Below are 72,089 nucleotides of genomic sequence, written 5' to 3'. Positions count from 1 at the left end.
GCTACAATTAAAAATTGATTCCAGAGGACCTGATAGGTCATATTTCATGCTATTTAGAAGGCATCCTGTGATATTGTCTGGACCCATTGATGCAGTGTTCTTGGAGTTAGAGAGAGCATTGAAGACCTGCTCCCCAGTGATAATAGGGGAAGTTATATTTGATGGCATTTCCTGAGGGAAGGTTGAGAGGGAGAGAGGGGTAAAGGTAGAGCAGATTTGTCTGCCAGTAGGTTTGCTATATCTTCTGGGGCATTATAGGTGGCTCCATTAACAATGAGCTCTGAACACAATTGTGTATTGCTTTTGAGGTTGCAGAACATAAGATTGCCTTGTGGTTGTTCTTGGTCTGATATGTCAAATTTACCTCAAAATTTGGCTTTGGTAGACTTTATTTGTCTTCTGAGTTGTTTTAGTTTGATGGTAGTGCTTTTATCATGCTGGGTGCTACACCTCCTAATTTGTGCCATGATTTTCTTCCATCTGTTATACAGTCTACTGATGTTGTGATTCCACAAGGTTGGCTTGTTTTTTTGAGCTAGTTCTGCACTTATTCCTGGTTGGTACAGTTGCCGCTAAGCTGCTATTAACATACGTGTATAGGGTTTCTGTGAACAGTTCTACACAGGCAGCAGTGTTCTCAGAGTTTGGGGGTGGCTGAAATATTGCCAGGTTATCACTTAGTAGGCTCTGATGATTTATGGATGAAGTGTTTGTGAAGACATTCTGAAGTTAAGTTAGACAGCAGCTAATCAAGCAGTACTTACTGACATAGCCAGCTTTAGGCACCAGCAAATCCTGTAGTCACTGGGGGGGGGGGGCAACTGCAGCAGGTTATCTTATCTTGATATTTTGTAATATGTCTAACCAACCAGGCAACCATTTAAAATGTCATAACCCACTAGACCAAGTCCCAAAATGGAGACTGAATGGCCAAAAGAATGGACTTACATATACTAAGTCCGAGATGCCTTTTTTCGGAATATTCCCTTTTCTCAGGGGTATGGTGATCTTGCAGTTGGTACATATAAGTTTAGGGGGTATGGGGCATGCAGGGGGCTTGCCCTGCAAAAAGAAGTTTAAAGAAGAATGATTTTCAAGATTTGCTCTTCTCCCATGTTTTCAGTCTATTTTCTGGCTTGTCGGCACTCTGTATTTTGCTGCTGACATTTCAGTAAGCAGCCATCAAACCAAAAAAAGTTAGTACAGAAATCTTGTATACTTAATAAACCAGGTGAGTTATAATAACTCTTATATCTATCTCCTTTAAAATTCAAATATATGTCTGGTTATAGTAACTTTATTTTATCAAGTAACAGGAGTCACAATTCCATTAAGTATCTTACCACTGACAAAGTTAAAGCCTGCTACTGGACATTCCCTCCACTAAAACTAACAACATAAGACAGCTTTAGGTACCCATCATTGGATGAAAAGTTTGTGTAAACAGAAAAAAATACTTTAAAATGCACTCCAGAGCATATAGAAAGTTATGGCTTCTTTAAAAAGCTGAAGAGTAAGGTAAAATGTGAGAAAAAGAAAAAAAAATAATGTGTACGATATGGAGAACCCAAGATTGGAAGAAACAGAGGGGATCACTGGAGGATGAGTGTGTGTGTGTGTGTGGGGGGGGGGGCTGAGACGGTAGGCAGTGTCTACTGTGCCATTTCACTTAAGTACAGCCCTCTACATAGAGTTGTTCTAATGTATCATTGTTGCAACTAAATGCCAGTAAATGTGAATGTCCCTTTGTGAAATAGACCAACATAGTCTGGTACATAAGCTTGTTGTAAAGTACGTGCATTGTAGCTACAGGTCAGTCTGCATGCACTACTTATAAAAGTTTGCAGCACGAAATAAAATGTTGCTTAGGAGGGGAGTCAGTGAGTGGTTTATATTTAGAGTGGAAGTGCCTAGGGAGCCCCAACTTGACATTTGCTGGGGCCCCCCAAAATGTTAACACTAACCCTGCTTACTGACTAGGAAAAAGTAAAAAGAATTAGCTTTGTCAAGAATGATTAATAGTGGGAATTCACCTAATTGGCTACTACATGGTTACTACTAGTACTGGTCTCAGCACAGCTTCACGATGTTAGGATACAATGCCCCTTTGCTTCTTCTCTCACCAGAAACAAAACAGTAGCACTAACCCTAAGAAGAGAAGCAGGCTACAGGTTTTTTTTTTTTGATCAACAATATTGTCCCAGATGATACAGAGATCTGTAGACATGATGTAGCCTTTTCCTGGTAGATGCCTTATATAGCAACCAGTCCATTTAGGAAGATCCCACACAGACAATCACTGTCCAATCGGAGACCATCAGGAATCAATGCCTTCTGCTCCTTCTCTCACCAGGAGCAAATCAGAAGCACAGATTCCAGGTTGGCATCTGTGAATTAGTTATCAGACTTTCTGCTGATCATCAGTCCCCAGGAAATAATATCCCTGTGCTCCTTCTATCACCAGGAGCAAAACAAAAGCACTAACCCCAAGATAACTACTGAGAGGCAGAATGTGGGGTCTCCAATAATCGGTGATCTTGCACCAAATGTTGCAGATTTTAAAGGTAAAATGGAAAACTGGGTTAGTATCCTAAAAGTTGCAGTGTGTGCCAAGCAGTTAGATAGAGCTTTAGTGACAAAGCAATATAGGGGCAGCAATGTTATGCAGTTAAATAAATCTAAATTCTGATGATACATTTTGCTTAAGACAGATCCATGGCTTGAGAGATACACTGTAATAAATGTTTGGCGAAAGCATGTAACATTATATGAAAGGATAGAACCTCCTGCACTAAATGTAAAGTTTGTTTGCAGATGACAAATATGCAGAAAGTTTGCATTAATTCCAAGATGTTTTCTTTAAAGAGTTGTACTTGGCATTTGATCAGGTCATTTCTGGAAGTAGGTGCACCTGTACTAAAAATGGTAAATTGGGAAGACCTACAGAATTGATAAAATCTGTATTATAGAACATTCCCATGACATAACAATTAGCAATTATCACAAACATAGGTTGAAGAAGGGAAGGTTATTAATTTCTAACCTTCAGGTTTTATGTCCTTTTTTCCGCTTGTGGGCGATAAACACCTTCCTTAACTGTATAGCAACAAGACAAATTTTAAACTTTAACACAGTACATCTTTGTGTCTTTCATCATGAAGATAATTTGCAATTTTAATACACTGGTCTTTATATGTAACATTTATTTATTTATGTACTGTTGTCTGTTTTTATATTTCTGTCCACTAGCTTTACTTATTACAGTTATGATCTAACTAATCCGATTACTGACTGGTTGAAGTGATATTTATATGTGTGCTGAAGCTTGAGTACATTGTTATGTTTCCCTTTTGGAGCCATATAGACAAGGCACTAGCACTAGGGTATAAGTGTGATATAGCAAAAGAGTGGCTGACTATTTGAGCATTTTGTTTTTCGTGAAGTCTATACCACAAAACTGTGACATGCCTGCTCTAAGAAGAAGTGAAACAGTTTCAGCACCAGAGCCAGAGCTATTCTTCAAATTCTTTTAGGTCATTTACCACCCAACAGCTTTGCGTGTACATTGGAGGACTCAAGGAAAGGCTTCAGAGGATCCATTTTGCTGTTAAGAGCCAGTGACTCACATGACCACCATCAAGGGTTTAATCCCACAAAACCTATTTCAATAAAATTATAAAATGATGCAGTTATGTAGCAGATGCAGTTCTGCACAGTCCAAGTCTACCAGTGCATATTGTATAAAACTGGAGCAACCTTGTTTCCCAACAGCCTCATTTCCTGTTTTGCCCTTTGCAACCACATGCATAGTACACATTACCACTAACGTAAGAAAATAAAAGTGACAAATTGGTAGCTCAGACTGGTATTAAACTTCATGCTTTCTGAATACAGTAAATACTTTGAACAATGAGTGTAATGTAACATCTATATAATTCAAACAATGAGACTGAGTGGGATAGAGGAATAAACAAAAACATCAAAGTGCATTTTTAATGGTTGTTAAAATGGTGAGCAGTGACAAATAAATTGGGCCCAACACTTATTCAGGGTCCGACTGCAGATATACTACCTACAGTGTGATATTTGTGTGCATGTTGATTAACACCATTAACAATTTAACATATTGAATGCAAACTCATGCCATTGCTAACAAACAAGGAAAACCCTGAAAGTAGACTTAGTTTGCTCATTTCATTGTGAGTTATATATCTCACTTAATATAAAACAAGACTACAAGGCCTCTGTGACTATGCTGCAGAATGAAGCTTGGACATTGTTTTCTTAGAGAGTAACAGGGTCTCTTGCACTGCCTGTTTTGCTATAATAGCTGCAGTATTACTGTTTTACAAATGAATTTGAGGCAAAACCTATTAATCAGTATGTTTTACTTTTACCACTTTTTTTTTTCCTGTGACCTTGTAGGAAATTCAGTGTAAAGTAGGGGTACATAAACAAAGTCCAAGAACGATATCATGGTTTAGGAGCTATGAATCAGAAGGGAAACTTTACTGCTGTATCTGTGCCTTTTGCCAGCTAAACATAATCATCCCAAGTAATGCATACAGCAGCACAAGTGACATCCAGCAGTTCATGCAGCATGGGATCAGGAGTTGTACTGCTCATGGCATCTGTGAAGGAACTGCCTTTTTGATTGCAGTTCAGGTCCTTGCATGCAACATATTGGTTTAATGTCTGGAAACCATTGAATCATCTTGCATAGATTTGAATAATGCTAACAGGAAAAGTCTGTTCCAGAGTTTCTGTTGGCCTGATGGTCCCTCACATCCCAGAGTATATACATGGATCTTGACACAGGCTTAGAAGTGGACTTCACTCTGACCAAGTGAAAATCAGCCCTACTAAGAAGTGTGCACAGAAAGTTGTTGTAGCTTTTGTGGGAAGTTGGGGACAGTATGGTAATTATTTGTTTAAGTTTTCTCACAAACATAACAGGTGTACACAGAAAGTCACTACAGCTTGTCTAGAGGCAGTACATTGTTTGGGAGTAAAAAGTTGGAATACATTATTGAAATTATTTTTTTTCACTTTTCTTACAATCAAACCACAGAATCACTAATAAGTGACTATCTTTTGGCCGTAGGGAGGCATTCAGTGTATATACTCCAAGAGAAACAGACACAAAAGGCAAAGCCATGCACAGAATGAAAAAATAAAACTAGCTGTAGTGGCACAAAACTGTATAGTGGCACAAAACTTTAAGACTGATAAATAAATTGCAGACATTATAAACCTTAGAATTATATTTAACTCAAACAAACTGCTAGAACTTGCTTTCAGCAACAATTCAAGTCCTTCTCCAAGTATCACATATCAAATATAGTAACAGTCAGTTTAAACATCTCATTAGTTACAATACATGATCATTGCACTTAATCAAAAATCCTAGATAAAATGTTCATATCTATTATTTGCAAACCTATTTTATGTAAAACTTTTACATAAATACAACAAATGCTTTAAAAGTCTGATAAAACAGCATCTGCAAGACACTTGGCTCTGCTCCGGCTCTAGACCTGGATAATTTCTGATCTTGAAGAAAATACAAGCTGTAATAGCTATGACATAACTATAGCTGTTCTGTACTAAATAACCATACGGTGATTATTGCAATTTCCCTGACTATTTACTAAACATTTATCTGGTTATATTTCTTAACTATCTACTTCTACTTAATCCTCATTCTCCCTCATCGTACCCCTACTTACTAATTTCACCCCAAATGTCAATCTTTGTCTCCCTTGTTTTTCTTTATATTTTTGTCTGCTACATACTTATACAAATAAACAGGTAATCTCTTATTTTCCCTTCTTCTTATAGTGACAAAATGTATGATACAAGGTGTGACAACCCTCCACTGGACCAGTAATCAAGGAGCCTCAATCCTCACCACTGGCAACAGTGGGGGATGTACACTGAGAGGATGTCAAGTACACACACAGTATTTACAGATGTAGCTCTCTGCATCAAGTGCAGTTTCCCTTAAGAGCACACAGACACCACAGTCAGTCCGGGGCTGGTTTCTCCCTCTTTCTCCTGATCCCCAAATAGACTCCCCACTGGCTCAGTATAGAATTCAGATCTCAGCTGAGTGGCCAAGCCAAGACCTCCAGCACCCTCTCTGTCCAACCAGTGCTTCATGTCCCTGCCCAAGTAGCTGACACGCACACTCTTTGAGATTTGATTTACAAACACATACACACACACACACACACACACACACACACACACACACACACACACACACACACACACCTGGGAAAGGCTGTCACAGGTTTACTAGCTATGCCCCCATTTGCCCAGACTATAAGGTAGTTATCACTGTCAGTAGCCAGCTCCTTATCAGCTACTTGCTATGCCCCCTTTTGCCCAGACTATAAGGTAGTTATCACTGTAAGTAGTCAGCTCCTTATCAGCTACTTAAAGGCCCTTACAAAGGGTGTCCAATCTTACTGTGTAATGTTACTATTAATACAAATGGTAGTTTGACCAATAGCAGTGCTATTAGGAGTGGCCCATACAGTGTCTCCAAATAAATATGCAAGTAGTTTCAAAACTTAAATATCTCTAGACAGGTCAGCCACAATGAAAGGTTTAAATATATGTATAATAAATAATACAAGAACAAGACAATACTAAATATATGTCTGCAGTGACATCACAGTTCAAAACTGCAGGAAATATTTAAAGCAACATTGCAGCACAGTCTCAAATAAATAAAGAAAAATATCTAAACTAAGCTTTGCTATATTCCTGACTATATCTAAGAGAATTAGTATACCCTAGTTATGTTACTTAAGAGCATGGCAGATGTGGTGAATGGATCTTCTAGTTGTTGTCAAGTCAAAGACAGAATACAGAATGCTGTATGTCTCTAAAAGACTTAATTAATATCTCAAATATTACTGCTGGGATAGCTTGCACAATGGACATAATTTCTTGCCAACTGACTCTATCCCACTTGAAACTCCCACTGCTGGAAGCTGGCAGTATTTAGCATCTACCTGTGAAAATACATAGACCTCAGATTTTTGGCAGATGCTGGAAGTCATAAAACAATTGCATTCTTTCATGCTTTCAGAGGTAGTAATTAGTTCACTCTGAAGACAAAACAGAAAGCTTCTCAGCACAGACCTGTGTCACTTGCTGCCATAAAGTAATTTAACTTCAGCTATTTTTCTGAAGTTAACCTTCTGTATTCCAGTTTACACTGCTAAAATATATACATTTAAACAGCTACAATAGTGCATGTACAGTTCTGTTCTTTTCCAACTGGCCACACTGTAGCTACATCTTAAGCACAAGCACTTTATGAAATACTTTTTTAACACACATACCAGTTTGATATACACATGACATACAGTTCTAATACCATTGTAATGCAAGCACCTTATATAAATCTTGTTAATATTCACAAATGACATATAATTATTTACAAAATTCCAGATAGCTGTGCTGGCAGTATCTCCTTTCATGACACTTCTTCCCCCCTCGAAGACTCAAGCTAATTTTTCAAGTGACCCTTGAGAAATGTTGCTTGTCAGGGATGAGCCTATCTGGGAATATATTAACCAATACCCTGTCTTGAGATCTCAGCTGCCTTTGCATTGCTGACCCCATTACAGTGTTGCACTGTCAAATCATATACCTGCAATCCTAGGCTCCACCATAGTAATTTGGAATTTTGCTGGCTGGCTCCTTGTAGCCATAGATCCCCCTCAGACTCCTTCTGCCTCCTACTGCAAATACTTGGCACCAGGGCCTCCTTACCATGGTAAGGTTTCATCATGTTAACATGGTACAGTTATGCCTCTGTCTCCTGCCTAGCAGTTCTGCCATGTAATTAACATCACTGACCTTCCTTACCACTTTGAAGGGTCCCTCCCAAGCTGCCTGCAGCTTGATGTATCTGACAGGAATGAGAACCATAACCTGCTGCCACACAGCATACTCTCTAACTTGAGCATTTCTGTCATATCAGACCTTCTTCTGCTGTTGGGCTTCTGCCAGGTTCTCCTGGGCCAAGTCTATGAGTTCCCTGAGCCTTGTCCTGAGGTTTAGGACATATGCCGCAATAGACTTCTTGTAAGATTCACACTCACCTTCCCATTCATCGTGAATCAAATCTAGAGATCCCCTCACCCTGTGCCCATACAGCAACTCAAAGGGTGAAAAACATGTGGATTCCTGGGGCACCTCTCTGTAAGCAAACATCAGATGGGGCAAATATTTGTCCCACTCCCTCTTAAACTGGTCTACAAATGCCCATAGCATGGTCTTTAGTGTACTCTCCACAAGACCATTAGTCTAGGTCTTTGGGTGCCTCACCCCACAGCATTCCCACATACAAGCCGGAAGGTCTGATTTAAAATTGGCACCTCTGTCAGTCCCAGACCTCTCAACTGTACCAAATTCCTTGGTATTTTTTGGTTTTAAGGTTAAAAGAATGGGGTGCCATGAAGTCCTGCATGGCCTCTTTAATTCCGATTTTTTTTTTGTATTGTATTGCCACTTTAAATTTATGGCTGATGTCACCATGCATCACCAGCCTATGTGCTTGCAGATATCAGCTACTGCCTGTTGGACTAGGTCAGCTATTTATGAACTATTCGGAGGGAAACAGCAATGGCGGCAGATGGGCATAATTTAAGTTTTGCATAGTCTGCCCACATGTCTCAGCCTCTAGGTTAGAAAATCCATTCAATCTACAAGCTGTGTGTGAGTGCATTTTATTTGCTTAACATTCAATCTACAAGCTGTAGCTTTATGTACTAGGCCAAATGTGTTTTATCTGCACAAGTGTGTGTTATTTTATCTGCTTATTGAAAGGTTGGGTGCCGGGATGGCAACTCGAAACTGTAAAACTCCACTGCGAATCATGAGTGGACAGGTGATCCGCTGTGGCAACCCCTAACCGGGAAAAGCCGGAAGAAGAAGAAGAAGAATTGATTGCTCAAGCATTGCTATCACCAGAATTATTATTCTTACTATAAGTACTTCACAGACAAAAGAGGATTTATGCTAAGCTGTCTTAGAAAAGAGAAAAAAGGCCATAAAACCCTTTTAGGCTGAGATCCAGTAATCAAGACTTTGATTGCCACAAATGAGAAATGCAGTACTGCAGGGAGGTCTGTTAGGAAGGCATTAAAAATTCTGGCTTCCTTTTTGAGAGCAAAGCTTCCAGCCTTAACTCTCAGTCCACTTTGTTCATTTTCAAGTCTGCAAAACTTGAAGGTAAGACTCAACCCCCCCCCCCCCACACACACACACACACACAAACACACACATACACACAACAATCTCATTACTGCATCTAACCTAAACATAGATGGAAGTACATGTTTTATTGAAACTGTCCCAATTATAGCCATGCATTTATTTCTATTATTAGTGCATCTTTTGCAAATGAGCCAAACTCACTGTTGTTCATGTTTCTTCACAACATCTCTGACATGTAATGTCTTTATTTAAAGATGCTGGCAAGCATTTTGTTTTGCATTTGTTTTACTTCCACATTGTGACACTGAATAAACTAATCCACCTTGAGACATACAAGGTTATCAGGTCAGTAATGCTAATTCCCACACTGAAAGAGAAAGCAGCTGGACATCTTCAGTCAGTCATTCTTCCAACCACCAGCCAAAGAACCAGGTTCACTACCCAAACCAAGGCGACTTGAGCTCCAGATTGGATTATTCCCTCTGTGAAGCACATGAAGTAAAAAAGAAATGAAGACTTTCATCATTATAAACTTGGCTGCTTCATAATTTCTCATTTTGTCACTCAGCTTTTAAATGACATTATGTCTATCTATTTATGCTTATTAGCTGGGTAAATGGAATGGTCCACAGATGATTTTCAGCCATGACCTGGGCCCAAAGGCAAAAACAAGTCAAACGTACATAGATAACAAGATGACCATGATCACAATACATAATTCAGCAAAATGCACATCTCATCTGTAACAAGCTTATGACATCAATAAGAAATGCAACTATGATGGCCCTGCACTGGCCCAGTAATCGAGGAGGCTCAGTCCTCATCACTGGCAACAGTGAGGGATGTACACAATGAGAGGATGACAAGTACACACAAAAGTACAATTTCCTTTAAGAGCACACAGAGATCACAGTCAGTCTGCGGCTGGTTTCTCCCTCTCTCTCCAGATTTCCAATAAGACTCCCCACTGGCACAGCTATAGAGTTGAGTCCTTAGTCAGGGTTCCAAGCCAAGTCATCCCAACACTTTCTCTGTCCAACCAGTGCTTCATGTCCCTGCCCAAGTAGCTGACACACACACACACACACACACACACACACACACACACACATTTTGAGATTTGATTTATACACAAACACACACCTGGGAAAGGCAGTCACAGGCTTTACTAGCTATGCTTCATTATGCCCAGACTATAAAGTAGTTATCACTGCCACCAGAACCCCTTACTTATCAGCTACTATACAGCTGTTCCAAAGGGTGTCTGATCCTACTGTGTAATGTTACTATTAATCCAAATGGTAGTCTTTGACCAAGCGCCAGGCTATAAGGAGTGGCCTGTACAGTGTCACCAGATACATATGCAAGTACTCTTAAGAGCCTAAACATCTCTAAACAAACCAGCAACAAAGATAGGTTTAAATATTAAATAAGTAAAAACACGCTCCCAATGAAGTAAATACCTCTTGGCTTGTAAACAGTACAAAAATTATTAATCCAAGTAAAACAGCGAAGAGGCAACCAAGGTTCTGCAGCAATTCCAGCATAAACCATGAGTATAAAGAAAACTATATATTCCGTGTTGATAAAACAAATACCGGCTTTTAATAAATATACAAGGTAAGCGCTTTCACATAAGCTTCATCAGACCGTTAAAATTTTAAAAACCAATTTCCTGTCCTTCTATATATATATATATATATATATATATATATATATATATATATATATATATATATATATATATATATATCACATGTCTTGGGCTCATTTGACCATTTCACATTTAAAGCAAAATTCAACCATAATCACATAGACATATGATACTGTTTACAAAACCCTATTTAAATAAAGCATTATGCCTTTATATCCATATATTATTAAAACTATTTGGCTAGGTAAATTTATAAAACTTATTGTACTATATGTGCTGTGTAAAAACTTTTTAAAAACAATTAATCTTTACTAAACAACATATTCATTCTGTTATACGCATAAGTCGGCATGTTGAAAAGAACAAAAAATGATAAAACATACATTTATCCAGCGCTTTCCTGATAAATTCAAACAATAAAAATCAGACAATGACACTTTTCTCCCACATTCATACTTCATACCTAGCTGTCATTCTATAACTTGGACCCAAATACCAGTATGTATGCAAATACATGTTAACTATTAATATTTTGTTACAGGTCTATTCAAAATTTACTAAACAACATATTCATTCTGTTATACTCATAAGTTGGCATGTTGAAAAAAAGAATGATGAGACATGCATTTACCCAGCGCTTTCCTTTTTTCAAAACAGGTTTATTGTTTTAACATAAAAGAGAAATATCATAACAATTTTATACAAGTAATTAAAAATAGATATGATTATAACATTCAACAAAACAACTAAAGTATTTACAAAGATATCCACTACAATCAGATCAATTAATTAAACTAAAATACCATGCTATTGAAATTAGGATTTTTTTAACAAATTTTGTAAATTATCCCATACAATATAATAAGATGTTTTTCTAGTTGTTCTTGACCTAATTGTGTTTATTTCCATATGGCACACTATATTCATAACATTTTTAAATTCATTGAACGAAGGAGGTGTATCTGAAATCCAATTTCTGGTTATTATTTTCCTAGCCACTGCTAGAATAGACCATAACTAGGGAAGCTTAACCTTTTTAACACTTTGAGGTACAGGTGTGTTGAATAATATAAGAGATTTAGAAATAATGAAATTATCTGTAAAAAGAGCCTGCAAAAATTCATTAATTGACTTCCAGTATTCTTTCAATTTTATACAGTCATAAAACATATGAGCCCAGTCAGCATTAATTTCTACATTACATCTCTTACATAGATTATCTTTATTATTTATTTTATTCATCATCAAAGGTGTATAAAAAGATCTATGTAAAAATTTCCATGTATAAAGTCTCCAGACAATGGAAGAAATAGTTCTATAGGCAGATTCCAATATATATTGTTTATCTTGTTGATTTGGTGGGTCCCCATTAATAGAAGTGAAATAATTCCAGTATGTATCTACACTGTAACAAGTTTCTTGTCTGATAATTTTATGTATGTATGAAAGTTTACCTTTATCAGAAACTTTATGTTGTAAATTTAATATCAAGTAATCAATCAGTGTTGGAATAGATTCTTTAACTGTTATAGACATTAGATCTATTTTATTAATGAGATGTTGTCTAAAGGTCTGAACCTCTAACCAGCAAGTTTCTCTTAGATCAAATTCTTGTTTTAAGAAATCTAGATTTTAACTTTATTATCAGATATCAACTGATACCAGAACTTTAGATCATTATCTATAGCTAAATGAGTTCCTTCGGAAGTAGATGACAAAAGCATACCCTGAGTATACATTATAGGGAATATAATAAAATTCCATTCCCTATACTCAGGGTGCATGAATATAAAGTTACGATAGCTAATAATAATATTTAATGGGTAACAAACCATATGTTTAGGTGTAATAGGTGAAGTACAAAATTCCTTTAGTAACCATAACATGGAGTTATTTACAATCATATTTTTATGTGTTAAGGAGATTTTCATGAAGTGCATACTAATTAGCTCCCAATAATCTTTCCATTTTGCGACATATGACTGATCTATTAATAAAGTAATAACTTTTACAATAGAAGAGATAGTATATAAATTAAAGTCTGGAAAAGAAATACCCCTTGAGACCAGCTATTAGTATGTTTCTTTAATGCAATCCTAGGTCTATTAGGTGCCCATAGGAAATTTAACATTAGTGTATTCAGTTTCTTGATAATTATTTTTGTAGGTGGAAGTATTATTGATTGTATTAAGTATAAAATCTTGGGGAATATTATCATTTTAATAATTGTAAGTCTCTCCTCCATAGTAAAAACATATTATTCCAGGTATTAAAAAGATTTTGTATATTAAGAAAACAGGTATTATAATTATTATATATAATAGATTTAATATCTTTAGATAGTATTATACCTAAATAAGTTATCTGACCTGAATTGGGTACATATTTAGTAAAATCACTAATGAGAATATTTTTTCGTGTATATATAGGTAGTATTTTAGTTTTTCTTCATTGAATATTAAACCAGAAATACTTTTAAAATTCATCATTTTATCAAATAGAGACTGCATAGAAGAATTAGATCCTGCTGATGTAATTAGAACATCATCTGCAAAAGTTGAATTTTGGATGTCGTATTTTCATCTATTTCAAAACCCTCTATGTCAGTACTGTTTCTGATCAAATTAGCCCAAGGCTCCATTACTAAAGTGAATAATAGTGGAGAAAGTGGACATCCTTGTTTTGTACCTTTAAAATGGGTATTTTTGTGAAACATATGTTCCTACCTTAATATAAGCCAATGTTCCTTTGTATAAATGCTCAATTAGATTTACAAATGCATCTGAGAAGTTTGTGCACTTCAGTAAGGTAAACAGATAGTCCCAACTTACTGAATCAAATGCTGAACTTATATCAAGACTAATAAGTGTTAAATCTTTCTTTTTCCTATTTGCAAAATCAATTAATGTTAAAGTTCTTCTTATATTATCAAAAGTATTTCTATTTACAATTAAGCCTGTCTCATCTATATCTATAATGCTGGGGATGATTGTCTTCAATCTATCAGCAAAAATACTCATAAACATTTTATAATCAACATTAAGTAATGAGATGGGCGATATGAAGTACATCTAGTTGGATCTTTATTAGGTTTTAAAATTGGCGAAATAAATGTATATTGCCAAGATGGGGGGGTTATTAACTCAGTTTGGGCCAACATAAAAACCTTATGTATTAATGAATATGTACTTTTAGAAAGGATTTTATATATCTCTGGTATAATACCATCATTACCCGGTGCTTTGTTTGATTTAAGCTTATTTATTTGTGTAATAACCTCTGTATATGAAATACTTTTGTCCAATAGTTTAATCTGTTGTTTATTAAGCTTTTTATTCATGTTTGTGGTTATAAACTCCTTTATTTTATCTTTAGGTTCCATGTTAATGTTATTATGGTTAATTTTGTGAAAGTGATTTCTAAATTCATCTAGTATTTCTGGTATACTAGAAACATTCTTCTTTTCCTTAGAGAAAAGATTTCTTTGATATGGTTTTGTTTATTCAACCTTTTGTTTTATTTTTAAGTCTATGTAAGTATTTGGGGCTTATTGAATAAGACAAAAACTTGTATTTCTCTAAAGTTATTTTAACTTTATGAGTTAAAATTTCTTTGTATTTCTCATTTAGTTTGTTTATTTCTTCAATAACTTTCTTGTCCATAATATTTTCTTTATTATTATGTTTATAAGAGTCTAATTTACTTTGAATATCTAACAATTCCTTATCCTAAGATTTCCTTTTATTATTATACCATCTGATACTTTGTCCATATAGATATGATTTTAAGGCATCCCAAACATAGACAATGGAGACTTCAGGAGTATTATTTATGTCTAAAAATGTTTTACTTCTGAAAGTATATATTCTTTATAGTCTTTTAGTTGAGTTAAGTATGCTGGTATCCTTTTGATCTGAACATTATGAGTATTTTTTATCATGAATTCAAAACAATTGAATTATGATCAGATATAGGACATGAAATGATTTTGGAATTAATTAAATCTGTTACCATCTGGTTAGAAATAAAGACCCTATCTATTTTTGAATAAGTTTTGTATCTGTTAGAAAAAAAGGTGTATGGTAATGATTTTGAATCTATCTGATTATTAATATCATTCAAATGATAAGAATTAGCAAAATCATTTAAATGTTTTGCATTAGATGTAATTCTTCTTTTTCCTATAGTGGTAGTATCACTTTCATGTAGTATACAATTAAAGTCACCAGCTAAAATAATATCTCCTATAGAGAATGATATGATCTTATCAAGATGATGTTTCACTGTATTAATACCAATTCCAGGTATCCAATATACATTAATTAAAGTGTAAGTCTTCCCATTAATTTGTATTGTAACCATACAAAACATTCCTTTGTCATCCTGATAAGACTTAATGGTTTTAGGAATGGGCATACTTTTATTCCATAAAATAGCCACTCCTCTTTTTTCTGAGTGTGCTCTGAACTAACCAATACTGTATATTTGTTTGTGGCTAGTTTATCAATATCTTTTTCAAGAGATGGGTTTCTTGCAGGAAGACTAAGTTGGCCTTATGTAAATTAATGTATCTTATTAGGCTTGCCCTTTTACACGGATTATTCAATCCATTAATGTTTAAAGAAATTCCTTTTAGAGATGTCATTTGGCATTTTAAAACTTAAGAATCTTATGATCAAAATAACAAATAACAACATAAGTAATGTTACATCTCCTCCTTTAGGTGTACCTTTAAATATAGTTGTATTTATTGAATCTCTTATGGGATTTTGTATAGGATTCAATTTTGTTTGTAGTGACAATGAGTGTACAAAATATATTGTGGATGTCAAAACTATATACATATAACAATGAACAAGTGAAAATAATGTAAGGATTAAACCTTGCATCCAGCCTGGAGTTAAAAACTCCAACTTAGAGTAATATTTACCACTCAAGTTAACCCCCTACCCTAAGCAGCAGTACCTCAGCTACCACCTTATCGATTTAATACTGGTTATATTTAACTTAAATTAACAGCTTTCAATTCAATTATCTAGCAAGACAAGACTACACATTTGATAAAACAACATCATATAAACTAAAATAAACTTTTTTTTTTTTTTTTTTTAAAACTATTCATACTACTATATACATCTATGTAATATAATACACTTGTATTCAAATAGCATTCAAATAATCTAGATATTAGGAACCAAGAGGAGAGAGAGAGAAATAAAAGACGTGAAAGAGGGAGAGAGAGTGAAAGAAAGAGAGAGAGAGAGAAAAAAAAAAGGAAGGCATATTTACATATTAATTTATTCAAAGTATGTAAAAATAAGCTCTAACATTCATTTAAATCAAAAACTTTGGCTAATATAGTTCAGACATTACATATATTAAGATGCATCTATTTTCTGTCATGTAAATGCAGTCAACAGGTTCCAAAAAAAACCTTGAATTGCTTGTATATGAGCATTTTACTCATACTCATTATTGTCAATAGAATAAAATATTATATTTATAGAAATTGTTATAAATCATACTGCATAGTTATGCAAATTCTCAGAAACACTTGCATTATTGTAAAAAGCCATCTGTATCTTGTATGTCTATACTACTGCTTTAAAATATATCACATGACAATTTCTTCCAGAATAGAGTTATAAAGTTATTTATGCTTGTCAATCAGATGAATTAAATGAGTTATAGTAATGTATATGTTTGGAACATAAGTTTTAACACAGATTAGTATGCTGCAGTCAAGTAGATTTTCAAAAACACTTGAATAAATGTTTCATTTTCTATGCCTTCTAAAATAAGACATTTACTTACTACAAGAAACTGCATCATTTAAAATCATTATAACTGACATATTTTATGAATTATAACATAGATATTTAAGTAATTATATAAAATAACTCACATTTAAATGTTAAAGAGTTCATTTTCCTTCACATAGTCTCATTTGCATCAGTTCTACTTCCTGGTAGAGTGTTCTTCCTGAATCTGCGATGTGTCAGTGTGATATCTGGGTCAAAGGTCAAATTGACTGCTTTCAGCTTCTCTGTGAGAATTCTGAGAGTTGAAGCTTTTAAAACAACTCGAGGACACTGTTCATGAGGTAGCCCACATCCCAGATTGTCTCCCTTAACATTTTGGGAAACTTGTTAAAACTAGTGACAAACATTCATTTAGCAGTGTAAATGCATCTAAACATGACAAAACCTTCACGATGTATTTTACAGGTTATTACAGCCTCTATGTAAGTGAAATTAAGCCCAAAGTTATTAATAAGTAATAAAACTCAATATTTTTGTCCCAACTCAATTTTATGCAAATCTTATTATTTACTGTGTCTATATGATCAAAAGCATTTCTATATATTAATATGAAAAAAAAATAAAGAGAAAGAATAAAGAAAAGAAAAAGAGAGTAGAAAATAAAAGAGTGTAAAGCAGAAATAAAAAATGTAAGAGAAAGCTATAAGAAGTATATACAATGGAATATTACTTACTGTTTATATTAATAGAGTTAAAAATAAAACATATTATTTACTATTATTTAGTTCTAATTATTATTAGTTAAAGCATGACAGATTATTTACAAACAAGCATAAGCAGTATAATCAAGAAAGTATAATTAGGAATAGCATTTGAAGAACATATAAACTTTTTACAAGGAATAAATATGTTATTATTCCATTTATCATATTTTCATTACTCTTCTCTCCTGCCCTCCCCCACCCTTTACCCACTACATAATCTAAATAGAATGTCATTGTTTAAACAAAGAAAAGAAGAAAAGGAGAAAAAAAAAGAAAAAAAATGTATCAAATTACTGACCTTACTTCTCTTTTTCAGAAAGAGAAACAAATTGAATAATAGCTTGTTATTAGTTCCTCAGATATTTTGACTGGTTATGAAACAAAACATTTCTTTGCACACAGAGAATAACTCCTGATAAATACTATATATGTAACAGGTACTTATACCCATGTATTTAAAATGACATAGTAGTTTGATAATAATAATATGACTTTCTTTGGTTTAGGTGAAATATTAAAGGAATATAACAATCGTATTTTTATATATTTATTAATTCCTAATTTAGTAAAGATGTGATACCCTTAGATTTACGAAGAGCTGGTTAGCAGCATAGATACCAGGATTGTGTCCTTCAAGCGTTTTATTCAGTAAAGAGGGATACCATGGTTATAGAATAACAGCTAGGTATGAAGTATGAGTGTGGGAGAAAAATGTTACTGTCTGACATTTATTGTTTAAATTTATCAGGAAAGCGCTGGATAAACGCATGTCTCATCATTCTTTTTTTCAACATGCCGACTTATGAGTATAACAGAATGAATATGTTGTTTAGTAAATTTTGAATAGACCTGTAACAAAATATTAATAGTTAACATGTATTTGCATACATAATGGTATTTGGGTCCAAGTTATAAAATGACAGCTAGGTATGAAGTATGAATGTGGGAGAAAAGTGTCATTGTCTGATTTTTATTGTTTGAATTTATCAGGAAAGCACTGGATAAATGTATGTTTTATCATTTTTTGTTCTTTTCAACATGCCGACTTATGTGTACAACAGAATGAATATGCTGTTTAGTAAAGATTAATTGTTTTTAAAAAGTTTTTACACAGCACATATAGTACAATAAGTTTGATAAATTTACCTAGCCAAATAGTTTTAATAATATATGGATATAAAGGCATAATGCTTTATTTAAATAGGGTTTTGTAAACAGTATCATATGTCTATGGGCCGGATTCATGAAGGCTTGCACCGAGTCTAAGAGTAGAGTAAGACTCCATGCAGCCAACATGTTCGCCGAGCGATCCAGGAACAGTCGGTAGAGGCGTGCAACAGAGCTCCTAAAACGAGTCTTACACGGGCAGGGCTTGGATATGCAAATTACCTCAATTGCAGGTGAAAGCTATGCAAATGAGGTAAATTTGCGATCCAGGAAACCCAAACCTGTCTGAGTAAGAGTAGTGTTATTTGTAGAAATGTACTCCGTTGACAACTGAGTACGGTTCTGCAAATAGCAAAACGGAGCCGTGACAGCTCCAAAAAAAGGATGCATCCAGTTGAGGAAGCATGCCAATGGCCAAAAATATGGCCATTGGCAATGTTCACCGATGCAAAATAAAAATAAAATAATTTTTTTTATCCCGATCTCCGGTGTTTAAGTGTAGCGCAGCACCGCGCAAATGCGCTTTGCTCTAAAAAGCGGAAACCAATAATTAAAATCCACAAATGTGGATATTATTGTAATTCTTAATTTACAATGCAAGAGAATGGCAGGCTGAAGACAACATGGCTACCGAGTAGAGGTTGCTAAGGGGGGAAGCTCAGTCTAAGAGATGTAACCAAGCATTAGTAGGCAATCCTATGCAAATGAGGGCTAGGATAGTGAATCCCAAGTTTACATAGCAAATGAACACAGTCAGTGGAGTGTAGGAGTAGGATAATGGGAGTAACAGAGTAGAGGATGGGTGACATCACGAGGGGGGTATGTATGAATGAAGTGAAGCTCATTGGAGCAGAGTGGCATGTGTCTGCTGTCAGTTGCACATCACTGGAAGAGGTGTGTCAACAGGTAGCCTAGCTAAAGGCAAGAAATTGAAGGTGTATGCCATGGATAACACTAAAGTTTCTTGCTGAAGTGCCTGCAACGTGTATGCGCGCGGGTGCGTGCCTGTAATTCTGAGTAAGACTGTGTGAACGCGTGTACACCTGTGTGCACGCGTTTAATCCGGAGTAAGCATGTCTAAGGCTGTTTAAAGTTGTGTAAGCACTTTTGCGGCGGTGTGCGTACGTTTTAGCAAGAATAAGCAAGTTTTAGTCCATATAAGCATGTGTGCGTGCATGTGAGCTGGTTTGAGTGTTTCCGCTTGTGTGAGTGGCGCTGCCTCCCTGAGGAAAAAGAAAGGAAAAAGGAAGCACAACAAATACTAGGAAGTTAACCAGGAAGTACTAGCAGAGCTAGCAGGTGAAAACAATCAGAATCAGGCAATTACACAGGCAGTACACTAGCCCAGCCCAGCACTTAAAACTCTGCAAACAACATTCCACTATGTTTCTCTCAAGAGACACTGCAACACTACAGTAAGCTAATAGAAGTGAAAACTGAAAAAGCTTTACTGAGACAAAGAAATTTTAGGGGCTGCCATTGCTGTTATAAGGCGACAAATGCAACATGCTGAGGGTGGTGACAATGCAAATGCTGCTGGACAACCCACAGTGAGGAGACGGAGAAGAGTGTACAGGCCCAGGGTAACCTATCAGGGGCTACATGAGCTGGATATAGTGGAGTGCTATAGAGTGGGCAGAGACCTCTTGCAGCAAATTGTTGAGCTGTGCAGTCCACGCCTCACACACAGAACCAACAGAGGGGAACCCATCCCAGTGGAAACCAAGATATGTGTTGGCCTAAGAATATTAGCAACAGGTACCTTCCAGAGACCAACTGGTGATATGATGGGGATATCACAGGCATCAGCATCCAGGGTACTGCACCAGTTCCTGGATGCTATGTCAGCACATGTTGGTGATCATGTATATTTCCCCAATTCCCATGAGGTATTGGCCAGCAATATGCGTCTCTTCCAGCAAATAGCAGAATACCCTGAGGTGGTGGGTGCAATAGACTGCACGCACATATGCATCAAAGCACCAGCCAGTGAGCAGGGTAGGGTCTACTTCAACCGCAAGGGCTTCCCCTCCATTAACTGCCAGGTCATGTGTGATGCCCAGGGCAAAATACTGAATGTGTGTGCTGGCTGCCCTGGAAGCTACCATGATTCAGATATCTGGCATCTGACACAGCTGTACCAGACATTTGCCAATGGGGACATCCTTCATGGTCACCTAGTGGGGGATGCTGGCTATGCACTGGAGCCTGATGACACCCATCAGAAACGCACACACACCTGAACAGGAACACCATAATGAGGCACATGCACAAACATGTAATGTAATCGAGCATGTGTTTGGCCTGCTCAAGTCACGGTTCCGGTACCTGGACACATCTGATGGAGCCTTGCAGTACTCACCAACTACATGTACCCAAATTATCATGGTATGTGCTATGCTACATAATATGATCCTGCAAAAACAGCTGCAGCAGGAGCAGCATAGGCCTGGGCCAAACAGCCCCCCACCATTGCCAAGGCCATTACAGGCAGAGAGTGACTCGGAGGAGGAACAACCTGAGCCTCCCCCAGTAGGCAGAAGGAGGCATGCCCAGTATGCTTTGGCCTTGGCAAAGAGGCAACACATAGCACATACACTGGCTCAGTAGGTACCCTGGAAATGATACCTCTCTCTGACTCGCACATATAGTAAAAGGGATGCCTAACTTGACACTACCTGTTTCCAAACATGTATAGGGAGTACAGTATGTGCATCTGACATAGGCAGCCGTGCAGCACCACCCGAGGCATGATTGCCATGTGTTAAGCAATATAAAGCAATGCTAAACAGCTTTCACCACCATTTAGTATATGTAAAGCAATTGCACACACTAACACTAGCACAACTGTGGTCAATGTTGAGCAATATTGGGCAATGTTCAGCAATGTTGGACAAGCTTGTTCTACGTTGGGCATAGCTGAACAAAAGCCAACATGCTCCTATTTGCTCTACTGGCCCTTAAGCAGTCTGGTCTGCTCAGTATGAAAATATAAAGCAGTGACAGGCCTTGAACCCAGGATACTGTGCACTACAGTCATAGTACTGAACCACTAAACCATGACAGTATTGCACTGGTCAGCCTGTATGAAGAAATGTTGATAAGTCTATGAAAAGTATCTCATGGAAACCCTGCAGGCACAGCATAATCCCTGTCAAGTTATGACACAAAGGTGAGCCCTGCAGTAAGAATAGAACCTGATTTTCAACACACATATAGTATAAATGTTAATATTGGTCATGTTCACACACATCAACAAATGTAGTGGACTTCAGACAGCAACATACTGAAAGGTCACACTGGGCATGCTCACACACTGGAATAAATGTGACAAATGTCAGGCAACAAAACACTGAAAGGACAGACTGGGCATGCTCACACATTTAGGCCATGTCTGAGTACAGCAGTGGGCCACACAGATCCAGCTGTTGCATGTGTTAACCCAGGAACCTCTCACTATTCACCAATCCGCCTTGTGCACACAGTTATATGACAACAGACACATATATAATATATTGGAGCCCTATCATAATAAAATATGTTCTGCAGATACTTAGGTTGTTCGTAGAAAGTGGGAAAGTAAAGAAGATAAAAAACCTGCAATCAGTATCATCAATAAACAATGTGCATCCCGAACATTACCATAGGTGCATAGGTTGATAATAGGCTATCTGCCCTAGGGCATTTATAAGCCTAAGCAGAGTGTGTTTGGCTTTCGCAGCCCTGTTAGATTAGTAGACTGTGCCTGTGAATAGTAGGTCACACAAGTTAGGCCTTTTACATTTAGTTTATTGTGCCTCTGTCTAGCAGAGACCCAGAAGAAATCCCAGGGGTAAACATACGGTCACCCATCCACTCGTCAATATGTCTCCTGTAGATGGTCAGTGGGGGGCTCTGCCTATTCGGGACTGGGATCCCATTCCAGAGTGAGGGGAGCCTCTGGGATATGAATGTGTCCCTCCAGCATGTCCTATTAATATCTGTGCTGAGGTGTAAGTCCCTGGAGCATGTAGCTCTAAGGGATCCAGATATTCTGAGGTGGAGCATGTCCATTAATTCTGTGTTGGACATGGATGTAAACAACAGGCACAGATCGCATCCGAGTAGGTGGTAAGTACTGAGTAGAGCTGGAGTTACTTTAACCGAACTGCACAGGGTATCTGTGTGAGTCCCTAGATCCACTTGGTGAGGTATTTTTGTGGCCATTACAGTTACTGCAGGTGTCGAGTAAGGTACATCCCAAATGGGGCATTGTATCCAATCATGGGCCTGATGAGTATAGGGGCACAATGACTTTACTTGATCTAGATGTGAAACCTTTTGGGATAAGGTGGGCTATATAGAAGGTCTGTCTAACCACTTTGGCAATGCGATTGTCAAAGGCAAGATTACTAACGACTCGTGTCCCCAAATCCCTAACAACTTCTACCGTACTTAATGTATTAACACCTATGTGGTAATGTGTGGGCACTTTGTTATTCCCAAAGGGGATGACTATGCATTTAATGGCATTTAGCTGTAGGCCATGGCTCTGGCACCAGTTATCCATCTCTGTGAGACCCTTTTGGAGGATGCTTGTGCCAGCTAGAGAGTCAAATATGGCACCCAGTTTGCAGTCATCTGCGAACATGGTCAGCCATATTCCTCCTGTGTTAGCCTGTACATCAGAGGAATATATACTGAATAAGAGAGGTCCCAGGACTGAGCCTTGTGGGACCCCATGTGTAACTGGTGTAGAGTCAGACATGGCACCTGCAATACTTACCATGTGGGTGCTATCCCTGATCCAGTTAGCAATCCATCTTGTGACATATGTGTCAATATCTAAGCTGGTGAGCTTATGTATGATGCCCGAGTGGGGTATTGTTTTGAAGGTTTTTGCATGGTCCAGGTAGGCTGTGTGGACTACCTTCCCTACATCTATGGACCTGGTAACTGTTTAAAGAAGTCGACCATGTTCAAGAGGCAAGATCTGCCCACAACAAAGCTGAATTGTGTAGGATCCAGTGTCTGTAGGTTCCCGATGTCTGTGTGTATGAGTTCCATGATGATACGCTCCATAACTTTGCAGACCAGACTAGATAGGCTTATAGGGCGATAGTGTCCGGGGTCTGTTGTGGCACCACCTTTGTGGAGCGGGACCACTGTTGCTGTATGCCATTCCTTGGGTACATATCCTGTAGTAAGTCTGATATTGAACAGTGACTTCATGTGAGGGTTACGTTCGTCATGAAGCTTGTGTAAGATGCAGGCTGGAACACCGTCTGGTCCCATTGATGCTGTGTTGTCTGCTTTGGAGAGGGCAGCACTCACCTGATCATCTGTGATGTCAGGGAGGCTACACTATGTTGGGATGGACATTTGCTCATTAGGGGGGATGGGGGAGTGACATTTGCACTGAACCTGTTTGCCAGGATGTTGGCAATGTCTGTGGGTTCAGTGTATGTATTGTCATTTTGCAGTAACTCACAGCATATCTGGGAGTTGGCACCCAGGTTCATGACATAACTAAAGAAGGCCTTGTGATTGTCCTTAGTGTCTGGTGCAATTTACCTTTGGAAGCGGGTCTTAGATGAATTCATGAGTGAACGTAGCTTCTTGCTAGTACTGATCAGAGATGCCTTCCCTTTTTGGGATTGTGCTCTATCATGTAGTAGCCCCTTCCTTTTGTTGTATAGCTTATTTATGGCCGGGGTCCACCAGAGAGGTCCCCTGTCTTTGGAGGAGTGAATCTTGTTTTTATTTGAGATAGCACGATCCAGGCATTCCAGTAGGTGTCAATAGAATGTGTTTGTAAAGGATTCAGCGGTCTGAGCTGTATTTACCTCTGTCCCAGGGTCTTTGAAGGATACCACCTTGGTTTTGAGAAGTGTAACGTTTGCTTTTGGTAAGTTCTTCACCAAGAGAACCTAGGATGAGGGTGGGGATGAAATATGGATGTCCAGTGAGATAAATGTATGGTCTGACCTTACCAATGAGGGGCATACCTCTGGTGTGGAACATGGAGTCCCCATGTTGGTGATGATCAGGTCCAATATGGTTTCCCCTCTTGTGGGTGTGGTGACCAGTTGTGACATAGCATTTGGGTTTAGAAATTCTAGCAACCGTTGGGCGAGGGTGTTGGGGCTTGAGCATTATTCCCAGTCAATGTTTCTGTAGTTGAAGTCACCCCATATAATGGTGTTTGTAGAGACCGTCATACTCTCCAGTGTTCCCAGAAAAGCTGAGTGCGGTTCCTGAGTTTGGGAGGGTGGTCAGTAGCAGGCTACAAACTGAAAGGCAGTTTTGCCCACTGTTAATTGCACATGTATGGTCTCTGATGCTTCCTGCAGTGCTACTAACCTGGAGGTGTGTGTATCTGTGATGAATAGGATACTCCCCCTAAATTTGTTGGTCTGTCTGAGTCTTGTGGCCGAAAAGCATGGTATGAAGTATAACCTGGTAGTGCTGGTGTGCTTTTGGGAGCCTGAACCAGGTGTCTGTTACTGCACAGATATCGACATTCTCCATACTGAGGAGAGTCTTGAGTGCTTGTATTCTGAGGTCTAGACATCTGGTGTTGAGCAGCATTATCCGTAGTTTCTTTTACCTTGTATTGTCTATGGAGGTGGGTTTGTCTTTTGAGCCTTGCCCAAAAAAGGCACTGTGGGGGTGGCAACAGACTTAGCCAGTATTCGAAAGTCCAGGGGTGACAAGCTGCAAGCTATCCATAGTGAAGCTACGTGGCATGTCGAGCATGTCAGCCCAGGCTGACAGACACTGGATCCCCTTTGAATGACACCAATATGTTAGCCAACTGTTACAATTGATCAGCTTGTCTGTATACTGTGCCATCATTCTTGGTGAGGGTAAGATGCTACACAAGGTCATGGGTTACATGATCAGAGAACTCCTCTATGTCTCTTGTCATGTAGTCCAGGGATTAACGTCTGAGGTCATTCACACCAGCATGGACAATGATGGAGCCATATTTGTACTTGCTTTGGAGTGACCTGAGTGCATGTGTAATGTGGTGGAACCTGCTACCCGACAGACAGCTCAGAGTGTCCTTCTCCTTGTTCAGCCTGGTGAGTGTGACGTCAGTGTGTCTGACAATAGAGTCACCTATTACAAGTGTATTAGGTGTGTTGTTTAGCCCTAAGGGCAGTGACTGTGTGGCACACTGACTTTGTGAACCATGTGATATGTGGGTATTGCTGTGGGGTAGCAATTGTTTGGGTATCTGCTTAGGAGGTCTCTGCTGCTTAGGCAGATATTATTTAGAGCCTCCGAGTATGTATTTGTGTGGTAATGAATTTTGTTTGCTGTCACTATAGGTCTATGTGAGACTGGATTTGTGGTGTGTGTGGTTACCTTCACCACCTAATAGACTGTGCCAGTCATGGGTCGAGAGAGCTCAGCCTCCTGTTTGTCTATATAGTTGCATCTCTCACATATATCTGAGTTTGTTGGGAGGAGGTGAGGGTTGTCTGTGTACATAAGGCAGTTGTAACATTGCCTCAAAAGTCCCATATTCACCAGCTGGACTGGAGAGTACACACAAAACCAACCTTTGGACATGCCAGGATATTATGATGACATACTCTCTGTTGACTGATCAAAAGGGATCAGTAGGGTGTTAAGTGTGTAAAAGAGTATAACAGGGGTTTAGTGCTCAGGTTTTTTGGTGTTTTGGAAAGATTATCTGCGAAGGAGTCCAGACAGAACCATGACACTTCCTTCAGCTATGTTATACATAGCAATGTACACTCATATATGTCCTGAGTCAGGGCCAACTGTACCTGACTGACAATGCCGACATCCTGTCAGACAGGCCCATACATACATACTCACCTCCCACTGACAAAAGGCCCTATCATCATACCAGGAGATATCACATGTAGAATGGGTAAACAGCTCCTTCCAAAGCCGAAAACATGGCATCAATTGGATTACATTGTTTCCCTATATGTGTCATAAGTGAACTACAGAACAAACAGACCCTGCACCTGAACAGTCTATTGAGCCTCACCCTCTCTACAGGATCTGAAACTGTTGAATGTGTTACAGCAACATATGGCACACCCCACAAGTGTTGGTGCACAACAGACCATGGGAACTATAGTCCTATAAGCTTATTATGTCTGATCTGCAAGGCCATTGAGTCCATCATGATTGAAGTCATAAACAGAGCTATTGGAAGCCAACAAACACACAGTTCTACCAGCTGTGGTATGATCATGGGCAGATCATGGTTCCCAAACCTGCTAGACTGTTTGCAAGGCAGCCACCCAGGACACACATCACTGAAGGGAGCTACACACGTTCCACATAGACTCTGAATAGCCCTTTATTACATACCATACACATGTTGTATCCACAAAATCAACAACCTGTGCATAAACATGTATTGTCATATGAAGGAATAGCAATTTGTCCACAGAGATCACACAATCCAAGAATTGTGGAGTCCTGTTCAAGCTGTTAACACCTGCTGACCCACATGGTTCATTCCTGGGATTGCATAAAACAAAGTGCACACACATTACCATGTCCAGTCTGATGAGGTCAGCATCCTACAAATATAGCAGGAGAAACAAAAACACCCAGTAAAGCATCTAGCATTTTGTGTTAATGCGTATCGCTCTAGTATCATAACATAGGTAGGGGTGTGAATCCTGCAATTGCTCAGTGTGTGTGGGTGTGTGTGTGTGTGTATGTGTGTGTGTGTGTGTGTGTGTGTGTGTGTGTGTGTGTGTGTGTGTGTGTGTGTGTGTGATTTCCTTTGAGAGGAGTGCCCTTTTAGGAGACTAGGAACACATTAAAAGAAGTAGATTCCACTTTGGCAAGTCTGATGATGTCAGTGTCTCACAAATACAACAGTGGAAATGGAATTCACCAGTAAAACATATAGCGTGTTGTGTTAATGCATGTCTCTCTAGTATCATAATATAGCTAGGTAGGGATTTGAAGCCTGCAATTGCTGACTGTGTATGTGTGTGATTTCCTTTGAGAGGAGTGCCCTTTTTGGAGACTGGGAAAATACATTAAAAGAGGTACATTCCTCTTTGGCAAGACTGATGATGTCAGTATCCCACAAATACAGCTGTGGAAATAAAAACTCCCAGTAAAGCATATAGCGTGTACTGTTAATGTGTATTTCTCTAGTATCATAGCATAGGTAAGTAGGGGTTTGAATCCTACAATTGCTGAGTGTGTGTAGGGGGGTGAATGCGTCGGTGTGACTTCCTTTGAGTGGAATGCCCTTTTTGGAGACTAGGGAAACACCTTAAAAGAGGTATATTCCCCTTTGGCAAGTCTGATGATGTCAGCATCCTACAAATATAGCAGTGGAAATGAGACCCCCCCCCAGTAAAGCATATAGCGCGTCATGTTAATGCGTATGTCTCTAGTGTCATAACATAGTTAGGTAGGGGTTTGAATCCTGCAATTGCTGAGTGTGGTCAATGCGGTGTGGGTTTTACTTTTACTACGGTATGACATATCAGGATTAAAACAGTATGTGCATTGCACATATCAGGTATCTGTGGGCAAATAAATATATGTACATGTGACCTCAATTAGTACATAGGTGTGAAGCCTGCATACTACATGAATACATTTGTTACCTTTGACAGATTGTGCCGCTGCTTCTCAGAACGTAGGTCACATATGTATGTATGTGACAAGGCTGGCCACTGTAGTGATCTGTGGCCAAGGTCATCTGTGTCCCACACACCCATGACAGTTTCTATAGACAAGTGTGAGTGAGGGTACATGCCAGGGGTATATGTCAGACATGTTCATACACAACAAAGTCTGGTAATAATGGACAGTCATTATAGGTGTACAACAGCCTTGTGGATATGCATACAGGCCCCTAATTTCTTATGTGATACACCGAGGGACTTCACAATACCTCTGGATATGTGGATACCAAAGGACAAATGACATAACACTTGGCTGTATGTACACATTGGTACCCGACATACATGTTGGGGGCTACCACCTATGTGGTACTGTCGGGATACTATGTATAGTAAATGTGGATGACTATGCTAAAGTTGGCTTAGAGCTATACAGCATGTGTTGGACAACAGGTATCTGTCTGTATGATACCCTTGTGTAGGATATGTGTCCCATCCAGAGAATGCATTGTAGGCCAATGCATGCATTTCCAGATGTGGATGGACATATCCCTAGTGTGTTTGCATGTACCTAAGAGGGCTATATGCCAAACAGGTGTGGTCCCAGGAACGGGTGGCGGTCAATACCACTGGTTACTGTTATAGTATAGTACCGGAAGGATCCAACTGTTACTGAGTTCCCTACATCTGTGTGTCAGTTGTCAGGACATCATCTAATGATTGGTTATAGTCAGGCTGTTGAGGTTGTGTATACTACCAGAATGCAAAACATTGACAGATAGTAACAGTATCACCCACAGCATAGTGTCAAACCATGTCATACACACATGTGTACCCATGTTAGAACATATCTGTAGTAGAATGCATACTGGCCACCGAGAGATACTATGAGATGTTAACACTGTGTAATACAGGGTATGTCACACGTCCCATGTGTCCACTATGCACGTACATGCAGACAGTGTACCCCCACCATGTTCACAGATGTACACCTGCTAATCTGTACTGCACACATCACACACGTACTGTCCACTCACTAACACATGCTGGCAACACTATACACTTCAGCCAAGTGGCACATAGGTGGACAATAGATACTCAGACTTAACACTGGTGTAAACAATACTACATTGACAATCATAGCTTTGATGCATCACGCCTGCTCAGATATACCTACAAGGATATCATTACACTTTCCTGTTGACAACATGCTAACATTGCTACACTGCTATAATGTCACACTGTGCATCAGCACCATGTTAGCCTGTTCCTGCATCAATGTTACAGATGACAGGAGGTGGCACAGGTTTCATCATATGCACAGGGTGTGTTGTTGGTTTGCCAGAGCCCGACATTGACCCATCCAATCGACATGTATGTGTGTGTGTGTGAGGGACAACAGTACAGCATGGGCCAATGTTGATGTAATGTGTGTGTGTATGTGTGAGCCCTAGGTGTTTGGTTTATGTGTGTGTGTCTGCATGCACACAGCTCCACCATGTGGCTGCCATATACGGGAGGTTGTGGGACAGCCACAGACTGTACCTGCCAGGCTGTACAGATCATTGTCTCTGGGCACGGACATGGTACCTGTGCCTGGCAGGGGTGCTACGGACAGTATTGGGTACCAAGCCTGACTGGGTACTATCATCAGAGGCAGAGGTATGTCGACTGGACCCTTGTCCCTGCTGGGACTGGCCAGAGCCACGTGCACATGGTCTACTAGGACGGTCAATCGACAGGCCAGCCCCAGCATTGCTGGGGCTGGTACTGCCACTACGGGAGTGGCTGTGATCTGTGGGCCATCCACGACAACTGCCAGCCATTGATGTTGCTGGCATACATCTGTGTCGATGTCGCAACCATCCCACATGGTCCTGGCTCATGGAAAACACATTGTGGAGGGCATCTAATGTCTCCCCCCAATGTCTATCAATGACCTCGGTGTAATTACGGATGGCACCAGCAAGGTCACAGATACTGTCATTGATAGCGGTGTTATGGGCCCTCTGCGCCCTTAGTCCCTGTCTGGTGTACCTTTCCATACGTGCCTGTGCCTGCATTACAGCCTGGAACATACCTGAGGTTGTAAGACCTGTGGGGGCACATCTGCCAGGGGCATTATGACCAGCGGTGCTCCCACGAGAACCCCTGAACATCCGCCTATGTGGTACCATTCCAGGAATCTGGGTATGGCTGCTGTGAGGGGATGCATGTGCCATGGATACCACACTATCCTGGTCAATGCCAACTGTATGCTGTCCCTCGGCTAAGGCCATTGGTGATGAGGGATGTATTGGCAGTATGAGTGTGCACATAGATGGGGTGGAAAGCTGTGTACTGTCGATTGGCGGACCAATGACAGTCCCTGTCAAACCTGCCTGTGCCACAATACATGTATCATCATCTCCACTATTTGTGGCAGTGACTTCAGGTTCCCTGCTGCATTCAGCCAACCCAACCTCAGCACCTGTGAGAGGAAGACAGGAAACACACTTTACAATCTGTACATGATGTTATCACACATGCACAGATGCACACATGCACACAAATACACTCCTCACTACAGCAGATACACACACACACACAGCAATCCAAAACACTCAATAGTGGTTGAAGGTGGGTGACAGTATCACAAGGCAAACAGTCACCTCACACGTGTTAGCATGCAGAATATGTGTTGCTCAAGACATGCAGTGTGAGTGTAGACAGCCCTAGTTAATGACAGTATACATGGCTTTGATGCATGTGTGTAGTTGTTCAGTGATTGGCTACACCCTGGAACACAATGTGTACAAGGACACAACATTGCTGTGCAAGTATTATAAGCTGTGCAATGTCCTGTGCACCATCAGTCACAGGTATACATACCATGGCTGCATGTGTTATCTGTGTGTCACATAGATTTCCATGTCTGATTACAGTGTCTGTGTCTGTAGCAGATAATTGTGGGCACAGGTGTAGCACATGCATGCTATGTACACACACGGGATGAGTGGTGCATGTATATGTGATGGAATACCAATGCTCAACATGGCCATTGTACTGTGGTTATGGTGAGTGTGGGACATATTGCAGATATGTCAGTGCCAGCCATGACATGGCATGCTACACGACTGCAACATTAAACATCACACATACCCAATGTGTGTCATGTGACCTATACACCCAATAGCATTCCAGGACATATATGTGTCACTTTGTACAGATGGTGACTGTTATGCATATTGTGTATAGTTGCATATGTTTGCACACACACAACATGCTATGCATATTGTGTATAGGTGCATATGTTTGCACACACACAACATTGAGGTGCAAAGCAATGACTGCTATGTGTAGTACTGTGGTCCCTGTAACTGGAAGGGGTGTAGTACCATGAGCCATCATCGTCATGCATCATGTGGTCACGCCAGGCTACTAATGTGTGACAGATCACTGCCTAGCATGCTGTACCTGAACTGCAGTGCCATGGCTACATTCACAATTACACAGCCACTTTGTACATGGGTGTGTGAGGTGCCCAATAGGGAGCATTGCCTAACATGACTGTGTTATGTGTTGAAGAGTGTTGCACAGCCCCATGATAGGCCTCTACTCCTCAGGTATATTATGTGTGCTTTGTGGATGACATGTGGGATACTGAAGTGTGACCTTACAGCAGGTGTGTGGTTACGCCATATGTAGCATATTTAGGTGTACTGCGTATGGCAAATGTGTTATGTTGTGTATATATGTATCAACTCCAATGTGCAGTACGGTGTTGCCACAAGTGTGTCTGATGCTCTGTGTATTGCATGTGATTGAGGCAGCTACTGACATTACTGAGATGTGCAATGTCTCACAGCAAACATGCACAGCATGTATTATGAGTAGGTGTGTTACGTGTACATGGCCTACACCTCACCTATGACATGCACATTTCATTACCAATACTAAAGTCATAACACACTCACCAGCATGGATCGTCTGCCCTGCTGTCACACCAGAGGAACCTACAAGAATATGAGACAGTTTGTCAGTGGCCACAACTGTGGCATTGCTACTGTGGGTTTGTTAAACTACAGTAGAACAACAATCGACAGTCACAGGTATACAGATAATATTCCAAATATCAGTATTGCACAACACTAGGCAGCACAACTGCTAAACACACAGTACACATCTCACATATGCATAATCTAACAATACAGGTAACAGTAGTCTACAGATAGGGCATGTTACCTGCACGCTCCATGTCAACATGCTGGGTGGCTCTGGCCTCCATGACGACACATGTCTGTTGTTGTTGCTGTTGTTGGCCAGGAGCCACCACGCTTAGGAGCAGCTCCTCCACTCTGGTGAGGGGGGGATGAATGGCCACCCCACCACCTGTGGCAAGCTGTTGTCTATGGATATCAGATGCACGCCGCCGGACATGTCTAATTAAATCACTGCAGTGATGGCGTACCTGCTCATATGTCTGGTTATGCATGCCTATGTCATTTACCCGACGAACAAGATCTTGCCACAGTGCAGTCCGCTCATGCTGGTTCTGGCTGCTTCTGGAAAACAGCAGGGAGTAGTGCTGCACCAGGCTGCGGTGGATTTCCTGTTCCTCCACTGCTGTGTAACAGGGATTATGTTGGTGGGCCATCGCCCTGAAAGAGAAATGAACAATATGTGTGAGCAAGTCATGTGGCACACTTTACACCCTTAACTACAGATATCACTTAACTGCCATATATAGCATCCGTTTGTCTGTCAGAGGATACACACATTCAATACCACATATTGGTGTTCAGGCCACAACTGACTGACAGTGCCTGACGCACTCTATATATCCAACCGCTATACACCAGTACCCGGCACACTGTTTGTGACACAATGCACAACCTCGCCACAGGGGTATATATCAAGCTAATGCATGAAGAAAGATGTCATCCATTGCAATGAATGTAAAGTACAGTTACAGTATTATCAGTAAACCACCCTAGTCGTTGATGCCATACCCCTGCCTAACATATGTGCACAGTTGTTAATATAGGTGGCATACTGCTGTAACAGAGTATACATGTTGCTAGATACACACGTATACCCTGTAACACACATATGATTGCGGGCATGGTACAGACATAATTACACACAAATCAGACATACATACAACACACAAATGTATGCCAACCCAGATGAGCTTTACCTGTGTACCATACAGTACTGTGTGCCACTACTTACAAAACCTTATGCCTGAGGTTTGTAATTTGTGCAGACTACAGGGAACACACAATACAGTGTTTCCAAGCAATGTGAACATACACCATACTGTGCTGTTTAGGCCTACAGCTTCAGGTAGTACTACAGTTCATATGGGAGTTGGATTCACCAGCAGTACCACTCACTAAGCATACATGTATTGCTTTAGCCTACCTACAATGGGACACCACAGTCATCAACAAGGAACTACGTCACAACGTATGCCATACTACTATGTCTGCCTAGCAATAACATACACATCTTTTGCTGGCCTCACAGCTAGGACACAAACAACCATGACAGAAACAAATTCACACTAAGCTATTACACCTTTACAGACCTTGCACACATTCACCGTCACACTCATTCAACCTCACATAGCAGGTATTGCATTCAGTACATGTGTGTGTGTATATCGTGTCATAGGTAGGTAATACGCTATTGGCCCTAGGGCCTAGAGCAGCCTATCCATATGCTACCCTGGCCTTTGACACACATGTAATTTGATTTCACATGCCCCTGTCAACCAGAACCTCAGAGGTGATTCCCGGGGTGTATTACCTATCTCCCAAACAATCATCAGGGGTATTTATGACAACTGCTAGTGAGGAGCCTTGTTTGCTATTGATAGGTGGTTTATTCCAGAGTATGGCATATCTCTGAGATAGGAACTTATCCCTCCAGCATGTGCTGTTTAGCGAGCTGACGAGGTTTAGGGCCCTAGAGCGTGTAGCCTGGAGGGATTGTGATATGTTGACATAGTGGTTGTCCAACAGCTATGGGTGTGACATACCTCTGTATGTCCGGCAGAGGTCACCTCTGTGTGGGCGGTATGCAACACAGTCTAGCTATGGTTTTGTAAGTCAGTCTGCATAGGGCATCTGTTTGATGCCAGTATTACTCTTTGTGAGGTATGTCTGTGGCCTTTCCACTTGCTTTAGTTGTCATGTGAGGTACATACCACATGGGGCATTGTGATGAGTAGAGGAACACTGACGTATATTTCCCTAGATGACACACCTTTTGTGATGACACATACCACGTAGACAGATTACAAGACTAGTGTGGCACTGTGATTATCAAAGGGGAGGCTACTGTCCACCTGTGTCCCATGTTCCCTCATCACACCTTCAGTGTTAGGTAGATTTCCACCTATGTGGTAGTTAATGGGTACAGTGTTTTGTAAAGGAGGGATGGCACTGCAGTATCGACACTGGTCTTCAGTTCATGCCTTGGTCACCACGCACCTGTTGCAGTACGTATGACCCCATGTCTCTCTCTCTCTCTCTATATATATATATATATATATATATATATATATATATATATATATATATATATATATATATATATATATATATACACATGCATCTAAACATCCATTGCTGTACATATAGGCACATATACAGTCCACCTTTCATGGTGGGGATATCAATTATGCGACAGTTGTGAGATATACCGTTATGTAATAATATTGCACAGTGTTGTGCAGAACGCATTTTGGTGTCCTCAGCCCATGTAGCTTTAGCAGGCCTCACTGGCTGTAACACAGCAGATCTGACAAATCAGTCCCACAACGTTTAACCACCACATGACATACACCAGCACTACATGCTGTTTTCTATGCCACACACTACAACCTACATAGATATATGCACATAACAACCTTCAATAACATATCTATGTCCACCCTTTAATAACAGTTGCAGTATGTCCCTTGTCCTATGCACATGTGCAGATACATATAGATACGTACTGCTGCCACATATAGATGATTCACAGTATGTAGAGTACTCTTCAAGAACATCTACTACATTCCGGCAAATACATATGTGTTACATACCTTACCTTTGTATTTCTCTGCTCCGTCTGTTGTTACTGTTTTTTTTTTTTTTGGGGGGGGGGGTTCTCTGTCTGTTTCTGTTTCTTTTGTCTGTGTCTCTGTCTCTGTCTCTCTCTCGCTCTCTCTCTTTCTGTTCCTGCAATGATATTATTGCATGTGTGGACAGCAGGTACAGCCTGCTTTTCTAGGTATCTGCACATGTGCATGTGACGGCCTCTGCACCAATTGGTGCTCACCATTTAGTAATTGCATGCAGCCTGCTGTGTGGTAATTGCAGTACTCACTGTGATTGCAGCCCACTGTTATAAAATGCTAGGTTAGGTAGGTGTAGCCCTTTCAGCTTTCCAAGGTGGGGCCCATGCTTGTTTGCTCTGGACACCGTTGTGTCAGTCAGAAGGTTAGAATATGTCTCATATCTGAAGTTAGGGTTGTAGCCAGTGATATGCATGTTGTACTCAAACCTGAATGTTGCTGCTTCCAGTACACACTTCTCAGTGTAGAATTTTACTCACCCCTCCAAATGCTAACACAGGATACATGGGAGTATGTACTTTCTTTTTGAATTAGACAATTAACTGCCATACAAAAGTAGTTATTGCAATGTATTCCTCTGGCACATGCACTGTTTGTGAACTGCTATACTGTAATTATTAAATTATTCACTTCTGAACAGTTTGTGGTTTGTTTGTGTTGACACTAGCACAGGCTGCTCAAGACAACTGGACATATTTCAGTACTGAGTATGCCTACCTACACCCTTGGTTTTGCCTGAATACACAGGTATATAGTACTTTTGAGTAGGGGTGCAGAACTGCAGAGAGCATTACTTATTATCATGTGATGTTTATCTTGCTGAACATAGAGGGTTGCTGTGTACCTGTTAGTCTATCAAGGCAAGTAGCCTGTCTGCGTAGCTCCCACCTGTGGACATATCCATATGGTAGCCAGAGGTTAGCCTATTATTCTTTGTCTGTACGCCACACCAGTCTTTTCAGCACTGGAACAATGGCATTGTTACAGTTGGTTGCTAGCAGTACATGGCTACATCCTGTGATATTTCTGTGTTGGACTCATACATAAGGGCATGCTTGTGGAACTCCTTCCAAAGCTATTTGCAGAGTGTGTAACAGCAGAAATGCTGATATGCCTGTGTGTTTCTGCCTCTGCCAGGCCTCAGATACTCTCAGGTATATATTTGAACAGGCTCAAGGAAAGGTACATATAAGTGAGATACACCTGTAATATATTACAGACATATTTCAGTTGAGACTTTGAGGGAATCGGAGCATATGTATTACTACACCTTTTCTGACGTGCAAGCAGTGTCTACTCTCACATTGACATTATTCATTAAGTGTGATTCCCCACTTTTCTGCCTAATGTTAATACTTTTCAGAGTGATTCAGAGGGGCACAGCTAACATTTGTTTATGAATCAGGGATATCCCTGTAAAGCAGTCACAGTTGAGAAGTCTGGCCTCTGCCCTCTTCAACTATGCCAGTGTTTATCCTGGTCTGATACTGTGTGGGGTTTGTAAGGTGCTACTGTAACATTATTCCCTGCTAGAATGGCTGGTTCTCTTTTCACAGTCATGTCATGCAGTTCCACAACAACTGCAGGTAAAGACCCACAGAACAAGATTTGTGTTATGGCATTTCTATTTTCCCTTTACATTCCCTCATTGTAATGCATGATATATTTATTTCAGCACCAACTTATTGTATATCTGCTGTGGCTTAGTGGTACTTCATGCAGTCTAGTTTGTTCATGGTCTGGGGTTCAAGACTGACAGAGGTGCTTTATTTTGCTGCTGAGCAGAACAAGGGCCCTGACATAGAGTGACTAAGGCACTTTTAAGCAGTTGTAAGTGGGTTTGCATGGGTTTGCGTGACACTTAGCGATGCTTAGCTAAGCGTACACATGCGCACACTCACTTAAACTTACTACTGCTTAAAAGTGCTTACTCCCACTAACCCTCGCGCTAATTTCTTTGAAAGAAAAGAAAATGGGGAGATAGGAAAGTGGTGAAAAAGGGTGCACAAAGAGGGAAAGACAGTAGGAAAACAAGCTCGGGATGTGCAGGACAGGTGTAGGGAAGGTCCATAGCTGCCCATTTCTTTACCAGCAACAGCTGTGCATATGCAATAAATTTGGAGTGATATTTGAAACCTTCCACCACTGGGAGAGGGGTGAGGACAACAAAGTATGTTGTACTGCCAATTATAATTATCAGTTTACATGTCCAGCGGACATGTGTGCGAAATGGGCAGCTATGTATGGGGTGTAATTTTTTTGTGGGTACAGATTGCCCTTTTTTTTTTTTTTTCAGGTGAGAGTGGAAAGTGAGGTAGTGGAAGTAGGTATATTTGAGGAGGTAGGTTGGGGAGGTAAACAGACAAGACAAACAAGACGCATACAGGGGCGGTGTATGACACATGGGGTGGGTGAACACAACTGACGGGGACGAATGTTTGGAAATCGCAAGCCCATGAGCCCACAGATGGTAACAGTGGAACTGAGATCCCCACCCATGGCAGTCACCACTGCACCTTCACAGCCCTGAGGGTGGCTGTGCTGGGGGCTGCATAGGATGGGCAGGCTCACCCATGAGACGCGCCACTCTCGCCTTGAGCTGTTGTAGGGGATCAGCGAATGAACGCTGGATCTCCCTACGTACCACAATCCAGACCCTTTGAAGGGTGACAGGTGGCCCTTCTCCACCCATGCTTGCATGGGAGGACAAGCCCCATCCCCTGCAGCGCTTCCACCTGAAGGTGGCACAGGACCAACTGAGGAGAGGAGCCCGGTCTGGGCACTGGACCTGCTGGTGCCAGGTGCACTCGCCAGCTGAGGAGGGACAGGTGGGTCCGCTGGGACTGGCCTTCCCATACATTCTGTGATTAGGTGTGTTTAATTACAACATAAACAACAGCATTCCAAATTAGTTGTAACAGCATGCAGTAATATTCTCATTAACCCAACAGACCAATGTTCCAACAGTTGAACAGCAAGCATAACACATGCATATATTGAACAACAGTGGACATTTCAAAAGCATGCAGGGATGATTGGTGGCAACAGGCCACCATGATTGTGGTGTTTGAACAGGGCACATGCATCAAAGTGAATGCAGATATTTATAGAACAATAGGACATATGTCCCAAAAAATGTTTTGAGATTACACATACCCATTGAGTTGTGGAATCGCATTGTTTATGCACATACAGTAGGATGTAGAAAGAAACTTCAATTAACATCTTATAAGTACTTTTAGTCTATGCTACATTCCTACTGACTGCAGGTGTATATCCCCTGCATGTATTATTATACTTGGCAATATGCATTGGGTTGTGTAATGGGTTTGGCTAGTTCATTATATACCTGACCTATATCTGACATGCTAACTGTACAAGATGCAGATGTTACTGCCACATATTTATTGATTGTATTTATATTTCTTTATCTACATATCTAGATGTGTTCACATGACATTTTCAGTTAGATTTGTACAGAACCCTACATTTCGTGTAGCACACTCACATTTCTAGAGATCTAATTAGCAAGCTACTCGTGTGCCAGATTTACTTATGCATGCCATCCAGTAACTGACTGTTGAGGACTGTATATATGCTTCACAGCTACTAGCACTTCCATCAACCACTTTAGATGGTACTGCCCAACTGTGGGTTGCCAGCACTTATTAAAACAGTACTATTTGTATAATGCAAGGGTACAACAACCTTTCAAAGTAAGTGACACAGACACACTCCAGGTTTTATACCTTTATTAATTACATTACACACTTTTCCACAGGCTCTCTCCTTTATTTGATATTACAGTGCATATGGAAGACATATTCAAGACATATTATACCTTATTAATAGGTTAGAACACTCTTTTTCAGGCTCACTCACTTATTTTATATGACAAAACCTGCAGAGATATTATTCCAGACATATTTTACCTTTCTTAATGGGTTACTACACTCTTTTTCTGGCTCACTGACTTATTTTATACAACAATACATGCAGAGGAATTATTCAGGGCATTTTATGGCTGTTTTATTGGGCTACAACACTTTCTTTCAGGCTCTCTCACCTATTTTATATAACAATATATGCAGAATAATCACTAATCTGCCTGGTGGCGCAGCCTTAGCAGCCTATCTGCATAGGCTTGCTGATTCGCAGCACAGACACCTGCAGCTGTGAAGTAAATGAAGGGATATTGAGACATACCTATCCATTACACAGAATCAATTAGCATTTCTTACATACTGCATTCCATGGCTACCTACTCAGTATTGGGGCATCTTGCATCCCACAGGCCTCCTGTATCCATTGGTTCAATAGGTCCTGCTTCCATCTCTTCAGGTCTGCATGATGGTGACGGACCTGCTCACCAGTCCGAGGAATGCCTGTGACACTGGTGAGGTCATGAGCTAACCGGTTCCAAGCCTCTGCCTTGTACTCTATCCCTTGGAACTGGCCCTGCAGGAGTCTTGACTCATGACGGTGAACAAGGAGCCAAACCATGTATTTCAACTCCTCGATGCCCCAACGTTGCGCTCGAAAGCATGTACCCTCTCCAGCACCAGCCATTCTAACTGCAGATGGGAGCTACAATCAGTTATGGCGAGTATTCCCGCCTATGGGGCTTAAATATGCCGCATTTCCCACACTTTTTTGTGATTGGCCATTTTTGAAAATTCTCGGCTGACTGCAGACCTGCTTAGTAATGGTTAATCTACCATTTATAAGTATATGTATGTTAACAGTGGCAGTTTATCATAAGCTGTCATGGCTTAGTGGTTCAGTACTTTGATTATGGTGCACAGAGTCCTGGGTTCGAACCTTGTCATTGCATTTTATTTTACTACTGTCCAGACAGGCTAGGGGGTGTGGCTGTGTTTAGGCAACTTTGCTCTTCGTTGCTCCACATTGCCCTACGGTGCACTGGTTGGTGCGATGTGCACCTCTGTGCAAACCTATTGCTCTGGGCAAAGTGCTATTTAGCTATGGGCAACTTTATTGCGCTGGGTAAAGTGCTGCTTAACTACGGGCACCTATATTGCACTGGGTACAGCACTGCTTAACTGCGATCAATTATATGTCAGGATCCTTTATAAATATATATTTTGTTCACTGATACATAGGCCATTTCAATGCTTTTTAGTAAAATTATAATCATATATGTCAGGAATTATTTCATATACTAATTTAGAACATAAATAGGAAGGGGAGTGGTGGGACTCGAACCGTGAATGCCTCCTCTTTGTGCGAAAACTCTACCATTACGCTATTGCTATTTGGCGTAATTTGCATAAACATTCCTTCTTATGCTCTTCCATGTCGGGATTGCTAATTGCAGCTAAGCAATGGGCACACCCGCGCACACATGCGCAAATACGGAGAGCTATATCGGGAATTAGAAAAAAAAAATTTTAATGTTTTACTTTTTATAACTGTGCTGGTGGTTTACAATGTTAGGGAGTGTGGTGTTGGGTACATGGACATTTGAGCGGACTTGCTCTTGTGTGTTGACATTTTGCATTTCGGACACTTGCAGGGGCGTGGACCTTTAGACTGCTCGGCAGTCGGACATGCCCCCTGCTTTCCTGCACGGTCCGTGTTAGACTTGCAGTTGAGTCAGCGTGCCCTCATGAATATTCATGGCACGCTGACTTCATACTGTTCAACTGCAGCATCCGAGTAAGACTTATTTAGTCTTACATGGAGGGTTTGTGAATCCAGGGGTATGTGATTAGGGCTGAATTTTGGTTTAAATGTGAAATTGTCAAATGAGCTTAAGACATGTGATATATATATAAGGACAGGAAATGTTTTTTTTTTAATTTTAATGGTCTGATGAAGCTTATGTGAAAGTGCTTACCTTGTATAACTATTAAAAGCTGGTATTTGTTTTATTAACATGGAATATATCGTTTTCTTTATATACATGGTTTATGCTGGAATTGCTGCAGAACCTTGGTTGCCTCTTCGCTGTTTTACTTGGATTAATAGGTTTAAATATATTTAATAATAAATAATAAAAGAACAAGACAATACTCAAACAACACAGTAACTACAGAGTTCAAAATCACATGAAATATTTTAAAATAGCATTGCAGGACAGTCTCATATAAATACAGAAAACATCTAAACTAATCTTTACTATATTCCTATCTATATTTAAAAGAGATACTATGCTCTAAAAATTTACTTACAGAGCAAGGTAAGTGCAGATGAGTGGATGGTCTTTCTAGGTCCAAGACAATATACAAAATGTCCAGTCTCTCTCTCTGAGAGAATTCTTAAATCAGTATCACATATTACTGCTGGGTTAGCTTGGATGACATCACTTTTTGTCACCTGACTTTAGTTCCCAAGCTAAACCAGAAACTAACATCTCTGTGTTAAAAATACATATCTCTCAGATGTGTAGCTACTAGGAAGTCACAAAGCAAAAAAACAGTTTACATTTTAAACCTAGTGATTACTTCTCTCCAGGACAATAGAAAAAACTTCTAGCTCTACACATCCTGTCTTCTTGCTGCATTGAAACTAACTTTTATAGCACATCATAAAGCACTTAATTTCAACTTATTTTCTTGAAGTTTTGCAAGTTAACTCTGTATGTTCCAGTTTTTACTATTAAAACATATATTTGCACAGGTAAATAGTTTATATACATTTCTGTTTTTTTCTTTTCCAGTAGGGTACACTGTGGATACATCCTTGAAGCCCAGTACTGTCCAAACCCTGTTCAACAAACACTTATGCACCAGTAGTTTAATATACACATAATGTATAGTTCTCTTACATTAGTAGGATAATTATATTAATCATACTCATATTCACAAATGACATAAAATTATTTACAAAATTCCAGATAGCTGGGCTGGCAGTGTCACAATCCTGCCCTCCCCCCTGAAAACTCAAGCTAGTTTTTCAAGTGACCCTTGAGAAACATCGCTTGATAAGGTTGAGCCTATCTGGGAATACCTTACTCCATTCCCTGTCGTGAGAGCCCATCTACATTGGCATTGCTAACCCACTGCAGTGTTGCACTGTCATGTTATATGATTGTAACCCTAGGATCCGCCTTAGTAATTTGGCATTTTGCTGGCTAACTTGATGTAGCCATGTTAAGGGATTGTGGTCTGTAACTACAGTGAATTTCCTTCCATACAGATAAGGCTGAAGTTTCTGCAGTGCCCACACTATGGCTAGGCATTCCTCTTCTACAGCTGAATATCATTCCTTGCTGGGTTAGAACCTATGACTGAGATATACCACTGGGTGCTCTTCTCCCTCTGAGGAAACCTAGCTAAATACAGCCCCCACCCCCTGAATTGAAACATCCACCTGCACAACAAAGTCCTTGCTGTAATCTGGACTGGCTAACACAGGGGGTCCTCTGAAAGCTCCTTTAAAAATCTGGAATGCCTGCTCACATGCGAGGGTCTACACTACCTTATCTAGCATGTTTTTCCTTGTCAGATCTGTGAGGGGAGCAGCTACGGTACTATAATTGGGAACAAACTTTCTGTAGTACCCTGCTGTCCCTAAGAATACCTTCATCTGCTTTTTAGTAACAGGGGCAAGCCATGTCTGAATGGCTTCTTCTTTTACAGGTTCTGGCCTGATGTTACCACTCCCCGCTTTATGGCTCAGGTAGGAGACCTCTGCAATACCCACCTGACATTTCCTGGGCATAATGGTCAACCCTGCCCTCTGTAGTCTGCCCAGCACCTCCCTGACATGCTGAAGGTGCTCTTGCCAGGAATGTCTGCAGATGGCAATATCATATAGGTAAGCAAGGGCAAAAATCTCCTGCTCCTGCTAGGATGCAATATACCAGCCTCTGGAAATTTGCTGGGGCATTTTGCATCCCAAAGGGCATCTTCAAGAACTCATACAAGCCAAAAGGAGTCACAAAGGCTAATTTCTATCTAGCACTGGGATCATGGGCACCTGCCTTGGTAACCCTTGGTAGGATCAATGGTGGTAAGATACTTAGCCCCACCCAGTTGTTCTAGGATTTCATATGTCCTAGGCATGGGGTAAGCATCTGACTCTGTGTGACTATTTAATTTCCTGTATTTCACACAGAATCTGGTGCAGCCATCCTTCTTTGGTACCAGCACCATTGGGGAGGCCTAGAGACTGCTGGACTCTGAATTACCCCTAGTTCCAACATTTCCTGTATCTCCTCCCTCAGAGTCTGTTTGACTCTCTTAGGCACCCTATAAGAGGCCTGCTTAATAGGCCTTTGGGGTCCTGTAGACACATAGTGCTGCATCAGGTGGGTGCACCCTGGTTTCCCAGTCAACATGTCCCCAAACTCCTGTAACACTGCTTGGATTTCTCAGACCTGGATAGGGGATTGCTGCTGGGACATTGCCACCCTTTCCACTGAGGTATCAGTCCAAGCCTCACTGAGGAGATTAATCAACAGATCCCACCTCAGACTCCTCCTGCTATCCACTGCAAATACTCAGCACAAAAGCCTCCCTATCATGGTAAGGTTTCATCATGTTAACATGGTACAATTTGTGCCCTTGCCTCCTGCCTAGCAGTTCTACCAAGTAGTTAAAATCAGTGAACTTCCTTACTACCTTGTAGGGTCCCTCCCAGTCTGCCTGCAGCTTATTGTGTCTGCCAGGAATGAGAACCTTTACCTGCGGCCCTACAGAATACTCTCTAGCTTGAGCGTTCCTGACATACCAGACATTTTTCTGTTGTTATGCTTCTGCCAGGCTCTCCTGAGCAAAGCCCATGAGTTCCCTGAGCTTTGTCCTGAGGTTTAGGGCATATGCCACAACAGACTCCTTGTGGGATTCTCGCTCACCCTCCCACTCATCTCAAATCAAATCTGGAGGTCCCATCACCCTATACCCATACAGCAACTCAAAAGGTGAAAACCCTATGGATTCCTGGGGATATTCTCTGTAAGCAAACAACAGATGGGGCAAATATTTTCCCAGTCCCTCTTGAACTGGTCTGCAAATCCCTGTAGCATTGTCTTGAGTGTAGAGTTTAACCTCTCAAAAAGCCCATTAGTCTGGAGATGGTAGGTGGTGGTCTTTAGGTGCTTTACCCCACAGTACTTCCACAGACAAGCCAGCAGGTCTGATATGAAATTGGCACTTCTGTCAGTCAGTATTTCATTTGGGAAACCTACTCTGTTGACAATCTCTAGCAAAGCATTTGCTACCTTTTCTGCCTTGGTGGAAGACAGAGCCACTGGTTCAGGGTATCTGGTAGCATAATCTACTACCACTAGGATATCTAGAACTCCAAGAAATGCGCTTGCAGGCTCCCAGTCACAGTAAATTACTATGGACGAGTATAAAAGTTGTTGATTTATTTATTTATATTTTTAAGCACATTTCTTGGAGTTCTAGCTGTTTTTTAGGGTCATAAATCAACAACTTTTATACTCGTCCATAGTAATTTACTGTGACTGGGAGCCTGCAAGCGCATTTCTTCGAGTTCTAGCTGTTTTTTAGGGTCAACAGTTTGAGTTTATTTTTACTAGTTTGTTTTGACCACTAGGATATACTTTTTCCCTGTGGAACTTGGATACTCAGAGGCTCCACAATATCCATAGCTACCCTCTGTAATGGCTCCTCAATCACAGGCAAAGGCATCAAAGTAGCTCTCACCTTGTCTCCTGCCTTACCTACCTTTTGGCACTGCTCAGAGGTCCTGCAGTATCCTGTTACATCTCTGGAAATACCAGTCCAATAAAAGTTCTGCATAATACATCTCTGCATGTTTTATGCCCATATGACCTGCAAAGGGCATGGGCCATGGCTAGAAGTGCCAGATGATAGGCTCTGGGCACTACCAACTGTTGTATTCTCTCACCCTGTAGCCCTCACTCATGGGTCCAATCTCTATACAGTAACCCTTTGTCCCAGTATATAATTCCCCCTTCCCTTGAGAATCAAGTGCCAATCAGCTGCCTCCCTCAGGCCTTGCAATGTAGGGTCTGACAACTGAGCCTGTCTCAACTATCTCTTAGTTAACCTTCCAAGCACCCTTCCATAGGAAGTCTGGCATCCTCTGACAGCCTCACTGTCAGCCTGTCAGCCTGGATACTACTACTACTCACCTCTGCCATTGTAGTTACTCTGTCCAAGCGAACATCAGTACCTACAAGCAGCTGTGGCTCACCTTCAGTCTCACTGCTACAGGGTAGCTCCCTCCCTGAAGTAACCACCTCACCAGTCCTGGCTGCAAGTGTGCTGTTTGTCTGGGTCTCCTCCAGGCTACCAGACCCACATGCTTGTCTCCTAGCCTGCCTGCGTGTAACTGCATGCACACATGGTATTGCATTATTAAAATCATTCCCTATCAGGACATCTGCAGGGATAACCTCAAACACACCTACTTGCTGGCTTCTTTTTCCACCCTCCCAGTCAAGGTGAACCCTAGCCAAAGGTATCTGGAATGGGGTCCCTCCTAAAGCTCTGACTGGAGTAGACTGCCCAAGAAAGTAGTGCTCCTCTGTAACCATTTCAGGCCTCACAATGTTTAGGTCTGAGGCTGTGTCTCTCTTAGCAATGGCCTCTTTCCCATTCACTACGATAGCATGCAATCTCTGTGGTAGTTTGGTACCCTTGTTGTCTTGAGACAGCCTACTACAGGTATTTTGTCATTCCTACTTACTGGCTCTGCCACCCTTTGTTCCCCACATTGCCTCCATGGACATATATATGCCATCTGGTCCCACTGATTGTATTTAAAACATTTAACCCTTGGTCCTGGACGTGCACTTAGACTAGTGGCTTTCCCTGCTACTGGCGGACTCATTGGGGCAGTCCGGGCTGCCCACCATGTGTTCCCTTAGACCTAGGAGCAGCCCTAGGTGTCCCTTTCCTGTGCAAAAATGCCCTTATTGGTAGCTATAGGTCTCCCTTCTTCCCCAACTCATCTACAGTAGTGCATTGTCTATCAGCTAACCGGATTCTCATGTACTCAGGCAAAGTGTTAAAGGCTTGTTCCCTCACCAAAAGGTCTGCCAGCCCTTTAAAAGTGGTGACCTGACATCTACTCACCCACCTATGAACATAAGTGCTTAGTTCAGCAATATATTCACACACACTTTCATCTGGCTTGCATCTATCCTCATAAAACATTTTCCTATAAGCTTCAGGTGTTAACTTAAAACTATCTAGCAAACATTTTTTTGCAATATTATAATTTAAACAATCAATGTCAAACAGTTTAGAAGTAATGATTACAGCTTTTCCATGGAGTAAGGGGGTCAGGAACTGTACCCAGAGCCCTTGGTCAACATTATACTGTTTACATACCCTCTCAAACATATGAATAAAACTATCAAAATTATCCCCCTCTGTAAATTGTGGAAGAAATTTACTGACCTTTGTTGCTTCTGGGGTTTGATTACTCCCTTCCCCATTATCTCCATGACTCTGGCAAAGAGTCAGGATCTCCTTTTCATGTTGCCTCTGCCTCTCCTTCTCCTCAGCCTCCAGCCATTGCAGTTTCTCATTTTCCTTAGCCTTAAGACATCTCATTTTCTCTGCTGCTTCTATTTCCAAATGCTTGGCCTCCAGCTCAAGTCTCTTTGACTCCAGACAGATTTTTATGTCCTCTGTGGAAAGGTTGAGCTGTCCATTTTCTGAGAGTTGTACATCTACATGGCCAATCTGATTGTCCTCCTGGTTGTTGTTCTGTGATGCAGCTGTGACTAAAGCTGCAATCATGTCTGTTTTAGTTAGGTTGGCATGTTCCACTCCTTTTGCTTGGCACATTTCAGCCAAGTGGCTCCTTGTCTGCTTGCCATACTTCTCTGCTGACATGCTTGCCTGCTCTCCCTGACTAAGTAAGCTAACAAAAAATAAATAAATAAAAGAATTGGGATATGAACTCTGAATGTTCATTGTGTGGTTGATTTAGAGTACAACTACCTTCAGTGACCACTGTACACATGTTACAGGAACTCAATATCCACACCACTACAAGCCAATTAATATGTGATGTGGATATCCCACCACTGCTACCAGTTAATATGTGATGCCCCTGCACTGGCCCAGTAATCAAGGAGCCTCAGTCCTCACCACTGGCAACAGTGAGGGACATACACAATGGGGGGATGACAAGTACACACAGAGTAAAGTACAATTTCCCTTAAGAGCACACAGAGATTACAGTCAGTCTGGGGCTGGTTTCTCCCTCTCTCTCCAGATCCCCAATAAGACTCCCCACTGGCACAGCTATAGAGTTGTGTCCTTAGCCAGGGTTCCAAACCAAGTCCTACCAACACTCGCTCTGTCCAACCAGTGCTTCATGTCCCTGATCAAGAAGCTGACACACACTCACACTTTGAGATTTGATTTATACACAAACACACACCTGGGAAAGACTGACACAGGTTTACTAACTATGCTTCCTTATGCACAGACTATAAGGTAGCTATCATTGCCATCAGAACCCCTTACTTATCAGCTACTATACCGCCCTTACAAAGGGTGCCTGATCCTACTATGTAATGTTACTATTAATCCAAATGGTATTCTTTGACCAAGCGCCAGGCTATTAGGAGTGGCCTGTACAGTGTCACAAAATACATATGCAAGTACTCATTAAGAGTTTAAATATCTCTAAACAAACCAGCCACAAATATAGGTTTAAATATATTTAATAATAAATATTAAAATACCAAGACAATACTCAAGCCACGCAGTAACTACAGAGTTCAGAATCACAGGAAATATTTTAAAACAACATTGCAGAACAGTCTCATATAAATACAGAAAACATCTAAACTAATCTTTACAATATTCCAATCTATATCTAAAAGAGATACTATGCCCTAAATAATTTACTTACAGAGCAAGGCAAGTGCAGATGAGTGGATGTTCTTGCTAGGTCCAAGACAAGATACAAATTGCCCAGTCTCTCTCTCTCTTTCTCTGAGAGAGTTCTTAAACCAGTATCACATATTACTGCTGGGTTAGCTTGGATGACATCACTTTTTGTCACCTGATTTTAGTTCCCAAGCTGAACCAGAAACTAACATCTCTGTGTTAAAAATACATATCTCTCAGATGTGCAGCTGCTAGGAAGTCACAAAGCAATAAAGCAGTTTACATTTTAAACCTAGTAATTGCTTCTCTCCAGGACAATAGAAAAACTTCCAGCTCTAGACATCCTGTCTTCTTGCTGCATTAAAACTAACTTTTATAGCACATTGTAGAGCAGTTAATTTCAACTTATTTTCTTAAAGTTTTGCAAGTTATCTCTGTATGGTTCCAGTTTCTACTATTAAAACATACATTTGCACAGGTACATAGTTTGTATACATTTCTGTTTTTTTTTCCAGTAGGGTACACTGTGGACACATCCTTGAAGCTCAGTACTGTCCAAAACCTGTTCAACAAACATTTATGCACCAGTAGTTTAACAAACACATAACATATAATTGTCTTACACTTGTAGGACAAGCATTTGAATCATATTAATATTCACAAATGACATAGAATTATTTACAAAATTCCAGATAGCTGGGATGGCATTGTCACAGCAACATATGTAGTTAACAAGTTAACACTGTTCTCTCTATATAAAACAATAAAATGCATAATACATCTATAACAAGCAGTGAATGAGATAAAATCTTTAGGTCATACTCATTCTGTATGATCATGTGACATCAGTAAACTCATACAGAAGGAGTCATTACTGGGCATATTGCTGGTGCTGCGAAGAGCACTTTTGGCTGACATCAAAGAGTGAAACAATACTAATTTCATAAACTTTAATAGTACTTTGACTTAGGAATGGGATCCATTCCCGTCATGGTATTAGAAACCTAAAAGACTTGGAGAAATTAAAAATGGCAGAAGACTATCATGAACATCTGCATAATCTTGTAACTATTTGTAACTATTGTACAGAGTGAAGTAACTGCAACATATTTGCAGTATGGCGGAAGAGAAAGTGCATAAAGTACACTGAACTAACTGGCAGAACAAGTTTATTTCTGCAGACCTACTCCACTGTAATTCAGTATTCATCATTTAAACATATTAAGTCTTTGTTATTAATTTATAAATGACAAAGTTAAGAAAAGTGAAGTTTACTTTTAGTTCATCTGAAATGACTCTCTAGACAACTTCCATATGTGCTTGTCCCAATATACCACTGCATTTTCTCCCTTCAGTTTTCACATGAACTGTAAACACTTATATGTTTAGTTACTGCCCAAGCAAAATAAAATCCCTTTCATAGAGAGTCTGCATGTTGCACACAATTATGTCATTCATAAAATCAAATTCAAAAATATTAGAAACTTGGATCTAGATATGAACTCTACAGTAATCCATTAGTAACTCCATAACATTACTGTATTCAAAATAAATTTATAAATATAAATATCTATAGATATTGATATGGATATATGTGTGTGTATATAGTATGAAACTATCTTTGTCGACAAAAATTTGTGCTATCTCTGTACAACTGCTGAGTTTATTAATACGTTTGATTTTTGATGAACCTAACATTTCTCAATAAATCTGGGATACATTCTCGCAATCTGGTACCTCATACTAACTGATTTCTGTAAACAAGGACTACTAACTGACTGTAAAGTTAAGTAAGACATGAAAAGGGAGGGACAACATGCATACCACAACATTACCATTTTCAGATTCCACTAAGTTCCCGTGCCTTTCCCAGAAGTCTTCCTACAAAATATTGCTGTTGGGAAGTTTTGCAGACACTCTTGTTCTTCCAAAACTGACATTTAAACACTTAGTGTCTGATTAAAGTAATGATGTTGCTAGGTAATACATCAGCATCATCTGCAACTGGCAAACGAGCATTTGTTTGTAGTTTACCTTTCGAGTAGATAGCAATGCGAAAAGGGATGCCATGCAGGCATGCACTATTATTAACAAATTAGATGCTGCAAGTTGAAGGCTAAGCTCCCTGGTTTTGCCTTAGATTCTTATCTGCAGCACCTACTGGTGTTCAAAATGTTAATAAATAAAGGAAAGCCAGAAAATCACAGATGGAACTCACATAAAACAGTTATTGTAAAAAGAGAATAAATCCAGTTAATAGTCTACTGAATGACAAATTAGAACTCTTAAAGACAGCTAACATGTAAATCTGCTAGTATTGTAATGATGTTTCTTGGACACAGCTAGGTACCCACACTCTGTTGTGGTTTGTCCAAGGCTCCTCCTCCAAGCATGAGCATAAAGAATGAAATGAACATAAAAATGAAAATGAAATCAGGATTTAAAGGGGTCATGCAAGAATTCATGACACTTTATTATTTTGAGGCCAATACGGGAAATACCGAGGAATTCAGTACAGCTATATACTTGATAGAGTAACAGAGCATCCTTCATTACAGAATAACATTTTTGTACTATCCATGTAATGTTATCCTTAACACTAAGCTGTAGAGGCTTGTTAAAGTCCTAGAGGATTCTTGGCACTGCATAAATACTGCTGGGGTTTAGTATAAGGGGAATTTTCACAATGCAGATGATGCCCCCTCCACACAAGTGCCTATCACAGCTCTAACCTTGTTAATAGGGTGTAAATGGGTAGAGTGGAGGCAATAGTTAAATAAAACGCATCGCAACAAAGGCATAGGCAGACACTTGACTCATCCCATTTTATTTTTGTCAAGGGAAGGTCATGCCCACTAAACCTGGTAGACTTCTTTGAGAAGGTGAACAAGGCATTGGAAGAGGGGAAACAGTGAGTACCACCTCCCTAGTCCTGACTAAGGTGTTGATGCAGTACCCCACTCTGTTATAGTTGACTAATTTGCCAAACTGGGCATTAATCCTTATGCAACTCACTGTATTGCTAGCTGGCTCTCAGACAAGACCCAAGGAAGTCAGTACTGGTGAAACCACCTCCACTGAGAGGCTGGTCACCAGTGGGGTACCTCAGGGTTGCATGCTGGGATGGCTCCTATTCGGCATGCACTTCTCAAAGGGAAGGGCTAATGGCAAAAGCCTTTGGCCAACCAAGTTTGCAACTGCAAACTGGGAACTGTCAAATTTCCCTACTACACAAACATCCTAAAAGAAGATCTAACACAGACAAATGACTGGTGCCAAAGTCACATATTAAAATTCATTGTGCTAAGAAATACATTATAGGGCCTTTTGGAACAAAATCCACCCAGGTTAATTATTCCATTGATAACATGCCCCTAAGAGTTGACCAGATTGTCAGGGATCTGGAAAACATATGTAGCCAATAATCTGGCCTTTGACCAACATGTGACCAAAACAGTAAAAAGAAAACAAACAAACAATAAGAAAATCATTCTATGTTGCCCAACTTATAAGTAAAGACATGGCATCCAGGTCCAAGGAAGTCATACTGTCACTTTATTCAGCTCTTATCAGACCCATTCTTGACTATGATGCCCCCTTCTCATGTACCTCTCCAGACATATGCCACAGATATTACACCCACAAAAGTTCCTTTCCAGGAGAATCCAAAATATAAGCACATTGTTCTATATGGATAGGTTTAAAGCCCTGTCTTATGGATAGGTTTAAAGCCCTGTCTTCATACTGTCACCTAAAGGTTACTGAGAGGTGATCTGTGCCTGGCATACAAGCCATCTTCTGATCACAGCTGTGATGGACCTATTGCACATCCAAAAACAAACCGTACCAGAACCACTAGATCCAAGGATTTAAATTTTGCTTACAACATAAATAGGACATGTTGGCAAGACAGGTATGGATGGGGATCCTCTGAGATATATGTGAAGTAGAATCCACCCTTAATGCCAACCTTGACCAATGGATGGGAAATCAGAATTTCACTACATGTCTGGCCCCATGTCTCTGATAGACCAAACTATGTACAAACTAACACTCCCCCCCACATAACCTTTAGAAACTTCCTAACTTGCGTAACCCCTCCTAATAAATGCTCATGATACCTAGAGACACAAATGGGTTAGATTGTGCGGTAATGCTTGTAAATGCCCTGAAGGTCATTATTAAAGTATATACCTATGATCAAACATAAGCTAATATGGACTTTAGCCCTAGGCAGTCTCAATGAACAGCATTTTTTCCATCTGACCTCAATCTTATGCCAGTTTGTCACATCCACTACTAGCGTCTATTTTTAGCATTGTCTTTCTTGGAGCCCATTTGTCCAGTGAGCATATATAATAGTGGTCATAATTTCAAGACTGAAATTTGCTGCCCTGTCTCTGATTAGACTTCTGTTCCTTGGTCACAGGCCATACTTCCTTACTTATTTATCGAGTAATGAGTGCATTCCTTTGTGACCATAATAATTTCAGGCCTGAAACTTGCACATTGGCATGAAAGTATCAAGTCCCAGGTTTAAATTCATGTTAGGTCCATGGCAATTGTCTTATTGTACTTGGATGCTAGAGGCATGCCAATGCAGTGGACACCAGCTTAGGTCTGTTGTACGTCAGGCAAGCCTTACAACTGTCAGAAGTCTGTTTCAGGATATAAATACATTCAGTGTCCTTGTTTTCTGAACCATAAAACAGTTTTTGCAATCTGTCCACAGAAGCATGTCCAAACTGAAGTTCCACTTAAGCAGCCCCCCCCCCCATCATGTCTTCTGAAACACAGAGTTCCTCATTCTCAGAGTGACTGTCCCTATGGCCTTTATACAGTAATGTCCAGAAGTAGTGAATCCAAGAATAGCTGGTTGGGTAATCACTGCTGTGTCTTTTTGTTTAATGTCCAGGACTGTTCCTGCTCATTTTTTAAAGATTTAAGTGGAACAACGTCTGTTTCAGTATCACACTTATTTTTCTAATATTTTCCACCTCCTGGTGGAATAAATTACTTCTTCATCTCCTAATTTGTCTGGCCAGCTTACTAGTCATATTAGTTTTTAATTCCTTTTCTACCCCACTCTGATGCAATTTGTTGATGTAACTGTTTACCCATTTTCTTCACAAAGAGTTAATGTACATGCGGCTTAGCTGACCAAAAAAAATTCCAGACAATTTGCTGCTCTGGTGACATAGAGGGGTAAAGGAAAGGTGAGTTGTGACATGGTCATTTCTCCTCAATGATTCCTGGTAGAGACTGGGGATGTCAAGTAATTGGAGGCAGGGTCCCAAGAGGTGATGGATGGATGGACATTGCTGAGCTACTGCATACACAGGGTGATATACCCCAATATCCACCATTGTATGCCAGCCCCTGCAGATGTAAACATAGTCACCAAGAGAAGGGGGGGCATGTAGTTCATTAGAAAGAATCCTCCTGACTTTGTAACTGACAGTGCCCCCCCCCCCCCCCAGACATTCTTGTGATTCACTCTGGCCTTGGCAGAAAAAATGGTATTACTCCAGGGGTGGATTGTAGCAACTGGTAGACTAGCAGTTGATACTGGACACTAAGACAGCTGTTCAAATAAAGGTAAGGGGACCAAAAAATGCTACACAAAAATGTCTGCATCTGAAATTATCTCTTTAGTAAATAAATACATATTCAGTTTTACAGTCAATTTAGTGAGATTTTGCATGCAGGTAGCTTGATGGTAGCCCCAGGTTCCACAGCTATGCCTCAGCCAGCGGTCTTGCCCATCTGTCTCCAACTCTGTCATCAGGACATTTGTGGTATATGAGGAGCATTAGCCGATACCATCTTTAGATTTTTGTAGCTGCAGAGTCAACAGTTTCTGCTTCTAGAAACAGTGGCCTGCTTCCAGAGTGGGATCTTTTTTATTTTTGTAATGTATTAATGATGGTATACTCAATGTCTGACGATGAAGATACAGAAGCAACTGAAAAGAGAAACAATTGCAAAGATTGTGGTAAGTAGGTAAAACATATAGACTATTATGTTCACTATATATTCAAACTAGACGTGGAAAAGAATGTGGACAGCTGTTCACTCTGTGCTAGGTTCACTGTGAGGGAAATCTGAAGGAGAGCAAAGTCTATGCAGGAGTATGCAGCTGTCAAGAGGGCATACACCTGATCCCTTGGCCACTGTGGCTTTGGCTAATGCCTCTAGAAACCTCCTTCAGTAGTGTAAGCACTCAGAAAAGTGACATCAGAATAAGTTACTGGGAAATTAAAGAACGTCTGAGTAATGCTAACAGTTTCCCTAGGTTTGATAGCATAACATTCAAAGAAACACTTTCTCTTTCCCCAGCTTCAGAGTTGGTTTCTTCAAAGGCTTTAGGTGTGTGCACACTACTGTGCCTTTTTTCCTAGCTTGTCCTCTCAGACCAATAGCAGTGAGATTTTGGCTGCTTCTGTTCTCCAGTGAGCTCTCAACTGTGCAAATTTTCACAGAATGTCTGGAATGTTTGGCTCATACTTTTTGGGCTATTCCTCTTAAAATTTCTGTAGTGCAGTGGTAGTGTTGTTGCCTCACAGCAAGAGGTTCTCTGGTTTGATTCTTGGCTGAAGCACCTTCTGTGCAGAGTCTGCATGTCCTGTTTGTGTAGGTTTCCTATGGGTGCTGCAGTTTCCTCCCACAAGACAAAGAAATGCATATGCAGCATTTCTCCCCATGCCTCTGATGAAAATTGGATTTGTTCTGAGTTGGACTTTCCCAGTAAGCAAATGTTAAATAAAATAAAATGTATGGTTTTCTAGCAAATCAGTGAGAATTGAATTCACCAAATAATGATAGCCGTTTAAGTTTGTCTTCCTATCTTTCAGGTAACACATGGTAACACATTTTATTCGAGCAACTTTCTAAGATTATACAAGCAATGTTTAAAATGTGCCCCGGTTTTGGGCTTTTGCCACCCCAATAAATTTTGGCTTTTTCCTGATTTTTTTGTGCTGCACTGTTCTTTAGGGAAAGAGAAGTTTAGTGCTACATATGCAAAGTCTACTTGCATTGTTAGCAGCACAACAGGTAGTATATTTGCTTTTGCTGCAAAAGGATATGGGTTCTACTCCCACAGTATGTTGATGTATTGCTGATACTGTACTGTGTTGTACTTTTAAAGTGGGTGGATGCTGCAGTCCTGTGAATGTCCTCCTTTGGCGGAGATACCTAGTAACTATGAACCTGTTATCAGTTTGCCATGCATTCCCTATTGAAATATTACTAGCATATCATTTCTAATATAACATAGGCAATTTATTCTTCAAGGGTAACAGGCACTTTACCTGTAGATGAAACAATGAAATATAAAGATGTTTGCTAGCAGAAACCTCTTCATTAGTTACAGATCTCTTTAATGTGGAATTATTTAGATGACTTTTACTTCTACAGAGATTGTGCATATTTACTGATACTGGTGGATTGTAGAAGTTTGAGTAGACTTTTATGATGGAAATGTTCTGAATAGGGACAGTTTTGTCATTATTGGTTCATGCATTTTGTTTCATTGCTTACTGGAAAAAATGTAGAGTAAGACCAGTAAAATGAAGTAGCAGCACCACGGAATAAATGTTCCTGCGATGTAAAAAATGAAAATAATAATGTAGAAGGTATGGAACATCCACAGGAACAAACCACAGCTAACAAAAAATCTTTTTGTAGTAAGAAGTCTCTCCACTGTTGTAGTATAAATCTCCTGGTGCAAACACAATTTTGTTAATCACACCATGTAGTCGAATAAAACACTTTTATTAACAAAAATGGTAAGCGCTTTCACCTATAAGGCTTCTTCAGACCAAATAAATGTATACAAACATTTAGCCTCTCTTATATAGGCCTCCTCATGTATTATTCATTAATCCAGTAAAATTACTCATGCTGACATCATTTCCTGGGCTATAAAAATATATGACTAAATATATAGTTACATGAGACAATACTTCTATAGTAATTCATGTTCTTACAAAATTCTTCCATGTTAAAACAATCCTTAAAACATCTCTTACTGTTAAGAAGCTGGTCATAGCAATATATAAAAACAATGAAAGCACTTTCAAGAATGATGCATTGTATATAAATACAGACCAAATAAATATGTTGAATGAATAAATAAATGAATAAATAAATAACAGTTCATACATATATATATATAAAACTCAAAATAAATCTAATAAATATACATATATAAAATCTATGTATGAGTAAAAAATGTATATAAAATATGTGTGTGTGTGTGTGTGTGTGTGTGTGTGTGTGTGTGTGTGTGTGTGTGTGTGTGTGTGTGTGTGTGTGTGTGTAAAAAAGGGGGGGGAGTATATTATTTAATAGACTTGAGTCTCCTATTTTGTAGGACCGGTTTGAGGGGTACTTTATCATTGAGTCCCGGTCTCTTATCTGCCCTAAGCTTTATGATCCATTTTGTCTTACAGCCTTCTGTAAAGTTTTTTACATCTCCTCCTCTATAACTCGGAGTAATAACTTGTATGACAGTAAACTTAAAACAGTGAAGTGGACCCGCTTCTAGTGTATGTCTGGCTAATGCATTATGCTCAGATTTAAGGCGTATGTGGTAAAAATGTTCCCTCATTCTCTCTCTCTCAATTTCCTGTCAGTTTTACCAACATAAAATGCATCACAGACTGTCACCGAGCAAGGTAAACCACATGTTCTGTCTGACAGTCTGCATTTATATAAAAAGTGTGTTCTTGTAGTGTAACTGGGTGTATAAAAATAGTTCTGGTGTCTATGTGACTGCAAAAATTACATCTATTACAGGGTTTCATCCCAGATGTCATATTATCAGTATTCTTCTTCCCCATAATCCTTGGATGGCACAGGACCTGTTTCAAATTCTTTCTGTTTTTAAAAAGGAAACTTGGTCGATCTCCTACTATCTCTTTGATATCCTCATCTAGGGTTAAAATATCCCAATGTTTCTGTATAATGTCTCTCAAATTATTGGTGTCTAAGGTGTAAAACATTGGTATTTTCACCTGATCACTTATTTCTTTTCTCAGCACTTCACCCATTGAAGTACTTGCACTGGAGAAGTATGGACAGGTTCTGGTTGCCCGTAATGAACTGGCTTCTTCAAGAGCAGTATTAATTTCATTCATTTTATAATTCCTATCTAAAAGTCTTGTCTTCAGGTCCTATAACTCGTGTTCATACCCCTCCTGTGTTGGATTTAACCTAGATGCTCTCATGGCTTGGCCTTTCGCTACATTCCTAAAAACATACCCTGGGTGCATGCTCTTCCTGTGTAACAATGTATTTCTGTAGCATGATTTCCTATGGATCCCTGTATTCAGTATACCATTCTCCAGTCTCTCAATATGTACATCTAGGAATGATATACTGTGTCATGAGTGTTCCATTGTAAAATCCAGGTACTCAGTAAGACCATTTACCTCTAACATGAAATCATGTAGATGTGTTTCATCGCCTGTCCAAATTAAAAACAAGTCATCCACAAAACATCTGTAAATCCCTACATGCGCCTTATAACTTTCTAGAGGAAAAAGTTTCTCCTCTTCCCAACTGGCCATAACAAAGTTGGCGTAGCTGTTGGCACAAGAAGTGCCCATTGCTATGCCATCATTCTGTATGTATATTTCCTCATTGCACGTAAATATATTATTATGCAATATGGTTTCTAAGAAAAGGGTCAATAAATCTATAAAACGTGCTTCATTGGTTGTGTGTATCAACATATATTTGTGTATTTTCTCTACACCCTAGTCGTGGGGTATAACAGTGAAATGACTTTTCACATCCAATGTAACTAAAATATATGGTGTATCATCCGTTATCTGTCTCATGCAATCATAAAAATATAATAAAAATTGTTTACTATCCTTCAAAATGTGAGTGTTGGCATTCACCACTGGTCTAAGATAATATTCTATAAAAATTGATAAGGGCTCGCTTACCCAACCTCTCCCTGCTACGATGGGCCTCATAGGGGGATTGTTGAGAGACTTGTGTACTTTGGGGAGTCCTTGAATAATCGGTAATAAGGGATTATTCACCCTCAAGAATTTAAATAAGTCTAAATTGATATATCCACTCTTCAGCACATCATCTAACGTATCATAAATTTTAAACACTCTATTTTCCACTTCCTCTACATTAATTCTAGAATAGAACCTCTCTTCTTGTAATAATGTCGCCATACTTTGTCTATAATTGTCTCTGTCCATGATCGCAATAGGACCTCCTTTATCCGCTGGTTTAATAATAATGGAATCATCATTACATAAATCATTCAGTGCTGTCCTTTGTTTAAATGTAAGGTTACTATTTTTTCTGTTCTTAGTAGACTTATTCATCTTGTGTATATCATGCTCTACTAATTTTGTAAAATTATAGACAAAGTATGGTGACATTATTACAAGAATAGAGGTTCTATTCTAGAATTAATATAGAGGAAGATCTTTATGATTACATGAGAAATATAACGGATGATACACCATATATTTTAGTTACATTGGATGTGAAAAGTCTTTTCACTGTTATACCCAATGACCAGGGTGTAGAGAAAATACACAGATATATGTTGATACACACAACCAATGAAGCATGTTTTATAGATTTATTGACCCTTTTCTTAGTACTCATATTGTATAATAATATTTTTACATGTAATGAGGAAATATACATACAGAATGATGGCGTAGCATAGGACACTTCTTGTGCCAACAGCTACGCCAACTTTTTTATGGCCAGTTGGGAAGAAGAGAAACTTTTTCCTCTAGAAAGTTATAAGGCGCATGTAGGGCTTTACAGACGTTTTGTGGATGACTTGTTTTTAATTTGGACAGGCGAGGAAACACATCTACATGATTTCATGTTAGAGGTAAATGGTCTTACTGAGTACCTGAATTTTACAATGGAACACTCACAACACAATATATCATTTCTAGATGTACATATTGAGAGACTGGAGAATGGTATACTGAATACAGGGATTCATAGGAAAGCATGCTACAGAAATACATTGTTACACAGGAAGAGCATGCACCCAGGGTATGTTTTTAGGAATGTAGCGAAAGGCCAAGCCATGAGAGCATCTAGGTTAATCCAACACAGGAGGGGTATGAACACGAGCTAGAGGACCTGAAGACAAGACTTTTAGATAGGAATTATAAAATGAATTAAATTAATACTGCTCTTGAAGAAGCCAGTTCATTACGGGCAACCAGAGCCTGTCCATACTTCTCCAGTGCAAGTACTTCAATGGGTGAAGTGCTGAGAGAAGAAATAAGTGATCAGGTGAAAATACCAATGTTTTACACCTTAGACACCAATAATTTGAGAGACATTATACAGAAACATTGGGATATTTTAACCCTAGATGAGGATATCAAAGAGATAGTAGGAGAACGACCAAGTTTCCTTTTTAAAAACAGAATTTGAAACAGCTCCTGTGCCATCCAAGGATTATGGGGAAGAAGAATACTGATAGGTTTATAGGTTCATAGGTAGGTACCAGGCTATTGGCGCTAGGGCCTATACAAGCTTAGCCAAAAATGTACCCTGGCTTTTGCCACCCAAGAAAATTATTTTCCTGTGCCCCTCTCAAGCAGAACCACAGAAGTGATCCCCGGGGTGAATTTCCTATTACCCATCCAATCATCAAGATTTTTCTTGAAGAGTGCTAATGAGGAGCTCTGTTTGACAAAGATAGGTAGTCTGTTCCAGAGTATGGGAAGTCTCTGGGACAGGAATCTATCCCTCCAGCATGTTCTGTTTATTGTGGTGACAAGGTTTAGGTCCCTAGAGAGTGTAGCTCGGAGGGATTGAGATTTCTTTAAGTGGAGCATGTCCAACAGCTCTGGGTTTGACATAGCTTTATATGTTAGGCAGAGATCACCTCTGAGTAGGCGATATGCGACGGAGTAAAGCTGGAGTTTTTTTAGACGGACTGCGTAAGACATCTGTTTGAGGCCAGTAATCCTCTTTGTGAGGTATTTTTGAGGCCTTTCCAGTTGTTGTAGATGTCTTGTGAGGTACATACCAAAAGGGGCATTGTACTCTATAATGTGTCTAATGAGTGATGAGTAGAGGGGAACAATGACCTCTTTTTTTCTGGATGAGAAACCTTTTTTGATGAGGTGTGCCACATAGAAGGATTTCCTGACCACTTTGGCGATGTGATTATCAAAGGAGAGACTACTGTCCACCTGTGTCCCAAGGTCTCTTATCACACTTTTGGTGTTAGGTAGATTACCGCCTATGTGGTAGTTCATAGGTACAGAATTTTTACCAAAGGGGATGACAATGCACTTTTTGGCATTGATCTTGAGACCATGTATTTGACACCAGGCATCTGTCTCAGTGAGGCCCTTTTGTAGGATGTCCACATAATTAAGAGTTTCAATTATGGCTCCGAGTTTGCAGTCATCTGCAAATTTAGTTAGCCAAAGACCTTCTGTGTTAGCCTGTACTTCATAGAAGTAGATACCAAACAGGAGAGGACCCAGGACTGAACCCTGTGGTACTCCACATGTCACTGGTCTGAAGTCTGATTTGGAGTCTGCTACTTTCACAGTGTGGGTTCTTTCTGTAAGCCAGTTGGCACCCCATCTTGTGACATAGGGATTTATACCTAGTTTAGTGAGTTTATCTATAATTCCAGAGTGGGGGATGTTGTTGAACGCCTTGGCGAGATCTAGATAGGCTGTGTGAACCACCTTACCCTCATCTATGACTTTGGTGACTACTTCAAAGAAGTGATAATATGACATCTGGGATGAAACCCTGCAATAGATGTAATTTTTGCAGTCACATAGACACCAGAACTCTTTTTATACACCCAGTTGCACTACAAGAACACACTTTTTATATAAATGCAGACTGTCAGACAGAACATGTGGTTTACCTTGCTCGGTGACAGTCTGTGATGCATTTTATGTTGGTAAAACTGACAGGAAATTGAGAGAGAGAATGAGGGAACATTCTTACCACATACACCTTAAATCTGAGCATAATGCATTAGCTAGACATACACTAGAAGTGGGTCCACTTCACTGTTTTAAGTTTACTGTCATACAAGTTATTACTCCAAGTTATAGAGGAGGAGATGTAAAAAACTTTACAGAAGGCTGTGACACTACATGGATCATAAAGCTTAGGGCAGATAAGAGACCGGGACTCACTGATAAAGTACCCCTCAAACCGGTCCTACAAAATAGGAGACTCAAGTCTATTAAATAATATACCCCCCCCCTTTTTTCACACACACACACACACACACACACACACACACACACACACACACACACACACACACACACACACACACACACACACACACACACACACACACACACACACACACACACACACACACAAACACACATATATTTTATATACATTTTTTACTCATACATAGATTTTATATATGTATATTTATTAGATTTATTTTGGGTTTTATATATATATATGTATGAACTGTTGTTTATTTATTCATTTTTTTATTCAACATATTTATTTGGTCTGTATTTATATACAATGCATCATTCTTGAAAGTGCTTTCATTGTTTTTATATATTGCTATGACCAGCTTCTTAACAGTAAGAGATGTTTTAAGGATTATTTTAACATGGAAAAATTTTGTAAGAACATGAATTACTATAGAAGTATTGTCTCATGTAACTATATATTTAACATACATTTTTATAGCCCAGGAAATGATGTCAGCATGAGTAATTTTACTGGATTAATGAATAATACATAAGGAGGCCTATATAAGAGAGTCTAAATGTTTGTTTACATTTATTTGGTCTGAAGAAGCCTTATAGGTGAAAGCGCTTACCATTTTTGTTAATAAAAGTGTTTTATTCGACTACACGGTGTGATTAACAAAATTGTGTTTGCACCAGGAGATTTATACTACAACAGTGGAGAGACTTCTTACTACAGAAAGATTTTTTTGTTAGCTGTGGTTTGTTCCTGTGGATGTTCCATACCTTCTGCATTATTACTGGAAAAAATGTTCAAAACAATAAATTTAAAATGCACTGTAACAAGTATGCTGTATTATACAAGAAATATAATTAAATACAGTCAGGAAGGTGTATCAAAGAACACATGTATGTTTCGTATGCATGGAGTCTAGGATTTGAAAACAGCCCAAAGATAATCTTTATTCACCACTGCCAGATGCATTTTCTTTGGATGTGGTTTCAATGCTGTTTCAATGAGTATGAGTTTCAAGAACACAGAAGTTTTAATGCTAAGTCTATTTTCATTGTGAAACTGTATTACTTTGTTTAGTAGATATCTATTAGTGTTTGTGCTATAAAATGTAAAATAAAATCCAAATAATCATTGTACAAGTAAAGCAGTATGCACATTACAGTGTTTATGGTAAATGGGGCGAAATAGCCAGTAATGGGTTATTGGAATGGCTGCAGGGGGACTCTGGGGCCATATTTTGGTTGTCTATTAAGTTTGCGTTTGAAAGTTGGTATTCCACAAGTCCATTGGAGTGGGTGGGATTACATAATTATGTATGCAAATTTTATGTTCATCACCATACAGATTTGTACCTATTTTTTCATGGGCTTTGTCCAGATTTTTGATGTTTCCTGGTTGAGAGATATGGAGGTGAGCAGTTTGAAGTTAGATCAGGATGTAGCACAACTGGCCTCATACTTGCAGTCAGACAGATAATGGAAAAGAAGTTGGAGATGAGGAAAGCGTCAAACTGGCCATTTTAAGATCTGGAGGAAGTATATGACAAGGCCCCAAGAAAACCAATATGGGTTGTCCTACAGTACTTTTGTGGCTTGAAATCATTGGTAGAATTATTGAAGCTATGTACAAGGACCCTGTTACACAAGTACAAACAGTGATCACACTCACTGAGGGGATCCCAGTGGGAGTGGGTGAGCATCAGGGTTCATCTCCAAAGACATGCATCTGGAGCATTTCTCCCTGGGCCTCTGCTGAAAACAGGCTCTGTGGAACCTAGTCGGACTTTCCCGGTCAACAAATGATAAATAAATAAAAAATAAAAATAAAAAATCTCTGACCACACTGCTTTTCATACTGGTGATGGACTACATTAGCAAACAGGTCAGAGGGGGAAAATCAACAAAGCTGCTGTATGCAGACAATGTGACATTACAAGTGGACTTTCATCATGAATTTCAGCAAGTGATTGAGGACTAGAAAGCAAACTTAAAGGGACATGGAATGAAACTGTATACACACAAGAACAGCTGTCACAGCAGCAACTGTGTGTGGTTTCCCACAGTTGCTGCATTTATCACAGCAGCAACTGTGGGAAACCAGAAATAGTTGAAAACTGAGATAGAAAGGAAATGGCTTCAAGTATCTGGGAGGTGTGGCTGAAGATAACAGAAGCCTGAATGGGGAAGTCAAAGCTAGAATCACAGCTGAAGCAGCCAACTGGCACAAAGTATCATAGACAGTGCATGAAAGGAGAATGCCGGAGATACTAAAGGGTAAGGTGGAAAAAAACAGTGGTGTAACCAGTGCTTCTGTGTGACTCAGAAACCTGGAAGCTTGAAGTAATGGAGAAGAAATGCCTGTGAAAAGTGTTAATATGCACACTGTGGGGGAAAACAAAGAAATCTGGACATTAGAGTGGTAACCTGAACTATAGAGAAGGCAAAGGAGAATACCTGGTATGGTCACATTTGCACAAAAGAGAGGATCAGTTGGCAAAGATTTGTGAGAAATGAGAATAGAGAAAGAGAAGAACATTCAGCCAAGATACGGACTGTATGACAGAAGATGTGTGATAGTCAGACATGACTGCTGAAAAAAATAGGAGAGTGGCTCTGAATCAGAGAAGGTTTGTGAAAAATCAGAATAGGGGAACAAGAGAGAAGGACATACAGCCAAGATATGGATCATATGACAGAAGATGTGTGACAGTCAGCTATGACTATTGAAAAAGTTTGAAGAGTGGCTCTGAAAAAAGACATGTGATGACAGTTGACACAACACCCTGACCCCATGTATAAATTGGAAAAAGGGGACTGTTGATGGTAAAATCATTTACTTAAATTACCATGCAAATAGTCTTAATTTCTTAATAAGGAGAATATAAAGTCAAGGAGATTACTTTTTCCACCTGTAATTCTCCACTGCAAGTTCCCCCAAACAGGTCAGGATCTAATATTAGGTGACCTAGGTAGCTGCCTAGGGCCCGCTGCTGACTGGGGGCCCAGCCACAAGGATAATTAAAAAAAAATGAATACAAGTTTTCAAAAAAGAAAAGTTTTCCAGGTCCTACTGGTTTATGAAAAAAATCATTTATGTCTTGCCTTCTGCATTAGTTTTTCTGCTTTCCTCGACTTTCAGACAATGATCTTTACTCTCAGCAACATATATTCTCCACATTCAGCCAATGATACATGCACACAACTGGCATGAGATTTAGTGGCAGTTTAAGTATGAGTGAATGGAAAGTATGTGTTGATTTTACTTTAGAAAGAGATGGATTTACTTCTCCATGCTGCATGCAGAGAGATGGACTATTTTCCAACCTGTGGTATCTGTTTTAACAGGTACAGAATGTTATAGAGAAAGACAGAAACAGATGTAATTTTCACAGCAGAACAGATGCACACCACTACAGCATGCTTTCACTTTAGAAAGAGAGATGATTTACAACCTTGGAATATGTTAGCAAGAATGAGTTTGTGTGTGTGTGTGTGTGTGTGTGTGTGTGTGTGTGTGTGTGTGTGTGTGTGTGTGTGTGTGTGTGTGTGTGTGTGTGTGTGTGCATGTGTGGGTGTGTGTAGTGCCCTAGTTAAAGAGGGGAGTTTAGTTTAGTTAAGAGACTTCCTCAGGCTCAAATCATGGACTTTTGCTGTGGGTGCATCAACTGCCAGACCTTGCAGGACATTTTCTCCTTTGGTAAATCTCTGAGGATTACTGTTGGTTATTAGAGTTTCACAGTTGTACTTGTTGATGCAAAATATGTTGTTCTGTTAACTTTTCAAAAAGATTTAGAATAACTAGTCTACTCTTACCTGTCTCCAGTTTTGCAAAACATCTCTGATTTTGCCTCATATATACAGTATGCCTGTCTTTAAGCAAGTCACTTAAACAGGCAGCTATGGGGCAACTGGAAATTTAGCCTAAGCTACTCAGTTGACCCTTGGATGGCAATCCTAATAACTACCTATGAACCAGAGTAGTTATGGTGGAAAGGAAGGAAATCAATTGTAGTAAACACGAGCATCATTGCATGAGCTATGTTTTTGGATATAATTCTTGATTTCCTTATTCTGTTGAATGTTGACTGTGTATTTATTATTAAGCTGTGAATAAATTGCACAGCATAAAGTCTGAGTTTAATGTTCATCCTTTAACTATGAATACATTTTTAATTCTATTTATTTTACACAAGACACATGGATGTGAAAATCACTGTATCTGAGCTACAACAGTTAGTCCAGCATTTAGTACAGATGAGTAAGGCTAGGAGTTCTGGAATGGCTACTTCCTATGGCACATGGATTCTCTCAGCCATCATTTGTCTTCTGTGGGACTCTGCCAAGTTACTTCAACAGACATTACTAATGGGCTGCTCTTGAACACTTGTGCTTAGTGGGTTGTCCAAGAGCAAAAGCGTTATACAATTGACTTTTGAATTCCTGCACCCTTCACATAGACAATATGCAATTTGTGTAAGAATCCCAACATGTCTCTTTTAGTTTATTGAGTTGCCAGACACATTTTCACTATATACAAGTTTTACATTTTTTTTTCAGAAATTTCTGTTGCTGTTTTTTTTTTTTTCTATAAAATTTGATATTCACATCTCAATGATAATTGTAAAAGTAAAGAAGAACATCATACATACACTGACAGGTTTGAACAGTGTTTTGGGTAACTGAAGAGGGACAAACAAGTAATGGGATACTGGTATAGTCGATGGAGTCCTGATTCATTGCCCTGCATAATGACCCATTGTCAATATGCTGGCCCTGTTGGCCCCGAAGGTGTATGGTGTAACAATACAAAAATTCAAGTAGGTCAGATCTGTACCGAGTGACGTCTGAGGGGATAACTATTCTTGATTACATAGAAGACATAGTGAGGTAAAAATGAGATACAGGTGTTCTGCAAGCATAGTTTTGATTTTGTATGACTTGTGGGTAGTTTAAAAAAGGTGCTCCATTTATATTGCCTCTAATTGTTTTATTTGTTGCTCTAAAGAATTAATTAATTAATAGACCTGGATTGTATAATATAGTATAAACATGTTGCATTTTAGTAATATATTTTTGTAGTACCTTCTTTGTAGCCTCCAGCAACAGGAGAAGGGTTGCCATTTATCAGATAGATCATATTGTGTGCATTATTTGGAATAAAGGAAATAACTGTATAAGCTTTAGCATTCATTATATAGTCATTGTTACACATTACTGTGGTACAGTCTTCTCTACAAGATAGGACTGCAGAGGATATCTGCATTTAGTTAACCTTTACTCTGGCAGTTAGAGCAAACTACTAAAGGATGCAGGGTATGAATCTTTCCACCTTCATTTACCTTTTGTGTGACAGTGAGCAAGTCACTTAACCAGACAGTGCTTTGCAACAACTGGGAATTTGGATTATGCTCCTTAATTGTCTCCAGAACTGAATGCCTAGTTAATATGAACCTGTTGTTACTTGCCAGACATTCCTTATTGCACAGCCAGTCTAGTTCAAAACATGTTATGGTAATATCAACAATACACAATTAATTTCTTCAATGCAAAACAGACAATGTATTCTTCAATTGTGGCAGGTAATGAATTTGCAGATGAAGCACTGAAATCAAAGTTGTTTGTGGAATTATTCAGATGACTTTTACATTTGCAAAGATTGTGCATATTGTCTTACTATATATACTGTATTATCATGTGGTTAATATTTCTTATGCTCTCAGAAATACTCTTCTATATAAACTGTGCTACACATGACTAGATCTTATGCTATAATGGCAGTGAACTGTATGGAATTTCATACAGTTCATCCAAATAAAATACATATAATTTATTTCTTCATAACAACATGAGGTGTACACAGTCAGCAAACTGGCTATGAATGCTGGCGGTGGACTCTCTGTCGATTAAAATGCCTTATCCTCTTATAATCTGGCAATTTTAAACACTCTTTAATCTGGCATTGCAGGACAAGTGTGTGTGTGTGTGTGTGTGTGTGTGTGTGTGTGTGTGTGTGTGTGTGTGTGTGTGTGTGTGTGTGTGTGTGTGTGTGCACGCATGCACGCGCATGCCTGCGCGCCTGTATACCAAGTTAGAATACTTTGGGGACAGTGTGTTTCTGTGAAACACATTTGAAATATGTGACTTTGGTCATTATTACTGTTAATTTTTTTCACATGAACATCTGAGAAGGATACAGTCAACAATGTAGCTATAATGCCTAGGTTTGGGGGATTTGTGGATAAAAATTACCGGCCCTGCTGAGTGATAAAGTTAAGTCATTAGTTTGTCCATGCAGGACTAATGTGCATGTGTGTGTAAAGCAAACTGGAGTACTTTACTGTGGCCATTTGTATCACAATCAGACACACAATGTATTTGTCGCAGTCAGATACATGATGTGTATGTCACAGTCAATAAAAAGGTCATAATTATTGAGTACAGATAGTGGTAGATTATGATGGAACTTTGACAGGCTACTGTCTTATATGTTTGAAATGTTCTGAAATGGATACTTTTGGCATTATTGGGTCATACATTTTGTTTCACTGCTTACCGGAAAATGTTCAAAACTGCAAATATAAAGTGCACACTAATAAATGCTGTTATATTAAACAAGAAATGTTGCGATATAAAAAGAAATATCATTGGAGGTTACTAGGCTAATGGCCTTGGGGCCCCTTACAAGCCTAGCCAAGAGTTTATCCCCAAAAAAGAAACCTCAGTCAGCACCTGTCACCAATGTTAGTGAGGGACAAAGGTGGAACCCCTAGGACAAATTTGTGGTTTCCTATCCACTCATCAAGGTTGCACTTGAAAAGGGTCACGGAGGTATTCTATTTGACATGTATGGGAAGTCTATTCCAGAGGTGGGGCAGCCTCATGGAGACAAACCTGTCTCTCCAGCAGGTTTTGTTGATGTTGCATATTATATTTAGGCCTATTGAGTGGGTAACGTGCAACGAGTCAGACTTACGGATATGGACCATCTCTAGTAGGGCAGGGTCCAATATTGCCTTGTAGGTGAGACAAAGACCAACTCTGAGCAATCTGTATGATACCGAGTAGAGTGACAGTGATTTGAGCCTGTCCGCATAGGACAGGTGTTGGAGCCCATGGATTCTCTTTGTGAATTATTTGTGTGGCCTTTCCAGTCAGTGCAGGTGTTTGGAGAGGCACATACTAAACGGGACGTTATACTCAATTATAGGTCTAATGACGGAGGAGTACAGAGAGGTAATAACCTCCTTTTTACTAGATGCAATCACTTTACTTATGAGATTAACCAAGTAAAAGGCTTTTCTGACCACTGCTGCCACATGATGGTCTTATGTGAGACTGTTGTCAATCTGAGTACCCAGGTCTCTCACCACGGGTAGTGTGCTTAGGGGGGTTGCCGCTGATGTGGTAATCAGAAGGGGCAGTGTTTTACCAAATGATATGATAATACATTTTTTCCATTTAACTTAAAGCCATGATTCGCCAATGTATGATCTCAGCTCTGGACAAATGCTCTTCACGACTCCAATCCAATCATAACCTTTGCATGTTTGCATTCCTGAGGTCTGGACAAATGCTCTTCACGACTCCAATCCAATTTGCATGGTTGCATTTTGTCTGTCTCTCCTTCATGTAATGGATTGAGTGGTTTACTGAACTTGTCATAATAAGACTTCTGGGATAGGCGCTTCTTTAACAGATGGACTTTCACTAATCTGGTATTCTTAGCACTTGGAACCAATAAACTACTGCTGATTGGTAATGTAGTTCTGGTTTATCTCAACAGAAGTCTCTGGGCAGGTGAACCAAGATGTTTATCATGAGGAATATTTCTGAGAATCAAGAGATTCAGGAAAATGTCACTCGTCTCATTTCAACTTCTCTAGTAACTGTTTCATACTTTGAACTGCAAGTTTTGACAAACCTTGCGAGTACTCAGAACTACTTATAACATGTATAAAGTCCCACTCTTTAGCAAATCTTTTGAATGTGCCGGCAAGTAAACTGCATGCCATTGTCAGAAATAACTTTGTGCAGACTACCATGGACCACAAAATGACACTTCATCTTTGTCATGAGAGTACTGGATACTAGGTTAGAAAGTAGGTCTATCTTGAACCAGTTAGAGTAAGAGTCTACTGACACCAAGTCATGTTGACCATTCGATTTGAAAATGTCAGTGGCTACTGTCGACCAAGGTAGTTGAGGAATCTGATTTAGCTGAAGTGGTTCCTTCTGTTGATACAACTTTGTACTATTACATACAAAACAAGATGAAAGTACTCTCGGAATATCTTGTGACATAAAAATGCCAAAATACTAATCCTCTTGCCCTTCTTTTAGCAAAATCAGTTCCTGGATGTCCGATGCAAGACAATAATATATACTGGGTCCAAGGACTTTAGAGCAGTCACTTTTGGACCTTTCTTAATGATACTATTGTCAGACAAAATCTCATCTCTGTAATGAAAATACGGTTGAATTTCTTGAGGGAAACTAGATTGCTTTGATGGTCATCCTCAACTAATAAAGTGGTTGAGCTTCTGTAAAACAGGATCTGATGCAGTATGATTTCTAAGCTCATCGAGAAGTGTGGAAGAAAATGTTTTCACTTCCATGACTTCAAAATCAAGTTTCTCATTCTCATGCTGTTCAGTGGCATTTCTGGGTGATCTGGATAATGTATCAGCAAGATAAAGAAGTTTGACTTTCATGTCGACAAGATTGAAATTATACATCTTCAGTCTCAACATCATACATTGCAATATGGCTGCAGCTGAATGCATATGCTTTCTCAAAATAGTGACTACAGAATGGTGGTCTGTTTCGATCTGGATAGGTCTATCACAAATATAATCATGGAACTTCAAACATGCAAACACAACTGCCAAAAGCCCTTTATCTGTGTATACTGCATCTCAGTTTAGTTTACGGATCTGCACGCATAGGCAACAGGTTGACCCTCTTGAAGAATGACTGCTCCAAGACCAAGTTTAGAAGAATCACAGGGAAGAGTAACTGGTTTTTGAACATCATAGTATCTGAGAGCTGGTGGACTGGCAATTCTGTGTTTCAGGACATTAAATGCTCTTTGATGTTGTTCTAACCATGACCAGGATACATCTTTACTTGTCAGCTCTCTAAGCGGTGCTGCTAGTTGGCTCAAGTCTGGAATGAATTTGCCTAAGTAGTTAACCATTCTAAGAAAACACTGAAGAGCTTGAACATTGTCTGGTGCTAGCATCTGAATAATAGCTGTTTGCTTTGAAGGGTCTGGTCATAAGCCAGAATTGGTAAACACATGACCAACATAAGTAACTTCTCATAACCTGAACTTGCACTTCTTAGGATTCAGCTTAAGATTCACTTCATGTACTCTTTCCAGAACTTTCGTGAGGTTTCTGTCATGATCAGCTTCACCATTACCTCCTACTAGAATATCATCTGTTACAATAGCACAGGGGTACCCAGAAAAGAAATTTGCTCCATTGCACAGTGAAAGACTTCACTGGCAGAATTTATCCAAATGTCATTCTCAAAAATCTGTACCTGCCAAAAAGAGTACTGAATGTAGTTAGCAATGAGGATTTCTTGTCAAGCAAAATTTGCCAAACTGAACTCTTTGCATCTAAGACAGAAAAAAAAAGGAGTATTTGGCATCAGAGCTGCAACTTCTTCAACTGTATGCACTGGATGAGGTCTTGTCAGTGTTTTTTTCAAATCTTGTGGATCAATACATATTCTAATATCATCCAAGCTTTTCTTATGAGCTGCCAGCATGGAAGATACCCACTCAGTTGGGGCTGAAGAACCAACTGGACAAATGACACCACTTTATCTAGCTTAGCTTTGACTTGTTCTGTAGAGCTACTGGAACTTTCTGGTCTGGCATGACAACTACACTAACATCTGGGTCTAATTTCATGGAGTACACAATTGGAAGCTTGCCTGGTTTGTCTTCAAAAAGATCAGCATAGCTACAGAAAATATACTGGATGAAATTAGAACAGTGGTCTTTTAAGCTAATATGATGGACTTCCTTATTAAACGAAAGCAGTCTCATTTTCAAACTGCCTCTGAGCCCTAATAATGCCTGTATATGCCTTTTGACCACATAAAATAACAAGTCATAGCTTCTCCCAGCAGAGCAACATTAAAGTACTACTGAGCCCTCAGTCTGAAACTCTTCGCCACCATAAGCAACAAGCTTCACACACTTTGCCAAATAAAGCTCCGCACCACCACATACCCTAACAAATGTTTCTGCTGACGTAACATCACACTTTGAACCTGTGTCAATTCTGAGCTCTATGGGTCTTTCATTTATCCGAACAGTACAAAATGCTTCATTCTTTGCCCATAAATCTACTACATTGACTGTTTCATGAAGCACAAATACACCATCAATATAAAAAGTAGGGTCATAGCTTTCTAACTTATCAACTTGTCTCTTTGAAATTTCCCTTTTAATATAAAAATGTGCCTTTTTGATTTACAAAACCTTTTGAAATGATTCCACTTATTACATTTGTGACCCTGCTGGCCAAAAGCTAAACATTTTTTTCCTTTTAGACTCATGACTTCCTCCACAATCATGACAGCTGGCTAAAAAACTGAGTATAGGCACAAGCTTTTAGTTTGCTGACTCACACTTAAGCTTCACTGAGACTGTGTAGTTTCCAGAGCATGCCTTGGAACTTGCTAGAAAGCTACAGAGTTTCCCAGTGAGT

Source organism: Protopterus annectens, chromosome 11.part0 (genome assembly GCF_019279795.1).
Source record: "Protopterus annectens isolate FY-2018-M chromosome 11.part0, PAN1.0, whole genome shotgun sequence".
In the NCBI taxonomy this organism is placed as follows: domain Eukaryota; kingdom Metazoa; phylum Chordata; order Ceratodontiformes; family Protopteridae; genus Protopterus; species Protopterus annectens.
Note: the sequence above shows the minus strand (reverse complement) of the source record.